The sequence below is a fragment of the Quercus robur genome, chromosome 1 (assembly GCF_932294415.1).
Source record: "Quercus robur chromosome 1, dhQueRobu3.1, whole genome shotgun sequence".
NCBI classification, from domain to species: Eukaryota; Viridiplantae; Streptophyta; class Magnoliopsida; order Fagales; family Fagaceae; genus Quercus; species Quercus robur.
Genome location: NC_065534.1, coordinates 49,340,100 through 49,394,572, shown reverse-complemented (window position 1 = coordinate 49,394,572; position 54,473 = coordinate 49,340,100). Strand labels below are relative to the sequence as shown.

Sequence of the window (54,473 nt, the reverse complement as noted above, 5' to 3'; positions counted from 1 at the left end):
TCTAGCTATAGCTTCAAGGAAAACTATGTACCATTGGTTGGGCTTCGCCGCTATTCATATTATCCTACATGTCGCATCACACGAAAATTTGGTGACCGTCAAGGGGTACCTTATGGCAACGGTTCTTTTCGTACCTTAGCGTTCACTGAGAGAATCTTAGGTGGAATTCATAAGACTTGGCCACAAAGGGTGATGAATAGGGACATCAATTTTCCACAATTTCTCCATCCAACTTTGGGATACAAGGATTGGTTATCCACTGATATGAAAGTAGTCCATAAGGAAGAGAATGATCACAAGAAATCCAACAACAAGAAGAGGACTGAGTGACTACATTAATATGTCCCAAATTTTACTTTTCTGCAGTATATGATTCTGTGTCTTTTCATTTGAATTAATAAAGGATTGGAATGTTTCAAATCCCCTATGAAAATAATTTATCATCTTTTAATTTGAGCAATGAGAGAATCTATCATTTTATTATCTTTGCTTATTGTCCTTATTTTTCTTTTCTTTCTTTTTCTTTTCTTTTTTCTGTGCCGTGTAATTTTTGCCCATGACATCTATCACGCACCGAACCCAACTATAAAGACAGGCACATGACAACTGCCGCACGCTTATAAAGTAAGCACCCTATAAGTGTGCAAGGCCTTCTTAGCAACAAAAATTTATCCTCAAAAATTAAATCAAATAAATCCAAAATACCTCAACAATTTCTTTATGAATAGATCTCCAATAATTTAAAAGGAATAAAATGCAAACCTCATGTACATAACACCAATTGGCCAATAAATATAAAACTATTAGAAGACCTTCCAATCTCAAAATCACTACGCTTCTTTTCCTGATCACAACACCACATAAAAACTCCCAAAACTTGCTATTCTTCACAATCTGAAACTGGAGGGGAAAAAGGGAGTGAGTTGACAACTCAATAAGTAACCAAAATCCTAATAAGTTCTATCAAGCAATAGATCTGTAAAGTAATAAGATGTAATATGAGTTTTCAAAAGTTATAATATACTATGGGTTTTCAAAAATAACTAAAGAAGTTTCATAGTCTTAAAATAGTAAGTTGCAAATAGATCACATACTTTAACCTTACAAATATATATCATAGATGGTTTAGAAAGCAGTCAGTTTTCCAGATATCAAAAACCATAACTTACAATAGGTTTCAAAAATACATAACCAGTTTAAGTGACTCAAAATAGTTAAATACTCAAATATTTCCAAAATCACATATGTAGTTTTAAGAACTCAAAATGGTTCAAATACTTAAACGTAATTCATATTCTTAACAATCTTATGACTATGATCACGCTATATCCCCATGATTGGGCATCAAAGTACCAATGAATAACCCCCACTGGCTGGGTATCAGAATACCAATGAATAACCCCCATTGGTTTGGGTATCGGAATACCAATGAATAACCCCCACTGGTTTGGGTATTAGAATCAATTCATAGTCAAATTGTTCATAATCATATAAATGAAATCATAGTTTCTAACAAAAATATATCTTATTCAAGCATGTATATAAAAATCATATAGTCAGTATTAAAATGTATTTGTAATAATATTTTACTTGAAATCAGTAATACAATAGAAATAAAAATTCTATGTATCAAAGTCAAACATAGTCAAATTGTCTAAAATCATATATATCAAATCATAGTTCAAACAAAACATATCTCATTCAAATACATACATACATATATATATATATATATATATATATATATATATATTATAACTAAATACTCAGTACTCAATATATTTGTGATAATTCTTTATTCTTTACTTTAAATCAATGTAGCTAAAATAATTAAATAAAATAGAAACAATTATAAACAAATTTCAGTAGATAAAATACAGTAGTATAAGCAAAATAAAACCAATTAGGATAAGGTTACTTACCTCCAAAAGCTCTTCCAAAAGAAACTTTTCCTTAACAATTTCTCTAAAATCTTTAGATATCACCTAGAACAATTTTCAAATATTTTTACTCAATAATCAAATAATTTAAGAAAGACTTATAACGGTACCCGGCCAGAAGAGAGACTGTTAAAAATATTTCATAATTTTTCATCTCAAAGCAAAAATCCACTTATTCACCATATATATATATATATATATATATATATATTCCTTACTTCCTGCCACTAATAATCCCCTAGGATAAGACATATAGAATGCAATAGGGTAAAAGTCACCTGTAAAAGAAGAGTTACAGGTGGACTCATCTACAGGTACATGTGTTTTCTTTTCTTTTCTTTTTTCTTTTTTTAATTTGGTAGCCGACCCCCCTTCAATAAATACACTGTTGCGTACACCTTTTCTTCTTCTTATTTTTATTTATTTATTATTTATTATTTTTAGCTTGTCAGACCCCAAACCTATACTACTAGACTTTTGTATTTTCCCAACTCCATCAATTTTTGGGTACAATTCCTTAAAGCAGAACTGTGCAGAATCGAACCCACTATGGCCATGCCTAACCTTCTGCAAACCCATATACACTTAACGCAATAGAGGCATAGAAAAGAAAAAGAATACGCAACTATTATCGAGAACAGTACAGGTACCAAGAATATGATTTAATCCCTTGATGGTTCAGATCGTAAAATTCATTAGAGATTTAAATAGTTTCACTTCTCGGCCAAAATACCCACATAAAAAAAAATACTCTAATTCCAAATAAAGCTTAGATTTGACAAAAAAAGAAATTCTTAGGCTCTTACCTCAAGGGTGTAGTCAATCCTTTTCTACTTCAGTCCTTTGGGTAGCCTCCTCTCTCAAAATATCTCCCCATATACGCTGAGTTAATAAGCTTATATATAACTAGGGTTTCAACATTTTCTAAAAACTCCCTTATAATTATAAATTATAAAATTGGCTCCACAAAAATTTACTTAAATACCCCTCCTTTTAAAATCTTTTTTTTTCCCCCGGGTATTACAACATCCTTGTGGGAATTTTTGCCATGCCCATGGTCTTTCCCCCTATATTTTGCCTAGATCGCTCTTTCGGGTTTTTAACCTAGTGGGGTTTCTTTGCCCTAAATTTTGCCTAGGCCTCCCTTTCGGGTTTTCAACTTAGTAGGCTTTTCATTTGCTTTGTCTTTTTCAAATGTTATATTTCCAAAGCCTATCACGTTGATTGGACAAAGCATCTCTTCTCCATCTAAATCTGTAATTCTTGTAGCATCTTCTGATATGATCTTCTTGATAATAAAAAGCCCATACCATCTAGGCTTCATCTTTCCTCTTGGATAAAAAGTTTCATCTCTAAGCACTTTTAAGACTAGATCTCCTTCTTTAAGGTTTCTAGGTTTCACCTTCTTGTTAAAGGCTCTAAAAATTTTGTTTTGGTAACCTTGTGTAAGGTATTGGGCCTTCATCCTCTTTTCATCTAACAAGGCTAACTGTTCATATATTTCTCTCATCCAATCCTCTTCTAGGACCTTGGTCTCCACCAATACTTTAACAGATTGTATCTCCACTTCAATGGGAAGCACCGCTTCATTCCCGTAAACCAAAGAGTAAGGGATTGCCCTAGTTGATGCACGGATAGAAGTTCTATAACCCCATAAAGCGAAAGGAAGCTTCTTGGCCCAATCCTTGTATGTCACTACCATCTTGGATAGAATGTTCTTGATACTCTTCTTGGCTACTTCTACGGCCCTATTAGTTTGTGGTCAATATGGTGAAGACTTGTGATGCTCAATGTTGTACAACTCCATAATCCTTTGGACTTCCCCCTCAAAGTGGGAACCATTGTCAGAGATGATCTCTTGCGATACTCCAACTAGCAAATGATGCTGTTCTCTGTGAAACGGGCCACAAGTTTGGCCTTCAATATGGAATAGGAAGCTGTCTCTACCATTTGGTGAAGTAATCAATTGCAACTAGGATGTACTCATGCTCATTCTAGGCTTTAGGATCTATTCTTCCAATCACATCTATTTCCCATACTGAGAAAAGCCATGGAGTAGTTATGCTATATAGCTCATTAGGTGGCATATGGTACAAGTAAGCATGGGTTTGGCAATCATGGAAACTCTTCACAAAGTCCATGCAATCAATTTCTATCGTATTCCAGTAGTACCCTATCCTCAAGATCTTTTTTGCCAACATCCTCCCATTCATGTGAGGACCACAAATTCCGTAGTGGACTTCTTCCATGACCCTTTTGGCTTCTTCTTTCTTTAACAACAAAGGTGTATCCCATCACAGGATCTCCTATAGAGTTGGCCTCCACATAGAATGTATTGCATTGCCATCATCCTAATCGAACGACGCTCCTTCCTATTGGCTCTATCAAGATAAATTCCTAATTCTAGAAACTTTATGATGTCATAATTCCAATGGAATCCTTCCTCTTCTATAGCCAAGATTGTCAACTCTCTTTTCTCTTTGTGTACCAACTGATAACTTTACTCAATTTTCTATGGGTCTTGTCCATACTCCTTCAGGTATTTCAACCATAGAAGCCAAGGTGGCCAAAGCATCTGCATACTAATTCTGAGCTCTAGGGATGATGGTGTATTTGGTTCTATCGAAAGTTTTTGCCAACTCCTCCAAGTATTGTTGGTAAGGTTTTAGCTATTCTTCCTTTACCTTCTACAACTTTTGTGCTTGTGCTATGACCAAAGTCGAGTCTGCAAAGACTTCAGCTTCCTTTATACTCAGCTCTCATAGGGCTTCCATTCTGACAATATAAGCCTCATATTCTGCCATATTGTTGGTTGCTTTGAAGTTCAACTTAACAGCCAAAGGCACATGAGATCCATCGGGGGTAATCAAGAGCACTCCTATCCCATTTCCATATTGGTTTACGGCTCCATCAAAATACATCTTCCATGCCCCTAGTTCGATATCCAAAATGTCCTCATCTAGGAAATCTTCTCTACCCCTTTCTCCTTCTATGGGATTCTCAGTGCAAAAGTCTGACATGACACTTCCCTTGATGGTCTTCTAGCCATATTCTTCAAATCAAATTCTGCCAATAGGATTAACCATCCTAATAGCCTTCCACTCAAGGTAGGCTTCTCGAATAAGTATTTCAACGGGTCCATCCAAGCAACTATCCATACTTGGAATGGTAGGATGATATGTCTTAATTTCTACACAGTCTACACAAGAGCAAAGCATGACTTGGAATTATGTGACCTCCTCTATCCTTGGATTTCACAATCATATCATCAATGTATATTTCTACCTCGTTATGTATCATGTCACGCAATAGGGTTGTGGCCATCCTTCGGTAGGCTGCTCCCACATTCTTGAGCCCAAATGGCATCGCCGTGTAATAATAGATCCCCCATTTAGTGGTGAAAGTAGTCTTGGTCATGTCCTTAGGAGCCATTTTGATTTGGTTATATCCTGAGAAACCATCCATGAAAGACATCAAGGCATTACTAGCGGTATTATCTACCAAGACATTTATGTGAGGTAAAGGGAAGTCATCCTTAGGGTAGGCCTTGTTTAGGTCCCTAAAGTCCACACACATCCTCACTTTCCCATTCTTCTTGGGTATAGGCACAACATTGGCTATCCATTTGGCTTGATGTACGAGTCTGATGAACCCTACCTTCAACTGCTCTTAAGAAGCCATTCAGTTCTCATGTGTCTCAATTTCTACTTGATGGGCACCATGTGAGAATGTGTATCAATGTGATGCTACAATATCTCGGGATCAATGTCGGCCATATCTTAGTAAGACCACGCAAACACTTCTTGGAATTTAGTGAGAAGTTCTTTGAGATCTTTTTTTTCTTGTTCATTTAGAGCTAAGCCAATTTCAATTAAGCGTGGATTCTCATCATTGTCCAAATTAAGAGTTTCAAAAGTTGGTTCCATAGGTTCAATTTTCATTAATTTCATTTTCAAATTCATTAAAATCATTTAAGTGCAGAATTTCAATATTATGGGACACATCAAAATAAGCCAAATCAGAATTCATCTTATTAAAAATGTTGAGAAGTACATTGGAACTTGCATTACAAGACATCTTTCCCATGCTATTAGAAAACCCAACCCAAGTCCAACCGCTAAGTTGCCCATTGGTAGGCATGATGAATTCTGTCTTTCCTTCCTTTAGGCGCCCTTGGCATCTTCTTCACTCTCTCCTTCGAACAGAGTCTTTAGCTCTATGGACCAATCCTTTTCTTCCCATGGCTTCCATGCATGCAGTTGCTCGGATAACTCATCAAGGCCCTCTTCTTGATTGGAAAAGGTGCAATCTTCTTCTTCACACGACCAATCAAGCTCAATATCGGTGTAGTAGTTTATGTGGCTAAACTTGCTGTCATCTTCTTCCTCATCATCCTCATCTTCATCTTAGGCTAAGACGAAGTACCGTTTAGCGTTGGGAGGTGGGGCAGTGTCTTGTTCAATCAAAATGTGAGCAGGGACGACTTGGGTTGTTCCAACCGTCGAGGTCCAATTTGGCCAATCATGATTTCCCAAGATCCGCACTTCCCATTTTTGAAAAGTCATTGATATGAGCCCTTGTGAAGGTCCATGGCCCAGGGATATGCTTTAATATAGGGAAAAGCAAGCGGGTCATTCCTTCAATCATCATATGGTTAACCTCTTCTTGAGTCGTGTGGTCAGACATCGTGACACATGGGAAATCTGGAAGAAGTCACCAAAAGTATGAAGGAATGTCACCTAACAAAAGCTTCTTTTATTTAGATGTTCTTAGAAAGTCTTTAAGTTCATTTTAATTTAGGCCCAATTACAAAATCACTCATTTTCCTCTCATGAATCTTGCCCTTTGTTTCATATGGGCTTGTTCCATTTACAGTAAAGCTTTCAACTTACTCTCCTGGGTTTTCATTAGAACGTGCTTATGGATTTTCAACCCTTTATCTCAAATATGGGCCAATAATGTATTCATGACCTTCGGGCTCTTCTTTTCCTATATTCATTATCATAATTCTATTTGAAGTAGCCTTCTAGCTAGAATATATTGTGGCCTTCCTCTCAAAGCCCATAAATCTCTCATCATTTTGAGCCTTGGCATGCAATAAAAAGGCCCAAGATTAGGGAGATTCATATTGACTTTGTAGCATCTTGGATGCTAGGTCCATAGCATATTTGTTACCTTAAACCCATATAGACACCACATTTTGTACCCCTTACGACTCGGGTCCCCATTCCTCAACGATGCTCAAACTCTAAGGCCCAAGACCAGTTTAGAGCCCAATCAGATATCAAATTGACTTAAGAAGTGTTAAAATGGAAAATATAACTTTTTAAATGAGCAAAAATCTATTTTTGGAAATAAATGACCAAAGTGGCCATTGACCCATGTACGTGAGTAGCGGCCTGCGTACGTGGGCCAAATCATGCATACGCAGGCACATTCCTGTGTATGCAATTAGGGTTTTAGAAGCATGGAAAAGTGAAGTTTTTTGTAATAATGGCTGAGGTTTGGAATGAATTCCACATCATCTGGGAGCCATTCCAAACCCCATTTTTTCCACTATATAAAGCCTTACATGGTACATTTTCAAAATAAACACAGAAATCTCATGGGAAAAACCTAAGATTCACTAGAAAATAGTGAATCAAAAAGGAGTTTTTCACAAAACACCCTCAAGTCAATTTTATTTATTGAGACATTTTCTGGACCCATTCCTTTGAGTTTAAGATTACTAATCACATGTTTATTGACTATGATAGATTTGACTGAGGGAAACAATCAAAATCAAAGCTTGGGAACTCCTTTTGAGGTATCAAGCTTCAACCCTTTCTTTATTATTTTATGTCTTTCTTTTCTGTTTTAATTTTGCTTCTTTGCTTAGTTTATGTTTATACATGTTTGCTTAGGTTAGTTTTATAGTTCTTTTTATGTTTTGAGCATGTTTGGTTGTTAGAATTAGAGCTTTTTGTTCATGCTCTGTTGTTAGCTTCATGTTTTTGGGTTTGGGTTCTTGAACAAGTCTCACGCACTCATGTCATAAGCATGCGCACAATGGTTAAATCCTACGTACGTAGGTCTCTGGCTACGTATGCAGTACTTGTCCAGAAACCCTAATTCAGATCTTTTATGTTGTTTGGTTTGTTTGTTTCACATATTTTGCCCCATTTTAAATCCTTTTCTTATGTCCGTACATATATGGGTCTCTGTCTTATATGCTAGTTTGTCTTCAACATGCTTAGATTAGGGTTTTATGTTTGTTTAATGACATGAACATGGATTCACATGCCCATTCATGATGCCATAGGTGTTGTGTTGCTAAATGGTAAGTGAAGATAAGCCATGCATAGGTATGAGCATGCATGTGATGGTATATTTTGTTGAATGCCTTGCTTTGTGTCTTTCAATGCCAATTATATGCTTTACATGACCTTATGATTGCCATGATATGCTTGATGCCGTGTTTGGTTTGCTGCCTTGCCTTGAGATGTACAATAGGGTGTTCACATGTTAGATGTATGTTAGGGTTCTTAGGCGTGTTTGGATTAGGCTTTCTTTTGCTTTAGGTTTATATATATGTTGTTTTGGGATAAAGATGCCATGATTGTATGTTAGATGCATGTTAGTGTGTGTGTGTGTGAGAGAGAGTTTAGAATGCAAGTGTTGAAATCATTCCCCAATGATGTTGGAATTTTAAAACCTAGGGTTAGTTTAGGGTCCAATCATATTGAAATTGACTTAAGGAAAGTATTTTTGGAAAATATAACTCTTTTTATGAATTAAATAAGCTATTTTTGGAAAATAAATACCATGAAAACCCTAGGGCATGCGTACGCATACATGCATATGCGCACACATGCTCAAGCTCTACGTACACATGCTCCATGCATGCGTACGCATACACGGGCATGCATACACATGTTAGGGTTCCAGAAATTATAAAAGGCAAGTTTTCTGCATTAAAGCTTGGTTTTGGAATGAATCTCACATCGTCTAAAAGCTGTTCCAAACCCTTATTTTCGAACTATAAAAAGCCATACATGGTAACTTTTCAAGACACTTAGATAATCCTAAGGGAAAACACAAGATTCACTAGAAATAATGAATCAAAGAGGGAGTTTTTTCAGAAAACATCCTCAAGTCAATATTTTTTTTTTTTTGAGGCCTTTTTTGGCCTTAATCTTCGAGTTCAAGCTTACTAATCACTTCTTTTGTCTGATTGTGAATAGATTGACAAAGGGGAACGGTCAAAATCAAGCTAAGGAGCTTTGTGTTTTAAGGTATAAGTTCTAGTCTCTTTTCTTTCCTTTTCTTTGTTTTAATCTTCATTTCTTTTGTTGTGTTTGTTTGTTTCTGCTATAACATGTCTACTTAGCTTAGGTTTTCTTTGCTCTATTGTTTCATGCATGTTAGGTTGTTAGATTAAGTTTCTATTCTACTACATTTTGTGTTTTTTGGGTTAGGGTTTTAGGGTGTGCATGCATACGCATGCTTTCTGCATGCACACGCATACTCAAAGTATGCGTTCGCATGTGCAACCTCATGTACTTGCCTACATACTCATGCCTAGAAACCCTAATTTGACCCTTTTTTGCTTCTGCTTCTTTATTCCTATTATAGCATGCCTCTGCTTCAATTTATCATATGCATATGAGTCCCTGCCTCCATGTTTTGTTTGGTGTTTGTCCTTTATATGTTAGATTAGGGTTTTTTTCTATTTCTTGCTTTGATATGCCATGAACATGCATAGGATATGACCATGCATTGATGCATAGATGCTATGGTGCAGTAAGGTAAGTCATGCATTCATATAAACATGCTTTTGCTTGAGATAGGATCTTAATCTTACTTTGATGAATGAGAATGATACTTGTAAATGCTTTGCCTTAGATATGATAACTTATTTGTTTTATCTAAACATGCCTATGTTTCTACTTTGCTGCCTTGGATATGATCTGATGAGATGTATGATAGGTGCATGCTAGGGTTTGAGATGTGATGAGATGAATGATAGTGTATGCTAGGGTTTGGGATGATATGATGACATGTTGATTGCTAGATGTATGTTAGTGTGTGTGTGAGCCTAAAATGACAATATTGAATGTGTCTTTAATGAGATTAAGACGTAAGACACAAAGAGTGGAATCCGACCCACGGGTCGGGTGGGGATAGGTGCCTTAACACCCACAGTGGCAAATCCGCTAGGGATAGAGAGTTTGATTCCAATGTGTCTTATTTCTTAATATTTATAAAGGCTTATTCAATATTAGTTTGCACACACTTCACATGGTTTTTTTGTCCCTTTCACCCCGGTTGGTGATGAGTGGGAAGATAAGTGCTCTTAATCCAATGTGTCATCAAAACTTTTTTTATAAAATTGGTATCAAATCTATATATTTTTATTCAAAACATTGTTAAACATCAGATTTGATTCATTACACAAAGAAGTATACAGATCTGAGGTCTTTGCATAACATTTAACGATAGATATAAGAATACTTATATAACATGTCGCATTTCATAGTCTGTTGCATATCATTGGCCAAGGGTACTTAAATGATCATTAGAGTCTAGAAGACCGGATTTTGTCCATATAGAATGAGTGCCTAAGACCTTCCCATTCTATAACCTAGACCCTAAACCATAGGTTCTGGTTCGTAGAATAGTGCTTTATCTTGGTCTGGGTGGATTGTATTTAGGACCAAACCTTTTTATTTTTTACATAGATTGTATTTAGGACCAAATCCTTGTAATGATCTTCTACCAATTGTATTCATATATTCAATTAATGAAACTTGAAGTATTTCAGATATGTATATTGTAGTTTTTTTTTTTTGTAATATAAAAATAAGTGGCAGATCCACAATAACCAAAACCCCAAAAGAGAGGTGTCGATACTTTCTCTATTGATTTAGTGCACCAAAAGTCCCGGTCCTTGACACTTAGACTTTTTACCAAGGCATTCATCTGTGGCTTGGTTCGTCCATCCATCCACGTAGGTAGGATGACTTAAATTTTGATCAAGGCACTCGTCAGTGGCTTGGTTCATCCGCCCCCCCCCCCCCAATAGATAGGACGACATAGGCTTTTTTACCAAGGCACTTGTTGGTGGCTTGGTTCATTCGTCCCCCCTATAGGTAGGATGACTCAAATTTTTTACCAATGCACTCATCAGTGGCTTGATTCGTCTGTCCCCTTATAGGTAGGATGACTTAGGCTTTTTTACCAAGGCACTCATTGGCGGCTTGGTTCGTCTATCCCTCTATAAGCAAGACGACTTAGATTTTTTACCAAGGCACTCATCGATGGTTTCGTTTGTCCATCCATCCTATAGGAAGAATGACTTAAATTTTGATAAAGGTACACGTTAGTGGCTTGGTTCGTCTGTCCCCACTATAGGTAGGATGACATAGGCTTTTTACCAAGGCACTCGTTGGTAGCTTGGTTCATCTATCCCTTTTATAGGTAGCATGACTTAGATTTTTTACTAAGGCACTCGTCAGTGGCTTGATTCGTCCATCCCCCTAATAGGTAGGATGACTTAGGCTTTTTTACCAAGGCACTCATTGGTGGCTTGGTTCGTCCATCCCCCCCGTAGGTAGGAAGACTTAGATTTTTTACCAAGGCACTCATTTGTGGCTTGGTTTGTCCGTCCATCCCTGTAGGTAAGATGACATAAATTTTGATCAAGGCAATCATCAATGGCTTGGTTCATTCGTCCCACTTATAGATAGGATGACTTAACCTTTTTTACCAAGGCACTCGTTGGTGGCTTGGTTTATCCGCCCCCTTATAAATAGGATGACTTAGATTTTTTACCAAGGCACTAGTCAGTAGCTTGGTTCATTCGTCCCCCCTATAGGTAGGATGACTCTAGGTTTTTTACCAAGTCACTCGTTGGTGGCCTGGTTCACCCGTCTCCCAGTAGGCATGATTTCTTAGATTTTTAACCAAAGTACTCAAGTGGCTTGGTTCGTCCGTCCACCCCATAGGTAGGATGGCTTATATTTTTTGACCAAGGCACTCGTTAGTGGTGTAGTTCGTCCATCCATCCCTTAGGTAGGATGACTTAAATTTTGATCAAGGCACTCATCACTTGCTTTGTTATCCGTCCACCCCAAAGGTAGGAAGAATTATATTTTTTTACCAAGGAATTTGTCAGTGGCTTGGTTTTTCTGTCCATTCCGTTAATAGGATGACTTAAATTTTTTGACCAAGGTAGCCATCGGTGGCTTGGTTCGTCCATCCATCCCATAGGTAGGATGATTTAAATATTGACCAAGCACTCATCAGTTGCTTGGTTTGTCCATCCACCCATTACATAGGAAGACTTATATTTTTTAACCAAGGCACTTGTCAGTGGCTTGGTTCGTCCATCCAACCCGTACGTAGGAAGAATTATATTTTTTACCAAGGCACTCGGCAGTGGCTTGGTTCGTCCATCCATCCCCATACGTAGGATGACTTAAATTTTGGCCTAGGCACTCGGCAGTGGCTTGGTTTGTCCATCCATCCCCATATGTAGGATGACTTAAATTTTGGCCAAGGCACTCGTCAGTGGCTTGGTTCGTCCCTCCATCCTATACGTAGGATGACTTAAATTTTGGCCAAGGCACTTGTCAGTGGCTTGGTTCGTCCATCCCCCCTGTAGATAGGATGACTTAGGTTTTTTTTACCAAGGCACTCGTTGGTGGCTTCGTCCGTCCCCCTTGTAGGTAGGATGACTTAGATTTTTTACCAAGGCACTTGTTAGTGGCTTGGTTTGTCCATCCCTTCGATAGGTAGGATGAATTAGGCTTTTTCTACCAAGGAACTCGTTGGTGTCTTAGTTCGCCAATCCCCCTGTAGGTTGGATGACTTAAATTTTTTAACAAGGCACTCATCATTGGCTTGGTTCATCCGTCCATTCCGTAGGAAGGATGACTTGAATTTTTATCAACACACTCATCAGTGGCTTGGTTCGTCCATTCTTACTTTAGGTAGGATGACTTAGGCTTTTTTACCAAGGCACTCATTGGTGGCTTGATTTGTCTATCCCCTCTGTATGTAGGATGACTTAGATTTTTTACCAAAGCACTCATCGGTGGCTTAATTCGTCCATCCATCCCGTAGGTAGGATGACTTAAATTTTGACCAAGGCACTTGTCTGTGGCTTGGTTTGTCCGTCCATCCCCATAGGTTGGATGACTTAAATTTTGATCAAGACACTTGTCAGTGGCTTGGTTCATCCATCCCCCCAATAGATACGATAACTTAGGCATTTTTACCAAGGCACTCGTTGGTGGCTTGGTTCGTCCATCCCCCCTGTAGGATGACTTAGGCTTTTTAAACAAAGCACTCATTGGTGGCTTGGATCGTCTGTCCCCCTGTAGGTAGGATGACTTAGATTTTTTTTCCAAGGCACTCGACGTTGGCTTGGTTCATCCATCCACCCCGTAGGACGGATGACTTAAATTTTGATTAAGGCACTCATCAGTGGCTTGGTTCGTCCATCCCCACTGTAGGTAGGATGACTTAGGCTTTTTTACCAAGGCACTCGTTGGTGGCTTGGCTCATCCATCCTCCCTGTACATTGGATGATTCAAATTTTTAACAATGACACTCATCGGTGGTTTAGTTTGTCCGTCCATCTTGAAGGTAGGATGAATTAAATTCTAACCAAGGTACTCATCAATGGCTTGGTTTGTCCATCCACCCCGTAGGTTGGAAGAATTATATTTATTGACCTAGACACTCGTCGATGGCTTGATTCGTCCATCCATCCCATAGGTAGGAAGACTTAGATTTTTTACCAAGACACTTGTTTGTGGCTTGGTTCGTCCATCCATCCCTGTAGGTATGATTACTTAAATTTTTATCAAGACACTCACCAGTGGCTTGATCCATCCATCCCCCCTATAGATAGGGTGACTTAGGCTTTTTTACCAAGGCACTCATTGGTGGCTTGGTTTGTTCGCTGCCCCCGTAGGTAGGAAGACTTAGATTTTTTTACCAAGGCACTCATCTGTGACTTGGTTTGTCTGTCCATCTCTGTAGGTAGGATGACTTAAATTTTGATCAAGGCACTCGTTAGTGGCTTGATTCATCCATCCCACCAATAGATAGGATGACTTAGGCTTTTTAACCAAGGCATTCGTTGGTACCTTAGTTCATCCATCCCCCTTGTAGGCAAGATGACTTATATTTTTTACCAAGGCACTCGTTAGTGGCTTCATTCGTCTATCCACCCTGTAGGAAGGATGACTTAATTTTGATCAAAGTACTCGTTAGTGGCTTGGTTTGTCTATCCCCACTGTAGGTAGGATTACATAGGGTTTTTTACCAAGGCACACATTGGTGGCTTGGTTAGTCCATCCCCCTTGTAGGTAGGATGACTTAGATTTTTGACCAAGGCACTCGTTAGTGGCTTGGTTTGTTCGTCCCCCTGCTGGTAGGATGACTTAGGTTTTTTACCAAGGCAATCATTGGTGGCTTTGTTCGTCCATCCCCCCTATAGGTAGGATGACTTAGATTTTTTACCAAGGCACTCGTTAATGGCTTGGTTCATCCATCCCTCTATAGGTAAGATGACTCAGGCTTTTTTACCAAGGCAGCCATTGGTGGCTAGGTTCGACCCTCCCCCTTGTAGGTAGGATGACTTATATTTTTTACCATGGCACTCATCGTTGGCTAAATTCATTTGTCCACCCTGTAGGAAAAATGACTTAAATTTCTATCATGGCACTCGTCAGTGACTTGGTTCGTCGATCCCCCAGTAGGTAGGATGACTTTGGCTTTTTTGTCAAGGCACTTGTTGGTGGGTTGGTTCATCTGTCCTTTCTATATGCAGGATGACTTAGATTTTTTACCAAGGCACTGATCGATGGCTAATTTTGTCCATCCATCCCATAGGTAGAGTGACTTAAATTTGACCAAGGCAATTGTTAGTGGCTTGGTTTGTCCGTCCAACCCATAGGTTAGAATGCTTATATTTATTAACCAAGGCACTTGTCGATGGCTTGGTTTGTCTATCTGTCCCATAGGTAGGAAGACTTAGATTTTTTACCAAAGCACTCGACAATGGCTTGGTTTGTCCATCCCCAATGTAGGTAGGATGAAATAGGCTTTTTACCAAGGCACTTGTTGGTGGTTTGGTTCATTTGTCCCCCTTGTAGGTAGGAAGACTTCGATTTTTTACCAAGGCACCCATTAGTGGCTTCATTTTTCCATCCACCCCGTTGTTAGGAAGACTTGTATTGTTTGAACAAGGCACCCATCGGTGGCTTGGTTCATCCGTCCACCATGTAGGTAGGATGACTTAGATTTTTAAGTAATGCACTCGTTGGTTGCTTGGTTTGTCTATCCATCCTATAGTTAAGAAGGCTTATATTTTTTAACCAATGCACTTGTCGGTGGCCTGGTTCGTCCATCCACCCTGTAGGTAGAATGACTTATATTTTTTGACCAAGGCACTTATTGGTGGCTTGGTTCATCCATCCACCCCATAGGTAGGAAGACTTAGATTTTTGTAATGAGGTGTGTGCTATCGTCTGGTATGCCCAAAGGATACTAGGGAGCTCATTTTGCCATATCCCCTTTGCTCCCTTAAGCTGGGTCTTGATCATTTTGAGCAAAGATTGGTTTGTTACTTCAACTTTACCATTGGCTTGTGGATGTGTTGGGGAAGAGTTGTGGTTCTTCACCCCCAATTCTTGGCAGAAGTTTGGAAATGCATCATTGTTGAATTGTTTCCTTCTTTTGGATGGAAGATAATGGGAGTAGTCCAATTGTCACCTAAAGTAATCGTCAAGACTTCTTCTTCGTCAGTTAAGGGTCTGTATTGTATGAATGATAGCCCCTGCTCTTCCATCGTCGGGGTGTCTAACGATGAGATTTTAGCTAGTCGGTTAGCATCAATGTTTTATTCCCCAGAGACTTGCATGAACTTGTCGTTCAGGTTTTGTCCCACATAACGTTTTACCAAGCTTAGGTATTTTTTTAATCCATTCTCCCTTTGTCTCATATTCCCTATTGACTTGACAAACGATCACTTGGGAGATACTATAGAGTATCATGGAAGTGGCACCCACAGCTTTGGCTAAGTCAATGCCTACAAGGAGGGCTTCGTACTCTGTCTCATTATTGGTCGCTAGGAACTGAAGTCATACAACACATTCTATTATGTCTCCTTCAAGGGATTGTAGGATGATCCCCATTCCTCCAGCATGTCAGTTGGATGAACCGTTGGTCTGGACTATCTATGGGGTTGCCCCCTTAGTCACATCTTCCATCAATATAAACTCCGCAACGGAGTTAGCCAAGGCTTTAGCCTTGATGGCAATTCTTGGGCAATAATGTCGGATTCATTTATCTCAATCGCCTAGAGGACCAATCATAGCGCTGCTTCTAGGTTGTTTGTCACCTTCTTCAAGGGCTTATCTATCGAGGCCACTATTTTATGGGTTTGGAAGTATAGTCTTAGCTTGTGGGCAGTTATGACTAAAGCGAATGCTAGTTTCTCCATAGGTGGGTAACTATCTTCAGCTCCCCTTTGGGCCCTGCTTGTATAGTATACTGGCAATTGTACCTTTGCTCCCTTCCGTATCAGAGTAAAGCTAACGGCAGTTGGTGATGCTATGAGGTAGAAGTAGAGTTCCTTGTTTGGCTTGGAAAGGCTAAGGAGGGGTGGAGATGCAAGGTTTTTTTTTTCAAATCTTTAAAAGGTTTCTAACAATCATTAGTCCACTCAAAGGCCATCATCAAGGTCCTGAAGAATGGCAAACACTTGTCTGTGGCCCTTGATACGAACTAGTTGAGGGCCACAACTCGTCCATTCAAGCCCTCTTTGTAAGACCATGAACTCGAGGAATTTACCTAATGACACCTCAAACACACATTTGCTAGGGTTAAGCTTCATGTCGTAGCACCGAAATGTCTCGAACGTCTCTTGAAGGTCCTGTAGGTGACGATTTTCCATGGTACTCTACACTATCATGCCATCTACATATACTTCAATGTTTCAGCCAATTTGTTGCTTAAACATTTTTTTTTACTAACCTTTGATACTTCAGCCCAAATGGCATGACGGTATAGCAAAATAGACCTTGGCTGGTGATGAATGAAGTTTTCTCTTGGTCCAATTCATCCATCTTGATCTGGTTTTACCTTGAGAATGAATCCATGAAGTTTAGGAGTTGATGCACCATGGTGGTAGGATCTATACTTGTCATGTCCTCATGGCTCTAGGCAAACACATCTAGGTTGTCCTTCAAGAAGAGGACAAGGTCCTAACGTGTCGAAGCATTCATCTGGGTACTGACATGGGTGGCTTGGTCAGGGTGTTGGTCATCCAGAGGAATATCGTCCAACTTTTCTTCTGGTTCTACTACTTCCCGTCGATCTTCAATATTCATTATTGGCAAATGGCCGTCCATTTCAAGAATCGCCACATAGCATTCTCGGGTGACGTCTTGATCAATGGAGGTGACGACCCTCCAAGTTTGAGGGTTGGTCGCCCTATGATCGCGTTGTATGCCGTGGAGCAATCAACGACTAAGAAGTTCACTCCTCTAGGGAGATGCACGGCATAAGTCCCAATGGTAATTGGTAGGGTGATGGTTCCTACCGAGAACACCCTGGTTCCTCCAAAGCCGATGAGTGGGGTGTCTAACTAAAGGAGTCTCTCTTTGCCAATCCTCATTTTTTGGAAAGCCAGGTAAAATAGTATGTTGGCTAAGCTTCCATTGTCTACTAGTACCTGTCTGGTGGTATAGTCGGCCACTGATAGGGTTATCACAAGGGCATAGTCATAGGGGTAATGGAGTCATCGGGCATCTTCCTCATTTAATGCAATGGCCAGGTCGCCTATCCTTGAGTGCTCTAGTGGTCGACCCGTGATCTGTATGCTCTGCACCATGCGAAGATAGGTCTTCCTTGATGATTTGGAAGATCCAGCAACCATTATGCCCCCTACAATTACTCTAATCCCTCTCAATGGTGCTCTAAGGAGTTCTTCCACCCTACCATAACATTCTGGCCCCTTAAGGGGGTTCCCATTGGCCTTCTCCCGCCCAACGAATCGTTTTAGCTTTCCTTGTTTAATAAGGGTCTCAATTTGTTGTTTCAAATCATAGCATTACGAGGTATCATGCCTGTGGTCACGATGGAATCAACAATACTTGTTCCTCGGCCGCTTGTTGGGATCACCCTTCAGATTATCCAGCCATTTGTGTTTCAGGTTGTCTCTAATCTGCATGAGAATATGCTCGAGTAGGGTATTCAACAGGGCGAAACTCATAGTTCACCCGACAGGGGATCTTGACGTCTTATCTTCCCTTTTCTCATTTGTCCAGGCAAACTTCCTTCTTTCGTAAGGTCTGGCATCGTCCTGACTATCCCTCTTCCTCCCCTTACCTTCCTGAGCTATCATGGCATCTTCAGCGTTCATATACTTGGTGGCTCTATATAGCATATCTGCCATAGTCTTTGGGTCATTTTTGTAAACTGAGAAGAGGAATTCTCTGAAGCAAAGCCGATTGGTGAAGGCTATGACTAAGACCTTGTCGTCCGCTTTGTAGATTAGGAGTGCTTCTCTATTAAATCGAGCCACGTATGATCTTAAGCTTTCATCATCGCGTTGCTTGATATGTAACAAGCTGGCCGATGATCATTTATGCCTCTGTCCCCCAATGAAGTGTGTGAAGAAGAGACTACTTAATCCTTTTAAGGACGAAACATAGTTAGGGGAGATCTTGTTGAACCAAACATAGGTTGGTCCCTTAAGAGTGGTCAGGAAGGCTCTACATATGATCTCGTCAGGGATGTCCTAAAGATGCATAAGGGTCTTAAAGGACTCGAGGCGATCGAGTGGATCTTTTGACCAGTCATAGGTCTCTAGCTGAGGTGGTAGGGGACAAGATGTGATTTCTACTATGAAAGGGGAGTTAGTGCGATGGACTAGGTCATCCAGACTGGTGGCCACCCATCCTCTCATGGTGCTCATCATCATGTCTATTTTGTCTTTCATCATCTGCATGTCCTACGCCATGTGGATCACACCGCTCTCCAGTTCTAACTGACGATCAGTATCTTCCCTTCTACTGCACCTACTAACGACATAACTTTCCTCTTGGTCTTCCCTCTAGTCACCCGTCAGGAGTTTACTATCGTCATGCTGGTCATCAATTTAAGCGTGGTGCTCATGCATTAGGTTCATTTGTTTTTCAAGCTCTTGGTTTCACTAGGTGAGTCGCTCGACAACCGTGGGAAGGGTTCGCACTTGCCTTTCCAAGGCGTTGAAGGGATTTCCAGTTTCAAGATTGGTGGTAGTTATTGATCACGTTTGGACAATACAAATCTTTGTCTTAGGAGCGGTGCTATGGCTAGTCACTCGGCTCCATAGAAGGCGCCAACTGATGATGCACAAAATTGTCAATGAGTCAATCGTCCAGATGCTCCACGATAGGGGTACCTCAAGAACAAAAGGTGAAGATCTACAGAGAGCACCGATGGGGTGCCAGCCAAAGACCCTCCAAAGGCTAAGTCAGTGAATGAATGATCTCTAATAGCTCAAGAGTATGAGAACTAGAGAGTTTCTTGTACCTTGGAGAGGAGGGGGCTTGGTGCTTTATATAGTGATGTAAAGCTGACCAAGATCTAGTGGGTGTAGGTTCTTTCCTTATAAGGGAGATATGGAGTTAATGCTTCGTGATATTCGGGCTTAACTTTCCCATGTTTGGAGGTATAACCATGTAGAAGGATCTTTGGTCATAGTGTGCAAATTCTTTCCATATGGAGATACTTGAGTGAAGAATACGCAAGATGGCCACTGAGGCCAAGTGCATCCTCTGTCACCCTGGTACACGTGAAGAGTGGGCATAGGCTGAACTTCCTTTAGAGGTTGTCTGATGTATGGGGTCCTGAAGGGTCTGTGTCTACCTGGTGACTCCTATGCTCCTAACTAACCTGTGAAGTCCTAAAGATGCAGATGTCTTAGCCAAATTTTGCAGTGGCCAAAATATTCCCCATCAACACCCAACATCCCAAATTTTATTTTAACAAACAACACATTAAAATAATATAAAATTATACAATAAAATAATATAAAATTATCTATCTCTCTTCTCTCTCTAACTTCTGTCACTGCCTTTTTGTCACTCTCTCAACCACACCACCACCAACGACAAGAGACATCACCACACCAAAACCCATTATTTAACACCACCAAACCAGCCAAGATTTTTCTCAAAAAAATAAATTAATACTCAACCAAGAACAAAGCAGCAAACCCACCACACAGCAACCATTATGACCTAAGAACAAAGCAACAAACCCACCATGACCCAAGAACAAAACCTCCGTGGCCCAGCCACAACCGCAACCTTAACTTCCGCCACAAATGCCACCTTGACTACAACCTACAATCTCGACATCTTCACCAAAAACCCAGCCACAAACTCAAAATCCCACCAAAACCAAAAACCCAAATTTTTTAAAATAATAATAATAAAACCTAGCAAACCCACCCCAAACCCAGCAAATACCCACCACCACCAAACACCCACAAACACAAAAAAATACCCACTACCACAGCCACGGTGAGATCGACCACCACCTTGGTCCATGAGCATCGCACCACCTAGACACCTTTTGCTACCAGATTGAAGAGTGAGGTAGAGAGTTTAGGGGTTGGATAGAGCAAGCAAGCCGCCACCATGAGTGGTGGTGGCAACAAAGAGAGCAACGAGAGAGAAAAGGAAATAGAAGAGAAATAAAGAGAGAGAAGAGTGGTGGTGGTAGTGATGGAGAAAGAGAAAGAAGAGAGAAAAGAGTGGTGGCGGTGGCTTGGTAATGGTGGGTCTGGCCATGGTGGATTTGAAGAGAAGAGGAGAGAGAGAGAGAGAGAGAAGAAAGGGAGAATAAAATATAATTTAAATAAAGTAGAAACTTGCTATAGTAACCAAGGAAGTTAATTTCGTACCGTACCAGCCAGTACGACCGGTATTTACAGTACCGGCCTGAAAACCGGTACAGATAACCCCTTTGTTTCATACCAGAAAATATATCAACCGTACCAGTGAAATTCGGCTATTTCTGCTGGTAAATGGATACCAAGCCGAAACACGAAATTCTTTCTTTCGTTCTTTCTTTTTTCTTTCTTTTTTGTGGTAATTTTAGCAGTTTTTAAGGGCAAGATGGTGCAAATATGAGTAAGCTAAGAAAACCCAGCAGAAAGAAAGAGAAAAATGAAAGAAAAATGCACAATAGCTTTGCAAAATGAAGTTAGAATCACCTCATGCACTCACTGTCTCTTTTTTCACTAAAGCCAATGGCCTCTCACTGAATCTTGAGTGATGATGGACGGTGACACAAGCAGCAATATGAACTCAAAACCAAAACTGCAAAACTGAGAGAAACGAGACAAAACTGAAAGCTTAAAAGACAAAGCTAAGAAGAGAGAGCTAAAATCGTTTGAAATTTGAAAGTGGAGAAGAAATTGTAAAAGAATATATCAATAGTTTTCTTATTGAAAGATGTGAATACCAATGACTGTGAGAGAGAGGAAAGTGTGAAGAGGAAAAAGTAAAAGAATCCAGCAGTACCAATGAGTGAACAGATAAGAAAACAGGTGATGTATTTATTGTTTCTTGATTCTTTCATTTGAAGCCATAGTTTTTATATTATTTAATTTTTTTCACCTTTGACAAAAAAGAAAATATTTCCTCACTAACAACTTCCCTACCCAAACACGTCAGTGACGTCACCATAGCTTCATTTTGTACCTTTTTTTTTTTTTTTCATATCAACTACTTACAACTTATAAGCTTAACTAGTCTATTAGTAATTACAAAAAAATATACTAGTAAAAAAATTATTAAAAGAATACTAAATTTATTTATTTTAAATGTTATGAAAATATATATATATTATTTTGCGGTAAACCCAAAACAGTACATTGATATTGACTGGTATCCGAAATATATCATACCACTAGCCAAATTGGTACAGCCTCCGGTATGGTATTGACTCCCTTGATAGTAATGTCTTACATATAAGACGTTACTATAGCTTGCCCAAGATTTGCCCAAGTGCTTGTTTCATGAAGGATATAGGCTAAATCTTTAGTTAAACCTGCATGATTCAATCAAAGTAATATTGGATTCGATTTCAATGAGGAAAAAAAAAACAATAATTCTTCTTTTTCTTTTTTAAATTGAGAAAATTTTGAAATTAGGAATATGATTGCACTATGAAAATATAAAAATATCAGTTATGTGTTTAATCCACTTAATGGCCTGCTTGGATGTAGGAGGAAAGGAGGGGGAGTGGAGTAGAGTTGGATAAAAATAAGCTAATTTTGTGCTAAATCTACTTTACTCTCCTCTACTCCCCTTCCCTCTCCCTCAATCCAAATAGACCATAAATTTGAGGCTCAAGCAAGTTGTTAGATGTTGTTTCCTTGGCTATTCAATTATTGAAGGTTTATTTCATTCCATAAATTGTTAAGATAATATATTGTGATTAGTACAACATTACTTTTGTTGAAACCAATTGCATTGCATTTACAACAAGACAATCACAAATTTACAAATTGCTAACCATTGTGAAAATATTGTGAAGTTTATTGTATCATCAGATGTTTTTTAATATATATATATATATATATATAATGTCCCAAGTCCCATGCTTACATCCATCCATTAACTAGAGATTTTCAATTATGAGGATGAGTAGCAGCCATTGTTTAGATGTTTTTTCGTGAAACAACTGAACTGACGTATTATTATGTTTGGCTTCTTCTGAGTTTGGTTTCAGGATCTAACTCCAAGATCCCAATATGGGCAGAATCCTTTTGATAAGGACGTGAACACTATTGAGTCGGTACTAACCTAAAAAATCATACTCTCCCCGAATGTCGAACCTAACTCTATATGCATGTGAACACTCGTTATTACTCTAAAAAAAGTATATACACTCCCATAAAGTCCAACCTAACTCTATATGCATACTAATGCAGTTCCAGGTAAAATGTTCAAGGTTGGATTGTCCTCATTGGATATAATCTTCCCATTCTTCATGGTTGGCGTCATACAAGTTCCCAGAGTACTAGGGACATTGTTCGTTGTGGAAGTAGCAAACTTACTTATTATGACAAGTGAATTTCGGAAGGACATGACCAAGTGCCATAATTACAGAAGGCTTAGATCATTATTGTTAACTCTTATCCCTCAAAAACTTTGAACATCCAATACTAATGTATGAGAGAGGACACAAACCATTAAGAAAGATACTAGAAGTCAACATTAAAAGGTCTGATGCATTCCACATTATTTGAATGAATCTAAGGTACATTTGGTATGCTATAATAACTCCTATAATAGAATAGTTATTCATGTATAATAACAATTAGATTATTTGGTTGTATCTTTATTACATGGATTAATTATTACATTAGAATAACTATTTTTTAAATTGAAAAATAGTTGTTTCTCTTTTAAAATAGATGTAATAGCTATTTCTTAGTGCATATAATAACTTTTAAAATTAATATATTTCCAAAAATATAAAATTTCCTTATACATCATCTTTTACAAGCTTCCTATATGTAACAACCAAACTTTTGGATAGTAATAATTATTCCATTACAATGTCTTCTATTCCCAATAATAAATATTACTATTTCTAATGTAATCTACATTTAGTGTACCAAACATACCCTTAGAAGTTGCCTCATTAGATATGCATGAGAACTAAGCAAGCAAAGAGCTCTTTGAAATTTGCCAATATAGTTCAAAGTTCACACTGCAATTTTTTACAATATTCTAAAAGAGCTTGCGAATTTCTCGCAGCATAACTAAAGAGCTAATCGGTTAGTTAATAGACTACAAACTACCCTTTCAACAATATTCCTATGTTAACAATTTCTCATGCTTCAATGATCATTTCAAGGCTTTTAAAAATACCACTTGCCAACCTTTAAGCTCATTCGAATTCCTATTAATCCATTCATAGTTTGTTTATTGTAGGCAAACCTTGCGGTAAATCTTTACCCATTTTCACGTGAGTCATCCCTCCATGGCTTCAAAGGCGTGTGATTGGGTAACCCACATCAGATGTATGTTGCGATTACAGATGCCAAATTACAGATACCTCAACTCCAAGAAACATTGCGGAGTTTTGAGTTACATATACATCTATCAGACCATCGGAGCACAATGAACCAGCACAAAAATTAGACGAGGAAATCAATTTTTTTTATTGACAATTGTCCCAAAAAGATCTTTACCCATTTGCCATGAGTCATCCTCCATGGCTTCAAGGGCGTGCGATTGGGTAACCCACATCAGATGTATGTTGCGATTAGGTAACCCACCACATCAGATGTATGTTTGAGATCAAGAAAGAAAATAACATTACAGATGCCAAATTACAGATACCTTTACTCCAAGAAACATTGCGGAGTTTTGAGTTACATATACATCTATCGGACCACAATGAAACAGCACAAAAACTGAACGAGGAAATCAAATTTTTTTTATTGACAATTTGTCCCAAAAAGATCTTAGTCCTGAGTTGCTATTTAATATGGATTGGTACCCAACATGATTCACATCACATTTCACCTGACTATTCAAGTAAAATGACCGACTTAAAAAAGTGAACACAACAAACCATATCTCACTACAGCAGCAGTATTTACTTAACTTACAGCCAAATATGAGTAGAAATTCAATTCAAGTCAAATAAGTGTTGAGCATACCTCTCAAACACAAAGTTGAAAAAACCTAAGCATAATGTCATTATGTCCATCACAGGAGAATTAACAGCTCAACTCTCCTAAAAATTTAGAGAGAAACACAAAAAATTATCTTTCCCCTACATGAGTTTTAACACTGACCTAGACAGACACATTTTCAATCGCATGCTCCACAGTGAGGACCGTCTAGTACCGATCGTAACGCCTGAAAAAAAGAGAGAAACTAATTAGATAAGAACCACCAAAGGCTTCCACGTGCATATAAACGAGAGTGGATATATGAAATACACCAAGGTCATAATTTTTTTTTATAAATTCAATACATCCAGGACATATCTACAGGAATTATTTGATCTCTCATATGGTCAAGGTGTCCTATGGACCGTTCAGTGACCATAATAAAATGATTAGATTATTGGGTTGGCATCTAGCAGGATAGATAGGCCCACAGCATGGTGTATGGGCCAAGACATACAAGCAACACAAATTTGTGCAATTTCAGGCAGGATACTTATGTTTAGACTAGAAAAGTAAATGTCCGGAAGAGACAAAGAAGTTTCCACTTTAGACTGTCACACGAAAAAACATCCTTTTAGTGTGGATCTGAAAGAACTAGTTATAATTTGTAGTTCCCACCCGCTGAAAAAAATTACGATCATTTTTAATCATAGCATCATATCATTGTATGTAAAAACTTCAGATCAAAAAACACCCACAAATTGCAATCATCCAATAACACTATCTAATAATGACACTCATGCATGAAGATCACTCCCAAAATACATCAATAACAATAAGAATGAGCTAAAATCCCTAGCTCCACTCTTGATAAGACACGGACAATAATAGACTAGAAATACTTGCAAAATAAAACAAGAGAGAAAATACCTGTGGCGATCATAATCCCTGGAACGTTCCCTTGACCGTGAGCGTGACCTGCGGCGGCTTCTTGAATCATAACTGCGGGACCGATCAGAATCTCTGTCACGATCCCGATCATATCCACGTTCACGATCATGATATCTATCACGATCTCTGCTCCTACGATCATAATCCCTTCCCTGATCACGACTATCTCCACGTTCCTGATCCCTGCTAGGTTCCCTGTCTCTGTCCCTACTTCGCTCTTTTGATCTATATCATTAATAATAAAATGAAAAAGGGTGAAAAGAATAACATTTATATAAAAATCAGGTACAGAATATATATATATATACAAACACACAATATAAGTTACCTTCTGTCATCATGCCGATCAACCTTTCGGCTCTTTTCTTTCTCTTCCTGACAAATTAATTACCAAAAAATGTAACCATTGAAACCCCCAATTTGGATAACACAAACTAAAAATTAAATCAGAGATTTTAACCGAAAAAGGAAGAACATCAACAGACACAGTATATCACAAGGAAAAGCAGAACTACTTCAAGTTGGATATTATCATGAGGCAACAAAGAAATTAAAAATATACCTTTTATTGATTGGCAAAATCTTTAAGCTTTACAAATAAATGGCAGAATGTTTCCAGAGTATAGGAAATGAAAAACAAAATTGCGACAGCCACAACACAGATATTTAGACCATTATTAAGCAGATCATTCGCCAAAGTTGTCACAATAGCAAACTGAGTGTACACTGATGGAGGCAACACGTTCTCGACATGGAAATAGATTGCTGAAAAAGGATAACTTATGGTAAGGAAAAGATAAATCCCAACAGATATCACCACGCTTCCCCTCAGTCAAGAACTGTAAAATTCAATTTCCTTTCAGTCAAAAACTCTAGAAGTCAGTGCTACACCAAAACTTGATCCCAGGTATGTATGCTCATCGCAAGCAAAGATGCAGATTAGACCAAAAACAACTCCTTTGAGAAAGCTAATTCTCCAAATCTTATATACATCTGCTTTTTCATTTGGTAAAATGACAAACCCTAAAGCAAGCAGCACATCAAATGACATATAACCAATAATCAATTAACCCAAATCAGTTCACCAATGCCCAACCATATCCTCTATCCACGACTCCCCAAATAGGCGGTGCTAACTTCCTGTCAGCTCCAACTCATCTTCTTGTATAGTTTTATGCCAGAAACCAACAGAAAGTTACACTTTGAACAATGTATTACCATGATAATGCAGCACCACTGTACCAACCACCAGCCTCTAGTGAAAACATTCCCCCCCCCCCCCCCCCCTTAAAGTACAGTGCCCCCCTTAAAGTAAGTGCATTCAACCCTTCAGGAGAACAAGAAAGAGGGTGGGGGTAGAGTGGGGGGCAGGGAGGAAGAGGGAGGCACAGAAAGTAAAAGGCTACAGCAGCACCTAAGTACATCAACATATATAGATGACACCACTGATGACAATAATCCACAAACTGATTGTCATCTTCTCTATAGTTGACAATCATGCTCACCTTCAATGCTGTTTGCACAATTTATGTAAACATTATTCAAAAGCCTAAAATCCTTAGGTAGCAAATATTGGGATACAAATAACTGACATGGGTCTTTATTTGAAAATGTTACAGGAGCAAAATGTATCTTATGCAATAGGTGTATGCAAAACTCCTCCCCCGCGTATGTGGGACCCATATATGCAACCCCACATGCCAGTGATGTTGCATATACCCGTTGCAAAAGATACCTCCTACAGCCGTTCTTTTGGAGCAAGGCTAATATCACCTTTCTCCAATGTTTAGAGGACTTCATGCCAGTGAATTTTTTAATGGCTTACACATCTTGAAAAGATTCGTTTTCTAATATAATATAAATGTACATACATTCAACTTACACTTGGTGTAGCTATTTGTTAATGTTGCACCACTTAACAACTTTAGATTGAGTTAAAATCTGAAAAATCTCACTGTTAGAATACATGTTCTCTTATATATATTTGTATGTATGCATGTATGTATGTTTGCATTCAAGCACACCAATGTGCACTGGGACAGGCCACATCCAATCTGTCCCTGCCTTCAAAACCAACTCTAAATGCAGGAATATGAGGGAAGCACATTTTCCACACTTAAGGACAGATCCCATGTATATCAACGTCAAACATGTTTTGGACTCTATATACTTCTTCCTTGAGGAGTCATGCTCAAGAGTCTAACAATCTAAATGATAATGAAAAGGACACCAGAAAAATGCATAAAACATCCTTCTCCGAGGTAAGAAAAACTCACAGATCGAATACTAACTGAGAATCTCTATAGAAGAATGTCAAACATTAGACCAGCACCTGAACCAACATATTCAGAATACCAACTTAAGGACATTTCAAAAAATATGATAGGTAAAAAAATAGATATATCACATTAAACACTGCAGCATCAGTTTGATTATATGTTTTGACATTTCTTTTGCCAATGTAAAAACAATAGCATATGTACTTGAGTATTTAGGTAAAAACAATAGCCCATAGGTTACTGGAAGAAGTAAGCAGACTTGGTAGCCAATGAAACTTTTGTTCCTGCTCATTTGCCCTATGTACTACTGTTAACAGTTATGTGGAACCAACTTAAGTCAAAATAGATCAAATAAATAGACAATAAAAATAATCAGACATCTTACATACCTGAAGCTCTGCTAACTTCTCGCGGATCTGCATATAACCTAAATGAAGCTTCCCCCCAAAATGATCAGCTAAACGGCGGTCACTGAAAATAACAACAAAAATCAAAATGTTTTGCTCATACTTAAAATGTCCAAAAGCTCTGACAGAATATATACATCTACAGCACAGTTGCCCAATAATTTTCTAGCTGATAATAGCATGATCTACAAGCATAAAAAAAAGTCAAAAAAAAAAAAAAAGACGCACATTCTTTAGCTGCAAAAGTAATCCTCGTAAAACTGGGCCCAAAAGCCTGCTGGTGACAAGGAGGTATAATTGTCGGGTCAAAAGCTGAAGACTTGAATCCCCAAGTACTAACTCTATGTTTCCCTAAGAAGAGCTAAGAAAATGTAGCAAGAATTGAGGACACGAGATAAAACATTACCTGTCATAAACACTCAAAAATGCTCCACAAATGTCACAAACACGTAACTTCTGATCAGTCTGAAAATAAAAACAGAAGAGTTATGTTAGCTTATCAAATTAAATAAACAAGCATATAATTTGACTTTGAAACATGGAATCAAAGAGACTTGTCAACCAAGGGCACATTTACATTTCAAAATGCATATGGGTACTTCACTTTGAAGAATACAAGGATCTTCTAAAGAGTTTAAAATATCCACAAAATCAACTAAGTATAAGCAGCCCCACCACTAACAGTACTTATTACTAATAAGTACTGTTAGTTATTACACTCTCTCAACACTTTCAAAAGTTTAATTATTACACTCTCCAAACTATCCACGTAAGCAAAAGAGTCTCATTCTAGAAGAGCTATTTTTATGCCAACTGGACAACCCTTGCCAACTGAAGTACACATCTATCACCTTTTTTGTCATTATCCAATAAATTCCAAAGGCAGAAAATACAAAAGACCACAATTTGCTCGCAGATGAGCAATGGATTCACTACTACACTTACACAGCCAACATTTACAAAGATAATACATTCGGTAAGGTTATCCAGTGTCACAACTTTACCCAAAGCAGCGGTCATCCAAAAAATAAAAAATACATTCACTTAAATTTTGATTCACACTTATGTGAAGTTCAGCTTTAGTTTTTTCTATACCACAAAAAAGGTCATTTACATTAACAAATGAATAAATTGGCATGGGAATAATGGGCTTACAATCCGCACATCAGCAGCAGTGTACTTGGAGGAATCCAGAGCAGGCTCCTGTCGGGCAGGTAACTAAAATAGTAATAATAAATGATTAAAATACAAAACAGAAAGAAGGAAGATAAAGGAAGATAGAATGAATTCATAACAGAAAAGAGATAAAAATAAACCACAACAAAGTGAAACAAATAACTCCATAAAACAAGCTAGATAAGCATAAAAGAACCTTCTTAAGCGCTTCAGCCTCCTCCAATGCCTTCTGTGCCTCTTCAACCAAACCCTGCTCACCTGAAAAGGTTTAAAAAATAATTAAGAACAGTTTAACTAGCCAACAGAATGTCTTAAACTCATATAAAAAAGTTTAATTCCACAACAATTCTTACACAGTAAAATCAGACTCATAAGTAAGATTCTTAAAGTAATTTGAACAAACAAAAGTCTCATGCCAAATCCCTGCAGCTATACAAAAATAAACAACTTGTTTTGATGGAAAACCTTATGTAAAGATAGTTTTTTTTGCGTTTTCCAGTGTTTGGTAGTATCAGGAAAGAAAAGAAAAAAAGGGTCAAAGGAAAGCTTTCTCAAAGACTACCCTTAGCAAAGAGGAAGCAGTGAGGCCTAGCTACCTCGGATTAATCACATATGAGGCCTGGCTACCTCAAATAAGCCATAGATTTTTCTGTCCATCTTTTTTTAGAGGTTTTGTTGCTCTTTGTTTTCCTTTTTTATTTCGTTATGGGTGGTTCTACATTTGTTTTCATTGAATCTAAATCTTTTGAGTTTGTTGTCGAGGAGGGGGGGATCTTTCTTCTTGTTACTTATTTATGAACGAGGCCAGATTTCATTACGTTCTGTTTGTATGGGGAAGGAGAGTGCTATGAGAATATTGACACACGTTGAGGATTTAAGCAATCTATTGGCCAATTTGCGAGAACAGTTAGGGAGGGTGACAAAAATTTTATTTTGTAACTGGGGTCCAACACCCATGGTTCTTTGATGCTATCTGAATTACATAAAGGCAGACATAAAGGGTCCATAGTAGTTCTAGAGGGGAAGTTGGGTAGTGGTTGGAGAGAATTTGGTAGTCAGATGACGAAGACGATTGCTCCAGTTCAACAGGGCTTCCTCAGTAACCAAAAAGGTGTCTCCAAGACAGTCATGGTGGCGGTGGTAGAACCACGGAAACACAATGGTGAGTTCGGGAAAAAAGGAAAGGAGAAAATCTCAGAAATTCAAATTTCAAACAATAGAATTTCCGGTGGAAATCGTGTGCCACTTAAAGTAAAGTCTGAGAATATAAAGGCTCAATTTGGGGCAGACATTACGTCTGTCATTAATAGCCTTGCAAGTAGCAGTATCAAATATACACTGACCTTGGATATTTTTTTGTGTGTCGAGTGTGGGAAGGAAGGTAGGTAGAGTGTGATATCATCTAATGTAAGTGAGGTGAGTCTACAAAGTGAGGTGAGTCTAAACTCTTTTAAACCTACGAGGACAAAGCCTACTGGGATTAATCATTCGGTACTGCCTAAAGAAAATGGGCCAAAACCCAAACTGCCTAAAGGCATTGGGCCGAAGCCTAAATTGTCTGTTTGGAAACCTATTGGTGTGAAATAGGCCGGGCTGGATTCTAAGCCCAAAACCCAGCATCTAGACTGTGTTAAAAGACCAGAAGCGTGTCCCCAACATATTCCAACTCAACCAAGTGTGTCGTGCCTCATTTTGACGCAGCTAGAAAGCGAATCTTCAACTTCAGTCTCTCCAATTGCTGGTGTTCCTACTTCGGGTCTCCATCAGGCGAGTTCTAGCAAGTCATTCCAGCCCTCCTTTGTTCCGATTGTGAAGGAGGTGGCTCCTAGCCATCCTTCGCACCATGTGATAGCATCGGGGTCAGATTTAGAGGAGATTAAGGTTGCTTCAATAGTGTCATCTCAAAGTTCGGAGCCTATTGTACATGCTTCCGATGATGGGTTACAAAATCAGCATCTATCACTTAGGGATTTTGTTGGTGATATGGGAAAAGTATGGGGCAATTCTCAGTGTTGTTAAAAGCGCGCTTTAAGCACGCTTAAGCTCAAAGCTCGAAGCCCCAAGGCTCTAGCGCTTTTTGCCTCAACAGCTAAGCTCATTCAAAGAAGCACGCTTTAGCGCGCTTTTTTGCGCTTTTTCAAAAAGCTCAAAGCGTGCTTTTTGAAGCTTTTTTATATTTTTCAAAAAAGAAAAACCAAAACAGAATTAAAGCTATAAGATCTTGACATTATTGATATAAACCATTGATTTTGTATATTTTTAGTGTAAATTACTTCTCAAAAAAAAATATTTTGAGTATAACTTGTCCTAAAACCCAACCCACAACCTCCCAAATCTTCTCTATTTTTATTTTTTCTCCTTGAAACAGTAACCCAACTAGATCCTTGTACCAATTACCATGTTGCAATGTCCTCATACTCTTTAGCTCATTCATGGGAAAAAAAAAAACGTATGATATAATATATGTGGTAATTGTTTAGTTACTTTAGTGGTTGATTTTGAACATAGCAAACTAATTCTTCCAGAGTTATAGTCATTAAGTGATTAAATTATTAACTAATATTACTAATTAGTCATAGGGGCATTATAAATATAGGAGATTTAAGAAAGGATATTAAATGGAAGTACTGATATCTAGTTTATCCAAAAAAATAAAATGACTTGACTAGCAATTTTTGTGTTAAAATTGCAAAAGTAGGGCATATCTAAATGTTACATGAATTATATAAAAAATTTTATTTCAATTTATATGATAATTTGATTGTTGCATTTCTCATTAATAATAATTTTTAAATTTTTAAAATTATTTTTTAAAAATGTGCGCTTCACTTCAATCAGGCGCGCACTTGCGCTTTGCACTTTGCGCCTAGGCTCCAAGAGCCCTTTGTGCTTAAGTGCGCCCCTCGCTTTTAACAACACTGGCAATTCTAAAAATTGGGTACTTAGAGCTTCGTGATGGGAGGTAAATTGTGATTACTCAGTCCCCGAAATTGGTCTCAGATTCAGTCTCGGAGAGTGAAGTTCTCCCAAGTATGGATTCTTTTCTTGGTGATGGGCCAATTATTAGTTGGGCTGATGAGTGTAATGGTGTGGTGGATTTTGCTATTGCCGATATGGGTTCAGAGTGTGAGTTTTGAATCTAATGAAGATATTTTGTCTTATGAATGTAATGGTGAACCATTGGTTGTGGCACTGTTGGCAATGGAAAATCCGGTGGTATCTGATAGTAACCATATGGAGGTGGCTGAGAGGAACTAGTGGAGGTTGGGGGTTCGGAAAAAGTTGCTAGTGGTTAGTTACATTGTGGGTAATCAACAGGATCAAAGCCTTCAGGAAATCTATGGGGACTTCATTGGAAGGTTTTGAAGAGAAGGTTATGGGTTTGCTTTTAGCTTTAGAAGCTTGAAAAAATATATATATAAGTTGCATGTAGAAGGCTCACGGAAGAAAATGGTCAAGGTGGGCCAGAAAGGTCACCGGGAATTAATAAGTTTGGTGAGTACATGGAGTGCTGAAAATGAGTCAACTAGGGGAAGAAGTGTCAATAGGGATCAGGCTGTTGTGTAATATCAATGAATTTGAAAATTATTTCATGGAATGTTAGAAGATTGAATAAACAAGAAAAAAGGCTTCAGGTTTGAAATTTGATTAGGAATTGGAGGGCAGATATCATTTGTAAGGGTGCTTGTATTGTGGGACAGAAGGGTTGTGGAGATTTTGGAGGAAGCAGAGGGGTTGTTTTTCAGTTTCCTGTATGTTTAAAAATGTGGTTGATCAATTTGAATGGGCTTTTACTAGAGTTTATGGGCCTAATTCTGACAAGGACAGAAGGTTGTTATGGGAGGAGCTATCTGGTTTGTGCAATTGGTGGAATGTACCTTGGTCTGTGGGAGGAGATTTTAATTTTGTGTGATTTCTCTCTGAATGCTCAGGCTGTCTTTTCTACTCAAGCTATGCATCAGTTTTCACATTTTATCTCTGAACACGGTTTGATTGATCTACCTTTAGAAGTGGGGATTTTCACTTGGTCAAATTCTTGTGAGGTTGTTTCAAGGTCGAGGTTGGATAGATTTCTTGCGACAACAAATTAGGAGGATAAGTTTCCTACTATTTGACAAAAGCAGTTGTCTAGGTTGTTATCAAACCATTTTCCAATTCTTTTAGAGGGAGGTATTTTTCATAGAGGAAGAAGGCCTTTTAGGTTTGAAAATATGTGGCTTACGGATGAGAGTTTCATAGAAAGGACATGCTTCTAGTGGGAGTCTTATCATTTTCATGGAGCTCCTAGTTTTATTTTAGCAAGTAAATTGAAGGCTCTGAAGGTTGAAGGTTGATCTCAAGAGATGGAATGTGGAGGATTTTGGTAATATAGAAGTGAAAGAGAAGAAGTCGTGGAGTGATCTTCAGGTATTGGAGACTGTTGAGGAAATTCGTGTTCTTGCAGTAGAGGAAAAACTAGATGAGGAAAGAATTAGCGGAGAGTTGGAAGAAATTTGTTGGAGGCAGAAATCAAGAGTTTTTTGCATTAAAGAAGGAGATAGAAACACAAAATTATTCCATTGTATGGCCAATTCAACTCTCAAACGATTTAATTCCATTGATATGCTTATGGTGGATGGGGTGATGTCTTCCAACCAGGGATCCATTGCAGACTGTATTACTCGTTTTTATAGAAAACTTTACTCTGAAAATGAGATTCATCACCTTGTTCTAGATGATGTGGAGCTTGGAAGAATTTCTGAGGAAGACGCTATGTGGTTGGATAGACCTTTTGAGGAGGATGAGGTGTTAGGGGTGGTTAGTGGGTTCAACAGGGATAAGTCACTAGGTCTAGATGGTTTCTCCATGGCTTTTTTTCAATCTTGCTGGAGCATTTTGAAATCGGATATTATGGCTTTCCTTCATAATTTCCATGAGCAAGCTATGTTTGAAAGGAGTCTTACGCTCTGTTTGTTTCGCTGGAAAACCTTCTGTAAAGATAGTTTTCCACATTTTCCAGTGTTTGGTAACACAAAAAAAACCTGGTCAATGGAAAACTGTCTTTGGTCAACGGAAAACTCTAATAAAAATAAGGCTTATTTTCTATAAGCTGTTTTCCAAAATTTTTTTTTGGAAAACAATCTCTCTCTCATGCGTTGCATCTCCTATAAATATTATCTTCGTCTATAGCCATGGGAAACATAATTTTTTTGCGCCTTCTCTCTCTCATGGTAAGTTTTCTCACTTTTTCTCTCTTCCCTTTGCTTTTTCTCTCTTCACACCCTTACTGTCACTAACTCTGGTTTCTCCTCTTCCCATAGATCTCTCTCTTTAACTGTCTCTCTTCTCTCTTTTCTCCATGTTTCTCTTCCCTTTTGTAACACAATTCTCTGATTAGATTTTTCTTTACTTCACTGATCGATCAATAGCTCCAAATTGCAAAGGAGAACAAATTTGCAGCGGTAATTATTTCATTCCTCTCTACCAAAATCCCAATTCTTTGCTTTGAATTTCGAGCTCGATTTTCTTTATTCTCTAAGAAATTTTCGGTTTGATGGATTCCAGGCAGAAGTTACTTCTTTTTCGTACATAAAGTGCAAAAAAATAAAATAAAATAAAAAATAATAGAAGAAGAAGAAGAAAGAATGAAAGAAGTAAAAGATGAAAATTTTAAACATAGTAACTATATCGCTCTAAATTGCTTTTACATGGGACAATCTTTACCGTGGACTAATAATATTGTTATATAATGAATGATAATTGTTTAGGAGAATTGCATTTGTTGGCAAATACATTTTTTGTTTGCAGATACTATGTAGTGATGATATATTATGCAATACATTATGTAAATACATAATTTAGAGTAATATTGAAGACTTGTAGTTGACCATAGTAGACAAATGGTTGATATGTGTGTGTGTGTGTGTGTGTGTGTGTACGTACGTTACTGTCTATATATATGAGCAAGATGAGTGGTAGAGATCGTGAAAATTTGACAACTAATTAATTTTGATTGTATCTATTGTCAAAATTTTAGATTAATTAGTATGAAAACCAAATTCATTCTTGGTTTTTTATTTATAATGATTACATTAGTTAGTTTACATAATATACATGTTTTAAATTATACAAGAAATATTTAAAAAAAATTGCATACCAAACACCAGAAAACATTCTCAAGCGCATTTTCAAGGTCGTTACCAAACACTGGAAAATAAGACAGTTTTCTAGAAAATGCTCTTTGGAAAATAAACTATTTTCCAGAAAACGTTAATGCTGAAACAAACAGAGCGTTAATGTTTCTTTCCTTTCCCTCATTCCCAAGAAATCTAATATCGTGGAAGTAAAGGACTTTCGTCCTATTATTTTGGTGGGACTTGAGAGTGATGCATAAGATTATTTCTAAGGTTTTGGCCAATCGTTTGCGAATGGTTAACTCAGGTTCTCAAAACGTTTTTGTTAAAGGTAGACAGATTTTGAACTCTGTTTTTAATTGCTTCTGAAGGTATTGACAGTAGGATGAAGACAAGGGTGTCGAGGGTTATTTGCAAGTTGGATGTTGAGAAAGCTTATAATCATGTGAATTGGAATTTTCTTATGTATCTGCTTAGGCAGTGTGGCTTCTCAGAAAAATAGAGAAGGTGGATTATGTGGTATATATCAACTGTCAAATTTTCTATTATGATTAATGGTACTCCGGTCGATTTTTTTGGTAGCACTAGGGGTATTCATCAAGGGAACCCATTATCTCCTCTCATTTTTTATATTGTCTTGGAGGCTTTGAGTCGTATGTTGGATGCCGCTGCTATTTGGGACAGTTTTCGAGCTTCTCAGTAGGTAGTTTAGTTGGTACGTTGCTAACAATGTTTCATCTCTTACTTGCAAATGATACACTTATTTTTTGGGACGGTGACTCACCATTTAGCTGCTTTGTGTGGGATTTTCAACATATTTGAAGTGGTGTCAGCGATAAAAAGAAACTTGTTGAAGTCAAAATCAGTACCAATTGGTAACATGCATAATATGAAGGAATTAGTGGAGATTTTAGGTTGTAGATAGTCTTCACTTCCTTTGAAATACTTGGGCCTTCTGATGGATGCTACCCATAAAGAGGAGACAATTTTGGAGAAGATGGAGCGGCGTCTGGCTAGGTGGAAGAGGTATTTATCTAAGGGGGGCAAAGTAACTCTTATTAGGAGTACTCTCTCCAGTTCACCTACTTATTTCCTTTCTCTCCTTCCTATTCCAAAGTGGCTAACCGTATGGAGAAAATACAAAGAGACTTCCTTTGGAGTGGTATTGATGCTCCTAAGGTACCTCTAGTGGAATGATCTAAAGGTTTGTATGCCGGTGCAGAAGTGAGGTTTAGGGATTCAGCAGCCAAGAAGATTTAATTCTGCTTCGTTAGGCAAATGGTTGTGGAGCTATGGAACGAAGAGAGATGCCCTTTGGAGGAAGGTCATTGAGGCAAAATATGAGGATAAAGGGGGTGGTTGGTGTACCAAACTAGTGTCAAGGACTAACGGTGTTAGTGTGTGGAAATCCATTAGAAGTGATTGGTTGGACTTTTCTAAATTTCTCCGATGTAATGTGGGTGATGATACTAGGGTAAAGTTCTGGGAGGATGTATGGTGTAGGGATTGTTCTTTTAAGGAAGCTTTTCCAGAATTGTATAGTATTAGTTGGACAGGGGAGTATTCTGTGCCGGAGGTTATGCGCTTCTTTGATGGGAGGCTACATTGGGACATTTTGTTCCATCGTCCATTGCAAGATTGGGAGCCAGAATCATTGGGTCTGTTTTGGGATGTGTTTTATTCCACGAATGTGCGGGGCATCGGTGTTGACAAACTTTGCTGGAAGCCAGCAATAAGTAGATGTTTTGAGGTTCAAGGCTTCTATCACTCTTTATCTCCTCCTTCTGTCACTGATTTTCCTTGGAAAATGGTGTGACAATTGAAGGTTCCTCCTAGAGTAGCGTTCTTTTCTTGGACTGCTGCCTTAGGCAAGATCTTAACTAAGGATAATCTTTGGAAGAGGCATATTGTTGTGTAGAGTGGTGCTTTATGTGTCAAAGGTGTGGGGAATCGGTGGATCACTTTCTTCTTCATTGTCCTATAACATATGAATTTTGTTTGGTATACATTGGATTATGCCGTATAAAGTTAGTGAGTTGTTAGCTTCTTGGCAAGGCAAGTTTGGTAAACATCAAAATATAGATTTATGGAGGTTTGTGCCGCATTGTTTGTTTTGGTGCTTATGGCGGGAGCGGAATGCTAGATGCTTTGAGGATTGTGAACAGTCTATCCTTGACATTAAGTCTTTCTTTTTCCGTAATCTCCTTGATTGGAGTTTAGTTTTGCCTTCTTATTCTTGTTTCTCTCCCCGATCTGATCATTGTAATCTAGGTTCTTGAGTTGTGCCACTATAGTACACTTCCAGTGCACTTGGTTTTTTTTTTTTTTAATAAAATTTCTTATGTTACTCATAAAATAAATAAATAAATAAAATAAAAGACTTCCATTATTTAGATTGGCCTAGGATGGAGTTGTTTTCCACTAAAATTTTCTAGAAAACAACCCTATCTTACTGCTGAGATAAATAAGGGAAGTCAAAAGACAGTTTTTTAGCTTATTTTAAGGTTGCTACCAAATATAGGAAAATGAGATAGTTTTCTAGAAAATGCTTTTTGGAAAATGATTCATTTTCCAAAAATTGTTGATGTTGATGTTAATGTCGAAAGAGTGTAAAATGCGAAAAATGCCGAACTTCACATGTGACAATAAATTGTGAGCAAAAACTACATTTCATTTATTGAAAAGTTACACAAGTAACTACTAGGTCTTAAACATAAAGACTCCACCGTACACTCCATTCTTAAAAGAATGATTGGTGCTGCAATTCATTGGTGGATAAAACCAGCATTAACCATCAAGAAAACTTTGCTTAGACCAAAATTTATTTTTATAATTGCAGACAGCTTTCAATGGCCGTTAAGAGGGGACGGTAGAGACTTAGAAATGTACAAAAGGTTTTGATGGTTTCAAATGACCCCCTTTGAAACAAGGAAAAGAAAAATAGAGAAAAAGGGAAAGGAAATTAACAAATGGAAAAACAAAAGGTGAGCCACCCTTTAGGGTGGCAATACTATATGAAAGGTGACAGTGCAATAATAGCAATGTTAGATAAACAATATCCTCTTTTTTGAAGTCTGCTAAGGCAAAGCCCAAAATAAAAGGCAATGGTAATCATTAGTTTTTTATGTTTTATTTTGAGTTCTATTTAGTTATTTTAAAGTCAAGGGTATTTCAATCATTTGAAATGGTCAAGTCTGGACATAGTTGTGTGCCTTGGGCTTTCTTTTATTAATAAGTAAGCCTCATTTATATTATGGGTCTACATGTGGGCTTTGGTTCAATTCAATTAGGTTTTGGTTTTTCAGTCAAGTAGGAGTGCTTCCTTTTATTTATTTATTTTTGATAAGTAACAAATTTTCTTAAATCAAAATAAAGGCACAACCGAAGTACAAAGTATACAATACGTACACCCCAATTAAATTCTAACATTGCAACGATCAACCAAATCTAATAGGTTAGAAGAAGAAATAATCCTGATGCAACCATCCATTCAAAAAAAAGATCTAAAAAGCATAAATTTCATAGCCAAAAGAGTCCGTTCACATCCCTCAAAGCTTCTAGAATTCCTTTCACCCAAATGCACCACATTAAATAATGAGGAATTGCCTTACCAATTTCTATGTGCCAATGTCAACCAAAACCACACTGCCAACAAACTAACGGCTCTATTACTCATTTAGGTATAACCCACTAAACCCCAAAAAGGCTAAACACCACTTTGACAATAGAAATGAAAAGGTAAATAATCAATTGTTTCTCCATTTCTCTTGCTCGTGCATCACAAACTACCATAGATATACATCTTTCAAGTTGTCTATAGTTAAGATTCTTCCCAAAGCTGCAGTCCATAGGAAGAACACAACTCTTGTCAAGGCCTTCTATTAGAAGTTAAGATTTAAGGTCTATATATGTGCGTTATTATTTTTTTTTTTTGGGGGGAATGGTAAGCTACACACACACTCAATGGATGTTGAACACACGACCTCATTAGCCTTCCTGTTATTATGGAAAACCAATTAAGCTAAAATTAATTGGCCTATATAAGTGTGTTATTGTACTCAAACAAGTTAGAATTGATCAATAAAATATTAAATGTTTTGAGGATTTAGTCAAGTTGGACAAATTATTCTTTTCTCCCTTTGTCTGCTCTCTTTGTTGTTGTTTCTTGTGATAACATTCACTGATGTTCATACAACCTCTAAACACCTTAAAACTATCTTTTTTCCTCCTTCCTTACAACCTCAAATCAAGCCACCCAAAAACCCCACATAATTTCTTCTACCAAATCACCATCAGATAACTTATCTAATCACCCCTATAATTCCAATAACAATCCTAAAACCCATTTTGACTGACTATCATGAAAAGAATTGTAATAGATAAATGATGGAGTGCAATATTAGTTAACCATAGACCCCAGTTACTAAATGAAGTTTCATTGTAATACAACTAGGGACATGATATGCCAGGGTAGTATGCAGCCTCCTCTTCCCCCATCCCTTCCCCAACCCCCCTCCCCCACCCCTCCCTCAACCTGTCCACCCTCATCCACCTCACCTTCACTTTGGAGAGAATGATAACTCCACAGTGGTTCCAGGTGAGAAGGGAGAAAAATGGAGCAATCCTAGTGCTGAGCCAGTATCCCTGAGCTACTTGGATGGGGTTGAGCTATTACAGGAAGGGTCTGAGCAACTCATGCTTCAGTGGAAGCATAGTGAAGAAAATCCTAGTGGTTTTATTCACAGAGAGGAAGAAAGTGGTTTTTTGGAGTGCTCACCTCTATCTAAATGGGATCCTAATGAACAAAAGGAGTTGGAGGTGATCCAGGAAGCTGTTGAGGGTGAGGTTCGGGGATCAGTGGTGAAAAATTCGAAATGGGTATGTAGCCGGATGAAAATTTTATGTAGTATTGTGGGTTTTCCTATTGTCAAGGACAAAGCTTAATGTTTGGCTTTGTTTTGTCTTCTTGAACAAGACTGTATTGATGTCGTGAGTGTTGGGACTTCTAAAGAAATTGTGAACTCAAAGCAAAAAGGGCTTAGGGAACTTAAAGGTTTGTTTTCTTTAATTAATTATGATGGGGTAGCTTCTAAGGGGAGGAACAGAGATTTCTTCGTAGGTTCAGGGGTGATTACCAGTTTTAAATGAGTTTACGGCTGCTATCTTGGAATGTTAGGGGATTAAAAAATCCTCAGAAGCGAAAGGTTTGTAGAAATCTTCTCAAGGAGTGGAAGTGTGATATAGTTTGCTTTCAAGAAACTAAGTTGTCTTCTTTAGACTCTCTAGTTGTTTGAAGCCTTTGGGGTAGTCCGTACCTAGATTGGGTGGCTCTAGATGTAGTTAATACTACAAGGGGGGGTGCTATTGGTTTGGGACGAGAGTTTTTGAAAAAGTTGATTGTGCTGTGGGTCTTTTTTCTGTTAATGTTTTACTAAAGGGGGTTGTAAATGATTTTGTTTGGGCTTGTTCAAGAATGTATGGGCCTAATGATGATAGTCAGCAGGGTGCTCTATGGGAGGAGCTTTCAAGGATGCACTCCAGGTGGAATACGGCTTGGTGTGTGTTTGGGGATTTCAATACTATTCGGTTTCCAAGTGAGAGATTTGGTTGTGAGGCTTTTAGTCCGGTTATGTTTGCTTTTTCAGACTTCATTGAGGCTAATTTCCTTGTGGACTTACCTCTTGAAGGGGCTTCGTTTACTTGGTTTAGAGATTCGAGGAGGGATTGTATGTCAAGAATAGATAAAACCTCGGCATTGGTGGATTGGGTTGATCACTTTGGAAACATGTCTCAAAGGGTACTCCCTTGGGTTGTTTCTAATCATTGCCCTCTTCTGGTGGTGGCAGGTAGTATTAATAAAGGTCAGAGCACCTTTAAGTTTGAGAATATGTGGTTGAAAGAAGAGGGTTTTGTAGAGAGGGTTCAGCAATGGTGGAATGGGTACTGCTTTTCAAGTTCCCCAAGCTTTATTCTGGCTCGTAAACTTAAAGCTCTAAAAGATGACTTGAAAAAGTGGAATAAGGAGGAATTTGGGGATCTGGCCTTTAGGAAGAAATGCCTTTTATTTGAATTGTTGGTTTTGGATGCTAGGGAGGACTTGTTAGGTCTTTCACAGGAGGATCAAACTCGTCGTATTCAGATTAAAGGTGAGATTACACATCTTGCCTCTTTGGAGGAGATTTCTTGGAGACAAAAAGCTCGGACCTTATTTGTGAAGGAGGGGGACAATAATACTCGCTTCTTCCATCGAGTAGCTAACACCCATAGAAGAACTAATCATATTCGGGGTATAGAGGTGGATGGTGTCCTCTATGAGGATGAGGAAGACGTGCAGGCTAAGGTGGTCCATTTTTATCAGAGTTTGTACGCTGAGTCAGATATTTGGCACCCATCTATGGATGGTTTAGAGTTTGCTAGTATTAAGGAGGATGAGCGGCTTGATTTAGAGAATGATTTTTCTAAGGAGGAAGTGGTCAAGGTTCTCCAAGAGATGGAAGGTGATAAAGCCCCAAGTCCTGATGGTTTCACTATGGCATTTTTTCAAAAATGCTGGAGTGTAGTGGAAAAAGACGTCATGGCCTTTTTTGATCATTTCCATAGAAGCTCAGAGTTTGAATGGTCTCTGAATGCTTCTTTTCTACCTTTGATTCCCAAGAAAAATAATGCTTTGAATATCAAAGATTTTAGGCCTATCAGCTTAGTGGGCAGTGTGTATAAGCTTTTGTCTAAGGTTTTGACAAATAGATTGAGGCGGGTGCTGGATAAATTTATTTCTGAGTCACAAAATTCTTTTGTTGGTGGCAAACAGATTTTGGATTCAATGCTTATTGCGAATGAATGCTTAAACAGTAGACTGAAATGTCGTACTCCGGGGGTGGTGTGTAAGTTAGACATTGAGAAAGCATATGATCATGTAAATTGGGACACTTTGTTTTATCTGTTGGAGAGGATGGGTTTTGGGGGTAGATGGACGAGTTGGCTCAAGACTTGTGTCACTAACATTCGCTTCTCAATTTTAGTTAATGGATCTCCTGTTGGTTTCTTTGGTAGCTCTAGAGGTCTTAGACAAGGTGATCCTTTGTCTCCCCTCCTCTTTCTCTTGATCATGGAGGTTTTAAGTCGTATCTTGAAGAAAACTGAGGAAGGAGGTTTCATTTAGGGTTTTCATGCGGGTCCTAGTATTTCTACCGATATCTATATTTCTCACCTTCTATTTGCTGATGATACCATTTTTTTCTGTGATACCTCTAGAGAGCAGATTCTTTCTATTAGGCTGGTTTTGACTTGTTTTCAAGCTTTTACTGGTTTGAAGGTGAATGTGGGGAAAAGTGAAATTGTCCCTATTGGGGAGGTGAGCAACATTCAAACTTTGGCTAATATTCTTCAATGCAAGATGGACAGTTTGCCTATGCTTTACTTGGGTATGCCATTAGGAACCTCGTATAAAACAGCCTCTATATGGAATCCGATCCTTGAGAGGATGGAAAAGAAGCTTTCAAGCTAGAAGCGGCTTTATTTGTCAAAGGGTGGTAGACTCACTTTGCTGAAAAGTACCCTTTCAAGCCTTCCGACTTATTACCTTTCCCTTTTTACTATCCCTAAAGTTGTGGCTACTAGATTGGAACGCATTCAGAGGAACTTCTTGTGGGGTTCGTCAGTTGAGTGTTTCAAATATCCTTTGGTGGCTTGGGAAAAGGTTTGCCTACCGCGCGAATTGGGTGGGTTGGGAATTCGGAATTTGGCGTCTTTTAATCAGGCCCTACTTGGGAAATGGTTCTGGAGGTATGGCCATGAAACCACTCATCTGTGGCGAAGGGTCATAGCCATGAAATATGGGGAGGGAAAAGGGGGTTGGTGCACTAGAGCTAGTAGAAGGGCTCATGGTTGTGGGTTATGGCGGAGTATTAGTGAAGGGTGGGATAATTTCGTTAAGCATTTCTCTTTTGTGGTGGGGGATGGTTCTCGTATTCTTTTTTGGCATGATAAGTGGACTAGGGATGTCCTCTTAAAATTCTTTATCCTCAGTTATTTTTGTGCTCAGCTAATAAGGAGGCTTGTATTTCTGAAGTGTTAAGCCCTCCAGTGGGTGATAATGACAAAGTGTGAAGTTTAAGCTTTTAAAGGGATTTCAAAGATTGGAAGTTAGTGGCTTCCTACTCTCTACTTCATTTCATCCAAACTCGAATTCCTAGGGGTGGAGGGTGTGAGAGGCTTTGTTGGGATCTTAATGGAAGTGGGAAGTTCGATATTCGGTATTTTTATCATAAGATTCGAAATGCAACTCCTTCCACTTTCCCTTGGAAGGGCATTTGGAAAGCTAAGGTTCCTAAAAGGGTGGCTTTTTTCACATGGACAGTAGCTCATGGTCAAATTCTTACCTTGGATAACCTTATGCTTCGTGGTCGCCCTTTAGCGAATTGTTGTTGTATGTGCTGTTGTAATGCGGAATATGTGGATCACCTGTTACTTCTTTGTCCAATAGCTCATTCTTTGTGGATGTATATGCTTTGACTATTTGGGATCGATTGGCTCATGCCAGGTTCAGTTGTGGACTTATTTATTTTGTTGGTATAATTGGCTTGGGAAACATAGTTCTAATATTTAGAATTTGGTTTCAGGCTGTTTATTGTGGACCATTTGGACCGAACGGAATCGGCAGTCTCTTGAAGATGAGGGGAAAACTGTGGTTCAATTATTAGAGCTTTGCCAACAGACCCTCTTTGATTGGTCTTGTTGTTGGGTTTTCTCGGATTGTTCTACCCTTATGGATTTTCTTTCATCTATTAGAATACATTAGGGGCTGCTTCTGTCTTTTTGTTCCTTTTTCCTTCGTTCACTACCGTGAACTCCTTGTATTTTTCTTGCTTTTCTTTTATTAATAATATTCTCTTCTTACTTATAAAAAAAAAAAAAAAAAAAAAAATTTCATTGCTTATTAGCCAACTCCATCTCATGGGTAAAGCAGAGTCCTATGTTTTTCATAAACAGTTGCTACCCCCAACCATGTGCCACTTCCATAATCAAAAGCGAGGAGAGCATCAGTTATCTTATCCCAAAGTTACACGGCCATTTTCCCAACTAGCATTTCTACTAGTAACTTAGGTTGGAAACTACTATGGATTGTTGAATTGGGGTCCATATCTCATTTCCTTTATATGGAAGGCTGTCTTCACAGGCGCTGGGACCAACCTAAGAGCGAGACAAGCCAAGAACAGGCTAAAGCTTACAATTTGAAGACCAAGTCATAGTCTACTGAACATCCTACAAAGTGACTCTTACGAGGGACAACTCACTTTTCAAAAATCACCCCACAAGTTGAATTCTTAACAATTTCTAAACCCTAGATCCAGAAGTCTCCTAACCCTAAACCCACCCAGATTACAAGTACGACAAATTGGGAAATTTGTCATTCGTCAAAAGGCTACACTTTAAAGGGTACATTCTTTGCCTATTTGGGGTTGGGATTCTGTTGACTTGAAATTGGTCAGAACAAGTAGAATTTTTTTTTATAAATATAAATAACGTACCTAATTGAAAAATATAGTCAATGTATAAAGGGCGTATACTAGAGACAACCCATCAGGCCATCATATTTGTAAATTACAATGATCAATAAAATCTAAAAGAGATGGAAAAGCAAAGGAACACATGATCATTTACCGTAAATAAATTCAAATTTTCAAAAAAATTCCAACAAGAAGTTAACATAGGTAATTTGAATTCCTTCACAAGTAACACTTGGAACTGACATGTATTCACAAATACACAAAAGGATCTAATTAAAAATAATAATGAATGATCAAACATAACACTGGTTGAATAGAGGAAAATCCCATCCCCAACACAAAAAGAAAAAAGAAAGAGAGAGAGAGAGAGATCAGTAGAGGCAGTTATCAAACATCTTGTAGAAACACACACTGATACTTCAACCAAAAACTTAGGAGTAAATAGAATACAACAAATTTGACCAAAGAAAGGGGAATTACTAAGAACAAAAATGTAAATCAGATGTTGTTATAGCATGACAAGACCAACTCAAGGGTTTCCCCAAACAATTGTGTAGTATAGAGCACTTATAAGGAACGCTTTAGATTCAAACAACAGAAATCTAGAAAGGACATAACCGAATAAATTTTAGTAGTAACTTACCAAGATCCTCAGCCTTCTTCAACTTTTCATTTATCATTTCTTGTGTACGAGGATCAGGAGTAATTACAGGCAAGGGAGCCAAAGGTGGTGGGTTTGGCAGGGGTTGAGGTAAAGATGCCCTATCCTTATTGAAGGCATCCAGGAGAAGCATGGACTGCACCAAAACCGATGAAAGATACATGTATGAAAGTCAGAATATAACTATATAAGTCAATAAATTTTTTTAAAATAAAATAAAATAAAATCATGGACCTTCTACTTATAGGTCAACATCATAGAACAATACACCAAAAGAACCTAACAATACAATTATAGCATCAGCATTGACAAGCCAAAATTTGTCTCAAAGAGCAATCATCACCTGTTTGTCTGCTCTTTTGGTTCTCAGTTCTTCTACTACCTCCAAAGCTCGAATCTTAAGATCTGTTTTGCCTTCAAGATCTGCAAATGTCACATTAAGTTTTTCATTAGTTGCTTAAAATTTAAGCAACCTTCTGGCGCATATAACTAACATTTCCACCTTTAGGAAACTTACAAATCAAACTCTCTACATATGTAGACCCAATCAAAATGTAAAGTGTCAGGAACTTTTTCTTTTTAACAAGTATATACAACTCACGTGTCCATAAGGGACCGAACCAGCTACCTCAAACTCGACGTCAATAATTAATAGAATCAGAATTGATAACAAACAAAAATACAAGATGGAAAAATGAGAAATCTGCAAAAGTTAATTATGCCAAAGTGTACTAACTCTATACAAAGGACCACATGAATTAGTACATTCCACAACTTAACAACTGACAAGATTCCAACTTCTTCTAACCCTTAGTTACTGTGCTCAGTGTTGGTAAAAAGCACCAAGGCTCTAGCCCTCTTTGCCTCTACAGCCAGGCACACTCAAAGAAATGTGCTTTACGTGTGCTTTTTTTACGCTTTTCCAATAAACTCAATGTGCTTTTTTGGAAATTAATTAATCTAAAAATAGATTTTTTAACAAGCTTTTATAAACCAAATCTAAATTGTTGCCATAGGATGTTAACACTATTGATATAAACCATTTATTTGGTACATAAAACTCAACGTTTTTTTTTTTGATAAGTAATAAGAATTCATAGATAATAAAAATAGAGACACCCAAGCACACAGGGAGTATACAGGGGTGAACAAGTCAAGAACAAAAATTACAAAAGTCAAGTAAATCCAAAATAGAAAAAGGATGGTTTCTCCACACAAAGAACCATTCAAGTAAGGTTCAGATGAAAAGAAGCTTGAGGTCAGGCATAGCACGCTCAATGTCTTCAAAGCATCTACTATTCCTCTCCTTCCAAATACACCACATCAAATAAAGAGGAACGACCTTCCAAATAACTCCATTGCGATGGCAACCAAAGTGACCTTGCCAGCAAGCAAAGAGCCCAACAACAGACAAAGGCATGACCCAACACACTCCAAATAAACCAAAAACCATATCCCATAACTCCGAAGCAACCGGGCAATGAAGGAAAAGATGGTCAACACTTTCACTATTACACTTGCACATATAACACCAATCCAAAATGCAAACCTTTCTTCTCCTTAGATTGTCAATAGTCAAACATTTCCCCAAGGCTGCGGTCCAGACAAAAAAAGCCACTCTAGAGGGGATCTTCTGCTTCCAAATACTTTTCCAAGGGAAAATTTGCTCACTATGGCCAACAAGAAGATGGTAGTATGCACTAACCGTGAACCCCTTACTCTTACAAGGCAGCCAAAATCTCTTATCCTCCTCGATTCCCCTTACAGGAGTGCTATAAATGGAGTTGATGAAGCTCCTGAAAGCTTCCAATTCACGATTATGCACCTCCCTGCAAAACTGAATCTCCCAATGGAGGACTCCATTGGAGAACCTCATTAGATCCGCCACACTTGCCTCTTTGCTACAGCTAATCCTGTATAATTCGGGATAGCGGACAGCGAGAGAGGAAGTCCCACACCAACGATCTAGCCAAAACTGCACTTTTGAACCATCTCCAATATCATACATAATAAACAGAGATAAAGAGTGCCACCCCCTTCTAATATTGTTCCACAAACTGACACCATAAGGACTAGAGGAAGAGCTAGAACACCAACCACCCCAATCACAACCATACTTTACCTCTATCACTTGACACCAGAGAGCATCCCTTTCTTGCCCGAATCTCCAAAGCCATTTCCCTAAAAGAGCTATGTTGAAAGTTCTCAGGTTCCTAACCCTAAACCACCTGAAGAAAGCGGGGTACACACCGACATAAAACTCAATGTTATGGCCTACTGTTATCAAGTAAGTCAAAGATGAAAGGCAACCTTGAGGCGCTAAGGCCTTATATTGCTTGAGGCATGAGGTGACAAAAAAGTGCTAGCCCGATTAAAGCAAGGCGCCAAATAATAAAAATAGTTATTATACATAGATAACTTAAATCATATGTACCTCATGTATTGAAATATTATTATCGTGTTTTTTACATATGTTGAGTGAAGAAATTAGGTTGAATAATTAATTTCAAAATAGACTTAACATAGTTTAGGGCTTTAGGCTCTATTAATTATTCTAACAATAGGTCTTATAAGAAGCTTTCATAAATTAATTCATCTAAAAATAAATTTTACAACAAGCTTTTTTTGTTAATAAATTAATCTAAAGATAGATTTCTTAACAAGCTTTTATAAATTAATAATCTAACAATAGGTTATACAACAAACTTCTATAAATAATTAATCTACCAATAGGTTTTACAACAAGCTTCTATAAATGAAATATATAAAAAATTAGATTAAAAAACAAAAACAAAAACAAAAATAAAAAATTACCGAGGCTCTCAATTTAAGTTGCTCGCCTAGGCTCTAAAGGCGCCTCGCACCTTAGAGGCTCCTTAGTGGTGCCTCTCCTCACCCAGTTGCCTAGGTGAGCACCCAACTCTCCTTTGACTACCATGGTTGCTATATATTTCCCAAGCCCTCCAACATTACAAATTCTATAAGACCTATATGGGACTGCAATCACCCCACACTCCACCATTGATCTTATTTAACTAAATCTTATAGACTTATACACATTAAGTGATTAAATTATCCTGATAATCAGCATTGGATCAGCCTGGCAGAAGGTACTACTTGCAATATCAACATTCAGGAACCGTTTAAAGAAATCCTAATTCCTAGCAAACCCAAAATATTAAGCATCCAATAATAGCATTTACTATATCTCTCTCTCTCTCTAAGACAAGATTCCTAGACAAACTATTATATACATTACCATATTGATCAGCTTCTTTCAACTTCTCCTTGATCTGCTTAGATAGCTCAAGTACCTCAGGTGTCTGCAAACCCAACAAAAGAAAATCATACATCTAAATTCACCAAAAGATAAATAACAATATATTAGGGGTCAACTATCACCTGTGTAACCTCAGAGACAGAAATTGCAATAGCAGCCTTTGCATCTTCAGCTTCAAGGCGTCTAAGAGCTCTAGTAATTTTCCTGTCACACTCAAGAATGAGCCTATCTATAACATCCTCCAGGTCTCTCTCATAGTTATCAATCGCTTTTGCTTTTGCTTCTTCATATCTACAAAGAGTTAAGCAGAACTAGAGATGAAGTTTGACCATAAAATATGAGACTTTTGAGGCTTAAGCCCTAAAAATGCAACAATGCCAAATCACCAGGGGCTCATCCCACATGAAGGGAAGTTAGACACATGAAAGTAATTTACTTGGCAGACTTAAAATGATCCATAGCTAAAAACCTTAAATATGCAAACTCTATGACTTCAACATGAACTAGATGACTCATTCTGCAATTAGCTATTCTTTAATATGTTACAATTATTAATGTCCCAATTTTTTTTATCTTTTTTTCAATATTATCCATATTGTGACAGTATGTAGGTTGAGGATTCCAGCCTGCTTCAAGAAAGGGCTGAAATTGAAAATATGGGGGACTTCACCAGCTGAACTTTACTGATCAAAAACAAAATAAAAAATATATATATATATATATATATAAGGGAATGGGAAGTCCAGTATGGAATTGAAAGGTCCAAAATGTTACATGACTCTTTATCATGCTGAATTTTACTGTTCATAAACGAAATAATGGGATTCCAACCCTGAGAATTGTGAGATGCGTCAAGAAAAAATAAACTAGGTCATCAAATTAAAATCCCTCACTTACAAATTTTCTGCCATCGATCTAAAAAAACAACTAATGGGTGTTGTAAACATTTCTATAAAATCTACGTTTGTTTGAGCACTCCATCCAATTTTGGCAGTATACTAGGATTAAAAAGTTCACAGATTTTTTTGGCGTTAGGCTTATAAACACAAACCATGTACCCATAGTTCATTACATTACGAAGATAATACTTAATCAGTTAAAAAGTCAAACAATGTGCAAGATTTTCCTTTAGAGCCAGATCCATACGTAGATATTTTTCAAATTGTAACTCTTTAGGCTACTTCGTGTACTTTCACGACGTAGTCTCATTTCAATAAAATTATTTTTACCTATCAAAAATAAAAACAAAATGTGCAAGATTAGATGTTTCAGTATCAACCCATTCACACTTTATTAGATACTTCTTTTTTTTCCATTTTTACTATCAGTAAATTACACGTGCATCCAAAATGTGTGCTATTTGAGTAACAGCTAATTGGCAACAGGATATTTCATACCAGCACATCCATTTACAGGGTTAAGACATGGAAATTTTGGGCATAAAAGAAAATTAAACAAAAGACTATTCATATTCAATTATTTATTTTCAACATACGTACTCCTCCCCCCAACTCATCTATAACTATGCATGCCCACCCACTCGTAATGCAATCAATAACAAGTAATTGACAGAAAAGGAAAAAAAAAAAAAAAAGGTGAATAAACAGATTCTTCTACAAAATAAATCAAAGATGAAAACAATTCTTTTTTATTAAAATGATGAAAACCCATATTGACCCAAGATCATGCTAGTGGATTAAATACATAATGGATGATAGATTTCCATGTCCAGCATCTTGCCACCAGTTATATGTCCGATATTTTAATTGGGGAAAAAAGACAAAAATGAATAGATTTCCCATGAGTAATAAGGATACTCTTTTCTCAGCTGCAATGAGTGAACCTTTGGGCAAGGACCCATATCCATTTTCTGAAAACAAAAAGAAAATGACAGATTTAGAGAATTAGAAGAGATTAAATAAGGGCAAATTACAACTCACCCACCTATGGTTTGATTGAAATTTAAGTTGCCTACCTGTGATTTAAAATCTCATGATGCAAGTATTCCGCTGGATTCTTTTTGATCTTGTATTTTTATGTTTTTTGTGTTTATGGAGAGAGACATAAAAGTGGAGCAAAAATACATATTTAACCATGTTTTTAATAGAGGTGGGTTATGAAACTCTAATTGAGCTAACCTCAAGTAGGTAAGGCGTCAAATTTCAAACCACAAGTAAGTGCAACTTAAATTTTGGCCAAACCACAGGTAGGTAAATTGTAATTTGCCCTTAAAATAATTATCTAAATAGACAATAATGGCATAGATAGCCAGAACAAAATACTCCTTGATAAAAGAGTGTATGCATTCACAGCTTAATAACCATGGGATATTTTACTTAAACAACAGGTGAAAGAACCCATAAACCAACCATGTTCCCATAAAGATAAAGAGGGAGATAGAAATGGAGAAGAATTCCCTCTAAATAAATTCATGAATAAACCAAGTCCTAAATAAAACCATACCCAGTCATCATAAATCAAGATTAAAACCTAAATCATTAACACAATGAATATATATGTATATATATTTTGATAAGCAACACCATGATAAAAACTCAACCATATAAGTAGAACTATCTCCAACAGAGTTGTATTAAATGAATATTTACCTATTTTTAAAAATCCAATCTAAAAGTTACCAAAATGTATGCAAAATTTCAAATTCAAAATTGTCTTACTATAAACAAAAGAAACCAACTAATCCATGAGATCCACTACCAACAAGAAATAATATGAATCAGCCAAAACCAACCCCACCCCCCATTTTTCTAAAAAAAAAATAAAGTAAAACTTACTTCTATTTGGTGCCTTCATTGAAAACAAGCTCAAATTGGGGTGGAAATTCTTCTTATAAGGCTACAGCTACAGAGTCAAGATGCTTTCTTGCCAATATCATTCATGATCAATGTGGCAATAGTGTAGTCAAAGGCGTTCTAGGCGCTCACCTAGGCGCCTGGGCAAGGCGAAGCGCCATAAAAGCACCTCAAAGGCACTAAGGCAAGGTGCCGCCTCTGGAGCCTAGGCACTCGCCTAGATATTTTTTATTAGGCAAGAGGAGAGACCCTCGGTAAATTTTGGCTTTTAAAGCCACTAATGGCATGTTTTGTAAATTTAAAGGGTTGCAAGGTTGGTTTTAAACTTGTTATCCTTAGTGGGGATGAGCTATCACCCACTAGTTCAAATAAATTAATATTAAAAAAAAAAGCATAAGACAAAAGATCCAAAGAATCTTCAGGACCCACTCTTCAACAACACTATTTAGCAATTTTCAAAGCAAAGCATTGCTCTTTCTTCTTCTTAGGTAATATTTTTATTCTTTTTTTTTTTTTTACACTCTCTCTCTCTTCCTTTTCTCTTTTTTTTTTTCCTAAGTTCTCTCTCACTATCTTCAACAACTCTCCCCTCTCTGTTTTTTCTCTACTTTTTTTTTCCCCTTTACCCTTCTCTCTCGGACTCTGACTGTCTCCAGCAACTCTCTCCTCTCTGTTTTTTCTCTGATTCTTTTTTTCCTTTACCCTTCTCTCTCGGACTCACTATCTCACAGCAACACTCCCCTATCTTTCTAATATGAAGTTATGAACAATATTTTGGTTTAACATTCAGACTTAGTTGATATTTGGATGGAGACTAATTTTTAGTCGTGATTTATGAGTATGATGCATAATGCATGTATTAATCGTTTGACACAAACATAGGCTCTGTTAGGATTCAAACCCAAAAACTGGTTTTATAGACCAGCTCCTATCCACTAGGAATAGATTTAGATTTATTTATATAGTATTCTTATACATCAAATGCATTAGATTGGAACCCTATATGTAAAAAACCTATATTTAAAATTTGGCGCCTTGCTTCACTCAGGCTAGTGCCTTTTTGGCGCCTCGTCGCCTCAGGCAATACAAGGCTTTGGTGCCTTAGGGGCACCTTTCGCCTTTGACTACCTTGGTGGCAGGAAGTTTGAGTCATCCTATGTTGCTACTATTCACTAGATAAAGAGGCAAGAGCCACTCTTGCTTTCACTCATTTGGCCAAGTTCAAAGTTCTAGTACCATAATGCATATAATGATCTATTCATGCCAAGAGCCTTGTAGCCCTACTGGGGCTTCCTTGTATTCCCATCGAAGACATTCGGGGTTCAAGTCCCCCCTCCCCAACTATCGAATTTTATAAAAATAAAAATATAAAAAAATAAAATAAAATAAAATAAAAAACACACATTGAATTATCAACAACAAAAAATGTAATGATCAATTCATGTGGTTTGACTGGTTTCTTCTCGTTCATGTAGGCCTGTTCATTTTAGCTCACAATACAGCTTATGTAAATCTTTTTAAGAACCAAATTTTTTTTTCTTTTTTCCTCAGATTTCTCAGCAGATCAAATGTTAAATATTCTCAGCAACCAAACAGATCAATTGTACTCCAGAAACAACAAATTCATTCCCCTTTCCTCTAATTTCTCAGCATCAAAACAATCATTCCATCCACAACAACTACCTTAAGCTCGCACAATTTTCAACAGTTAGGATTTCACCATTTCAATTCTTGTTCTAATTTAATAAAGAAACTAAAAATAACAGAAATAAAATCCAAACTCCTAAAGCTCACAGACTATTAAACGATTAGGGTTTTGAATTTGGTTCCAAATCCATAGACAAAAGCAAACTAATTAGATTAACAAAATTAATCAATACCGTTAACTGAAAGAGCTCGTGAGGGCAAAGTCCGACGAGATAGAGACGACAAACGTCACGATCATAGTACTTGCGATTCACCTCACGAACGTCGCCGTTTCGATTCGCTCCCATTAACACATCGAGTTGCTTCCTTATCGCATCCATCTCTCTCTCTCTCTAGAAATCTAAAAACTTTCTGACTTTCTTTCTCTCTTTCTTTCGCTCTGAAACTCTCTATCTCACTGAGAGTGAGATTTTTTAGGGTTTGAGTGTTTTTTTAGCAGACTAAAGGGTGTCGGGGTTGAGAGGTTTGGGACGTTTTACTTATACGCCCTTGTAGTTTGGTGTAATATGAGAGGATCCTGAGCGGTGTGCTGACCAGGATAAGGGCAGTTTTGGTATTTGCTACTTCCCCATCTATGAGCTTTTTGGGCCAAAATGGCCAACTGGCCCTAAAATCGTAAGTATATAGTTAGTTGGCTTTGTTTAGAAACATTATAGCTAACTAGCATCTCGAGTCTTAAAGACTCGATTTTGGCGTTCAAAATCGAGTCTTTCAGACTCGGTTTGTAGCTTGGATCATCTCTGATGTGGCAGAGCTGCCACTTGGCATCCACATAGAAATCGAGTCTTTAAGACTCGATTTCCAATCCAAAATTTTTTTAAAAAATTCTAAGTCTGTACATGCCAGAAATACCCAAAACAAATTTAACAAACTTTACCGCTACGCAGATCAGATCAGATCAGAGGGAGAGAAAGAGAAACTCACCGCTACTCAGATCAGATCAGAGGGAGAGA

At 37.8% G+C, this 54,473-nt stretch overlaps 1 protein-coding gene across 1 annotated transcript; it reads right to left on the bottom strand.

Moving 5' to 3' along the window:
• Positions 1-24,424: 24,424 nt before the first annotated feature.
• On the bottom strand, positions 24,425-53,970 carry LOC126691121 (uncharacterized). The gene is made up of 13 exons (XM_050386198.1): positions 53,694-53,970; positions 50,818-50,870; positions 49,123-49,291; positions 48,980-49,043; positions 46,064-46,143; positions 45,703-45,856; positions 29,637-29,698; positions 29,420-29,482; positions 28,671-28,729; positions 28,247-28,328; positions 25,907-25,953; positions 25,558-25,803; positions 24,425-24,874 (listed from the first exon to the last, which is right to left on the bottom strand). The coding sequence occupies exons 1-13, from the start codon at positions 53,838-53,840 to the stop codon at positions 24,856-24,858; spliced, it is 1,245 nt and encodes a 414-aa protein (XP_050242155.1). The 5' UTR covers positions 53,841-53,970; the 3' UTR covers positions 24,425-24,855.
• Between the last annotated feature and the right edge of the window lie 503 nt (positions 53,971-54,473).

Coding starts and splice junctions, on each gene's coding strand:
- LOC126691121 (XM_050386198.1), bottom strand. CDS start 53,840: ATGGATGCGATAAGGAAGCAACTCGATGTGTTAATGGGAGCGAATCGA. Junction 49,044..49,122: donor CTGTCTCTGAGGTTACACAG/GTGATAGTTGAC, acceptor TTGGGTTTGCAG/ACACCTGAGGTACTTGAGCT. Junction 28,730..29,419: donor CTGCTGCTGATGTGCGGATT/GTAAGCCCATTA, acceptor TTTTATTTTCAG/ACTGATCAGAAGTTACGTGT.